This window comes from Gymnoscopelus microlampas (assembly GCF_963454915.1).
Source record: "Gymnoscopelus microlampas genome assembly, chromosome: 5".
NCBI classification, from domain to species: Eukaryota; Metazoa; Chordata; class Actinopteri; order Myctophiformes; family Myctophidae; genus Gymnoscopelus; species Gymnoscopelus microlampas.
In genome coordinates this window covers 36,602,087-36,654,586 of record NC_139942.1, presented here as the reverse complement: position 1 = coordinate 36,654,586, position 52,500 = coordinate 36,602,087, and the positions used below count along the sequence as shown (strand labels likewise).

The 52,500-nt window shown below is 40.9% G+C and overlaps 3 protein-coding genes across 4 annotated transcripts in view; 1 reads left to right on the top strand and 2 right to left on the bottom strand.

Annotated features, from left to right (window-relative positions):
* Positions 1-5,985, bottom strand: part of LOC311044794 (ADAMTS-like protein 2) — a 24,212-nt gene extending 18,227 nt beyond the window's left edge. The window contains exons 1-2 of the mRNA XM_084056600.1: positions 5,876-5,985; positions 883-966 (exon numbers count right to left, since the gene is read on the bottom strand). Coding sequence (XP_083912726.1) covers positions 883-966; positions 5,876-5,983 — 192 coding nt within the window. The 5' untranslated portion in view covers positions 5,984-5,985. The remainder of the gene's footprint in view (positions 1-882; positions 967-5,875) is intronic.
* A 5,293-nt stretch (positions 5,986-11,278) lies between these two features.
* rnf2 (ring finger protein 2) lies at positions 11,279-25,250 on the top strand. Of its 2 annotated transcripts, XM_084058263.1 has the most exons (11): positions 11,279-11,355; positions 15,158-15,252; positions 18,485-18,645; positions 19,136-19,218; positions 19,657-19,789; positions 20,441-20,543; positions 20,793-20,861; positions 20,978-21,118; positions 21,384-21,556; positions 23,173-23,362; positions 23,650-25,250. In XM_084058263.1, exons 2-11 carry the CDS (start codon positions 15,163-15,165, stop codon positions 23,749-23,751), a joined length of 1,245 nt encoding a protein of 414 aa, XP_083914389.1. In that variant the 5' UTR covers positions 11,279-11,355; positions 15,158-15,162; the 3' UTR covers positions 23,752-25,250. The 2 variants fall into 2 exon arrangements, with proteins under 2 accessions (XP_083914389.1, XP_083914390.1); XM_084058264.1 differs by lacking the exons at positions 20,793-20,861; positions 20,978-21,118.
* A 24,737-nt stretch (positions 25,251-49,987) lies between these two features.
* LOC311045589 (actin-related protein 2/3 complex subunit 5-like) overlaps positions 49,988-52,500 on the bottom strand; it is a 4,534-nt gene continuing 2,021 nt past the window's right edge. The window contains exon 4 of the mRNA XM_084057533.1: positions 49,988-52,442. Coding sequence (XP_083913659.1) covers positions 52,380-52,442 — 63 coding nt within the window. The 3' untranslated portion in view covers positions 49,988-52,379. The remainder of the gene's footprint in view (positions 52,443-52,500) is intronic.

Genomic DNA, 52,500 nt, shown 5'->3' with positions numbered 1-52,500 from the left:
ACGGGTAATTGTGAGTGAGTGAGTGAGTGAGTGAGTGAGTGAGTGAGTGAGTGAGAACTGTCCATCCTTTCGACTTGGTGTGTGTATCACAGAGGAACCCAGGGAGTGATGTGCCGAATGTCGGTTGGCCAGAAATGACTTGCAGCAATCGATCTCCATTCATGGAAGATTGATTGCGGTTGGCCAGAACTCGGCGGTTGCCAATTGTTGTGGAGTCTTTTATAACCAAGTAACGTTATGTTTATACTGTGCAGGATACTTATACTGTTTCAGTCTGAAAAAGGTGCCACAAAGGGAAAAAAGGCACGCACACCCTGTCCTGTTGGGCTGGGTGCTGGATCAATGATTCAACATGAAATCCGTACACCATAATGCTGCTCCCATCGTGCGTTTTTTCTTTATTGGTAACGCTTCGAGGCGGGAGGCTCTTCCTCAGACCTTGACTTACGTTACCAATAAAGAAAAAAAACACGACGGGAGCAGCATTCTAGTGTGCGGATGTTATCATATATTTTCATATTATTTTCAGTCTATCAACTTTGTAAGCATTATGTCGAGGTCTTCTTCTTTAGGGCACTCTTTATTAGGATTATGGGTATCTCAGTAGATTCTCCATGGCTGCCTGTACACAAAATGTAATACTGCTGTTACATTTCTAACTAATATTGTCCTATTTTAGTTTTTTTTTGTTGCTTATTTCTTCATTTGAGATTCTGTGTCTCAGGTGGAGGAGCCACCAACGAAGTGAATGACGTTACACAGCCATTGAACTACTTGACTCTGATTCTGATTCAGCACTGCAGAAAGTAATAGAATGTACCTTAAAGTAAATCCCTCTTGGGTGGTAGTCCTATAGTATGTTATTGTGTATGTGTGTGTTACCTGTGGTTGTCGGCCAGTCTGTCTTCCATGGCTATGTTTCTGAAGATGTATCTGGTGCACCTCCCCTCTCCCCTCACTGCTGTCCTGGCACACACACACACGCACACGCACACACACACACACACACACACACACACACACACACACACACACACACACACACACACACACACAGACACATGAATACACTCATGCATAGAAGAAACGTGACACGCTAGCACGCACGCACACACAGTCACACACACACATGCGCATAGCCGCACACAACTTTGGTTCTAACAGAAAACCGAAGCATGGATTTTAGATCAACTCAGAGGGGATAGAGAGAGATAGTGAAAGAATGACAGTGAGAGACTACGAGATAGCATGGGGGGGGGGAATTAAAACCAGAGCTGGCTGCAGAAGGACAGCAGCCAAGACTTAAACACAAGAGGGAAGGAGAGAAGAAAAAGAAAAGGAGAGAATGAGACAGAGAGAATAAGATCTACTATGTAGCTCAAAAGGAAGAACATGGAACAAACAGTGAAAGGATAGAGCTAGGCACTTTGGATTAAAGACTACGCTGAATTGACTGAATTTAGTTGGACGAGTGAGTAAAAGCAGTTTCACTGACTACTGTAACACCTGATCACCTGGCTGACTGACAGTTATTATGACAATGCCATATACTTGTCCTTGTAGCTTTTTAAGCCCTAAGGTCTCAGTTCTGAAAAGACAGCTGCTCCCAAAAACTATAGCGTTCAACTGGGAGCTTCCGTATATCAGAGAAGATTCATTATCTATAATCAGTCTATAGCCACATTTATTTCCCTAAATGTTTCACTGTCGTCTAAACTCTAATACGGCTTCATAATGTAAATAGTGCTAACAAGTATTGGATGTGTTAAAGTGTGCAAACATGGTGTTTGAAGTTGGATTTGGGTCAACTTGGCTCAGTGTGTAATACAACACACTTGTGCCAGGTGTTTTCAAATGCTCCAGCCTGACTACTGTCTAAGGTTCAAATCTTGAGCTGTATTTCCACTCCAAACAAAAGCCACAAAATAAAAATCAAGGGCACAAAAAACAGATCACTGGTGGCTACAGACACATAACATTCATGTTACGTATCTGGATAGAGCTACAATAAAGCATGGCATGTAAATCTCAGAAGGTGTTAATGCTGCAGCATTGACCTGGTATCCTCAGATGAACTATTCTGTTTTGAAAGGGAAAAACTACATATAACAAAGCCATTTTATTGCCAGACATCTAGCTACACAATGTAAATATTATGGATGAATTGACGTAAGCAGTAATCTCTATTTTGCAGAAGACAGAGCTATTTAATTTCAGCATGGACAGCAGAGTTGGATTTCAAAGCCAGATGTAAATGAAATTTGAATAACTGTCTTATCAGTAGTATACTTTCACATCACATAGGGTGAAATGTTTTGCTCTCGAGGACAGCTGGTTTGTCCTGCACAAAGCCAGAAAGAAATACCTGGGTTTGTCTTGTTTTTCTCAGCTTCTCTCTCAGCTTCTCTGCTCCAAACATGCTGAGTCTCAACTTGGTGATATTTATTTTACAATTCGCAATTTAGGCATTTAGCAGATGCTCTTAATCCAGGGCGATTTACAGTAAGCGTATATATATATATATATAATAGGGGGACTGTGCCCCCTATTATTATTATATATATATATCTTTATATGTACATTTTTTAACCCTTCTACCTAACACAGCCTATCCAAATAACACAGTGGAAAGAGACAGGAAACACGGAGAGAGTAGGGGAGTGATTTAGCAAATGGTCCAGCTGCTGGCAGGGAACTGAACCGGGGACTCGCTGTCAGGTATTAAAGCCCATGTGGTACGCACCCTAACCAGTAACCACTCAGCTGACAGGTTGCCCCTTGACCAACAACATTAGCTTCCTTTGTATCTATCTTCGCTTTTAAAACCAGATGTTACTGGACATTCAACATGTTCACAGACCCACATTAGATATACCAGTCCACTTATGAACAGTGAACAAAGGAAAGGCTGCTTTCATTTATTAAGCTCCACACAAATGGAACAAACTTCAGGACTCTCTGAAACTGGTTTGATTGGTCTCAATAGGTAAGACATTTAGGGTGCTTCTTGAGGACACACTACATAGTGACTGCACCTGTTTCATGTAAGCCTATACTTATTTGCATCTGTGATGTTGTAATGAGGTTCAAATGTTTGTTATTGTTTTTTATTATATGTATTGTGTTTTTATATGCTGTGATCAAGGCGTCCTTCAAAAAGAGAGCTTGCTCTCAATGGGCTTCCCTGAATAAATAAAGTGAAAAAGAAAGAAGACAGATATTCACATGGTAGCCATTTTGCTCTTACATCATAGGTGGGACATCCCCGATGAATGACATGACGTAAGAGCAAAATGGCCACCATGTGCATATGGTAATGCTGCAATAACACGTTTCAAGACCCTTTGTGGCACCATTGAAATCACGGTAATTATAGAAGGTTACAGTGCATTATGGGTAACGACTGGTTTGGAAGACTATACAGCCTTTGGAGGAAGAAAATCGAGGTGATGATGTGCAAACTATTTTTTTATTTTTTTAACTATGTATTTTATTCTGGAATGAATCAACTTATTCCACAATAATCATCTTCACAGCTGGTGAAGCTGGAATTGTTTAAGATTATTGCTATGGGCCTTTTCTATTTCCTTGGCAACTAGATGAGACAAAAAGGGGGCATTCCAATAACAATTTATGGCTAATTGTGGGAGCTGACAGAATGTAGATATTGAGCAGACTTTAAGTGCAATAAATCCTCCTACTTTTGTTTATAACAAGAATCTGGCACATTGGTGGTGTACTTAGTGTGTTATAAATCTGAGAGTAAATGTGCATATGCATGGTTTCATCTTTTTTCCGTACACAACTTTCTTTTCAGTGGTGAAGCTATGCCAAGTTTTACACAGGAGAGGAGACCCTAACACTGCCTTAAATGGGGTCTGCTGCCAACACATATTGTGCCTTTAACCCTCCATGCCTGAAGGTTTCAGTGGCCTTCTTGGAGTGGTAGGTGAGACAGTTATTTTACCAGTGTGTCAACTGGTCAGTCAGATAGCCTGCTAGCTGCATCACAGCTTCTCCAGTTGTTGATTTCCATTTGGACATTGTGCATGACTCAGGCACTTTAACAGCCAAAACGACGACAGCCAGTTGAATTATTTTTCATTACAGCAACGTTTTGAGGTAATAGAGTTGGGTAATAATGCCTCCAGCCAGGCTTGACAATAGTGATGAAGTCAGTAGTACACAATGGGGAAACAAACGGATCCAGGAAAAATTGGTCACCGCTGTTAGTAAATTGCCCATCTGTAGGGCCTACTACCTTCTCAAAATGTTGTGTATCATGGGACGGGACTATCACCATTGCTTACGCACGCAAAGCACGCGCACACACGCACAGGAAGGGAGGGAGGGAGGGAGGGAGGTGGGGAGAAGAGGGGGGCAGACAGACAGAGAGACCCCCACTGTGCTTTGATCTTGCGGCAGAGAGAAAAGGAGGACGACAGACAGGAGTGGAGGAGGTGAAGAGAGCATAAGAAAGTCAAAGTGTGGAAACTTTGTGTTGATAGGGTTGTGGTGCTGGAAACACTACACAGTCATAACAGTCAAAACACACTAACAACAATTCAAGACTCATTGCATCATAACACCACTCATACATTCAAAAACGAGAAAACTACCAGTGATGTAAAAAGTACTCTCATATTTTTTACTTAAGTAAAAGTACCAATACTGCAATGTAGAAATACTCTGTTGCAAGTAAAAGTGCGGAATTAAACAATTAATTGAGTAAAAGTACAAAAGTATTGGTATCAAAATGTACTTAAAGTATACCAAAGGTAGAAATACTCTATAGGCAGAATGTGTCGTTTCACAAATTTTAAAATGTATAAAATGTATACAAATGTTTTAAAATAGCAGATCTACAAGCTCACAATGCATCACATGGCGACGCATTGTGAGCTTATAGATCAGCTATTTTCAAATGGCCGAAATGTATATAGGGCTGTATAATGTATATATGTATTGTGTGTAGTTTTGTAATAATAATCAAAATCTACAAAGTTTTCAAACAATTGTAGTGTAGGCCTACGATATTTGCCTTTGAGGTGTAGTGGAGTAGAAGTAAAATTACAGAAAATTGGAAATACTCCAGTAAAGTAAAAAAGAAATCCTCAAAAGTGTACGTAAGTAGGCCTACAGTACTTGAGTAAATGTATTGAGTTACTTTACACCACTGAAAACTACACAACATGAACCGCATGACTTTGTAGTCCAATATGCAGCCATATGGGGCAAATGCTCAAGTTCAACAAGGTTGTCGGAGATGGAAAACCATTATCTTCCATTACTTTTCTCTCCTTTATATACGGTTAATGGCGAGGAAGATGGAATTGATATTTGTTTAACCACTTAAACCCCAGCATGATGCATCCCTATTGTGGCGAAAGCTTTCGCAGAAAATAGCAGATCGGCAAGCTTTACAGCCCCTGGAAGCTTGTCGATCGGCTATTTTCTGCAAAAGCTTTTCTCCACAATAACAGAAAACATACTAGCACAGAGCCCTGAGGGACTCCGCTCAACCATATGGGGTTTAAGTGGTTAAAGAGTCAAAGACCCCCGTCAGATCGCTCACCGTGAGGCTGCGACCCTAAAACCCCGAACAGAAAAACTGCAAACTGCAACAGATTATGTGTTGAGTTGAGCAAAACGTCATTCTGACTTAATTTACATATTGAAGTTAAAGATTGGAGCGAATTGAGCCCCGTGTCGGGTTGAAAACGACCGGTTTTTTTTTACCCACTCGACAGACATGTACGTCCATAACTTGTCAACTTTGAACAACTGAATGTAGATCAGTTCACGTTGTGTGAACGGATCTGCATTCAGTTGTTCAAAGTTGACATTCACGCTCCGTTGCTCAGTTCATATCTACCTTGGTGGCCTGGTGGTTGGTGGTTATTAGTCTGGTTACTGGAAGAATCAGAACCTGCAGGAGAAGCACGGAGCAGGACGGGAGAACTGACCGTCTGTGGCCGAACATGGTTCATTCAGGAGCCGACAACACCTCCCCTCTCCACTCCCTCCCAACCCCACTCCTCTGCTCTGCTCAACTTCTCCCTCCTCCCCCTCGCCCTCCTCACCCCCCCCATCCCCCTCCTCATCATCATCATCATCATCATCATCATCCTCCTCCTCCTCCTCTCAACTCCCCTCCTTGCTTTCGGCAGAGTTTAGATCCCATGGCCTGGAGGGACAGGTTGACTAGTTCTTTTTCTGGTAAATATAGGACATACTTTTGTTTTACTTTGTTATTGTATAACTATGATAACATACCTGTAAATAGGTAATATAATATATTACCTATTTACAGGTATGTTATCATGTGTTAATGTGGGGGGGGGGGGGGGGGGGTGAAAATCCCCCAAAAAGAAAACAAAGTTATTTTCCTTGTTTGTACTGTTTAAAAACGGCCGACTTGAGGACCATTTCTCTTTAGCCCCAGTCACATGTGTTGTTGTTGCTTCCAACAGAGGATGTGACACATTGACAACCCCTGACAACCAATCTAGCCAATCACCTTAACTCTATGCCTCGATCCCTTTGTGGTGGGACCACGCCCCTGGTGTCTCTCTCTCTCTCTCTCTCTCTCTCTCTCTCTCTCTCTCTCTCTCTCTCTCTCTCTCTCTCTCTCTCTCTCTCTCTCTCTCTCTCTCTCTCTCTCTCTCTCTTCTCCCTTCCCCCCCCTCTATTCTAATTGTCAAAGACATAATACATTTACATTAGCAAAGCAAGTGTGAAATAGCTAAATGTATTGACAAATAAAAACAGAGTTGTAAAATTGCAAACAAATGTAGGACAATAGGTCTTATAATTTTAAAATAAAAAAACGAATGTAAAGATCTGCTCTGTAATTTGTATGTACAGTTGGTCTACCAAGATCAGTACAGTGCAGATGATGCTGAAAACCAAGAGCACTCAACAAGCATGACTTAATACTATATAGCTTCTGCTTTCTTGCACATTCCCCATACCATACCTTAAATGGTTTGCCTGCTGTCTACCTGTGTAGGCCTACTTTTACGTATGTTTTATGTATGCATTATTACCTTATAATTGTCTTATTTGTATTTCTTAATTTTGCTCCATTACATCCAGTACAGTAGCCTATTAGTTTTTATTTCATCCAACCAGCAATTTGCTGCTTACCTGTATGAAATTGATTCATCTGGTCTTGATTATTTCCCTTTGTGTCCCTTCTCATAGTGTATGTAATTGAGAGTCAATTGGTTGTCATGATGGATTGATTACCAGTTGAAAAAGCTTTACCTGGTGTATAATAGCTGTGTAATTGTTTACAGTAAACTTCACAATAACGGTCACAAAGTAGGCTAATAATGATGCTTATTTAGCATTCTTATGCAATTATGAGAGTTACGTCACTGCTCTTTGATGTGTTTTTGTGTAATTCAGACATTAAGGCTAAAAGAATAACACAAAAATGTCCTGGGGACTTGTTTCCATTGTGGTCCTATGTATTCAATTCATAAGAAATTATGCTATGTTGGTATGTTACGTTTTTGTGAGGGGGGCTGTAAATACTGTATACCTTGTGATTCTACTGAGCTTTGTTTTGTATTGAATTATATGTATTGATTAATTGAGTATTGGACCACAATGGAAACAAGCCCCTGCATGGGGCTTTACGTGTCATCATTTTAGCATAACTTTTGACTGTACAACATATACTGTTAACAATCGAGTTGATAAAGTATTCAATCAATCAATCAAAATTATACCCGGACCCCCTTACATGTGTTCCCTTTTTATTTTTACTCAAAGTGGTGTCATGGAGTGCAACTTCAGTGACCACAATATCATTTTCTGCACTTGTAAAATTCATAAATCTGTAGTTAATTGTCACAACACAATCAGATACAGAACAATGAAACACTACTCTAGTGAAGCTCTAACAACAGCTCTGGAGAAAATGGACTGGTCCAATGTTATAAATAGTACATCAGCCGAGGAGGCCTGGTCTTGTTTTAAATCTGCATTTTTGTCTGTCAAAGGGTCAAAGCCCGTACTGAACCTCGGATGAATGGAGAAATCCACTACTCTGCTTACAGGAAAAAAATGTATGAGCAACTGCTTGAAAAGATTTTAAAAAACTACGTAATGTAGTAAACAACTTGAAAAAATGCCAAAAGGAATTTCTTAAAAGAGAAAATTGAGGAAAATGAAAACTCTAGAAGGCTCTAAAACAATTAATCTTCAACAACAAACTACAAACTAAAACTACAAACCTCAGCATTATTTCAAGTGGCTCGCTCATTACTGACAAACGGATTGTGGCAAACTGTTTTTTTACTACCATTGCCACTGCCATTGGCTCACTAACCACTCAGCTACGGCCGTGATGTCAATGGAACCACGTCCTCGTCCCTCCCATGTGAACTGTGGGATTCCCCAAGGAAGCATATTAGAGCCGTTACTGTTCCTTATACATTAACGACAGGAAAGCAGCTTGTAACTGCAATCTTTCTTGTTCGCTGACGACTCTTGGTCTCGGGCAAGGACAAAATGCAAGTTGAGGAAATCCTCAGTTCTGAACTCAGTAAAATCCGGTAACAAACTGTCATTACACCTTGGTAAAACAGAATCCATTATTTTTGGGTCCAAACATTCCCTTAGTAATGTTAATGCAAATGATTTCAAGGTCAGAGTTCACAATATAGTAATCTCAAGCAAATAAGAGGTTACCCATTTGGGCTGTATTCTTGACAACAAACTGACAGTTGAAAAGATTGCATCAAAATTGATCAAGAAAGTCAATCAAAGCACAGGATGTTGGGGCTAAATGTCTTCTTTTGTCAACAAAAGACTCTTGCTGCAGCCCTCATTCAATGCCACTTTGTTTGACTATGCTTGCACCTCTTGGTTCTCCAACATCTCAATGTCACTAAAAACTAAGCTTCAGACCACCAAAAACAAACTGATTCGACAACTTCTCTGCCTAAAGCCCATGGGTGTTCACTCTCCATTCCGACATCTCACCACTCCGACTAGTGGCTTCCGCGTGCGGTTAGGGTTAGGGTTAGGGTTAGGTATAGGGTTCGTCAACGTCGGAAAGGCGACATGTCGGAAAGGAGAAATGCACCCAAGCCCATGACCTACCTAATTCCAACACACTTTGGTAGTCTGGGATGGCACAGGGTTAAGCAATTAAAAATGTGATTGGTATATAAGATAGTCAAAGGGGCAGTGCCCTCAATACCATCATACATGACTAATTACTTCTCCAAAGTGAATGACACCTACAGCCACTGATGGAGTTATTTTGATTGATCATAATTTGTCTAGTGCCCTAAACCTGCTTTAAATGTCAAATTAATGTAATAGCTGTCATATTGGCCTAAATTCCATCATACTCTATTCTCCCTATGTTCTCCTGTCTCTGTCTATGCAAGGTCAAACTAGCTACAGGCGTTCTGTGGCTATCAGTTGTTTTAAGAACACTGTATCTCGGTGTTCTCCTCTGCGCTAACAATTCCTTCAGCGCCACTGAAGTCACCACTGACCAGTGACCGGTCAGACCCGAGGTCAACGTGTTATTCGAGACATATGGACGCTGTTTTTCCAAAGATAAACGGTCACACCATCATCATCATCTTCATCATCTACCATCCTCATCTGACGACGACGTAATCATCACTATCCACCAATGGCAGGACTACACCTCCGAAGGCTGGACGCTCGATGTATCTTCAATGATGTCATATGTTTATGTTACCGGACGCTGTTAAAGTCCAGGGCTTTCTCTGTTTAACGGGAGAGAGACGACGACCGATGATGCGTTAACACCTGCTGATACTGTAAACTTTCCATTACTCTCTCTGTCTGAATACAAGATATTCCCTACACCCAATGGCTGCCTGTGTTCTGAGTCTGGTTTTTCTTTGTCGCCTTTGATGAAAGTTACCGGTACTTATATACATACTTATGTGATGTTCTGCCATGCATGGGTATCTATATATATGGGTGATAAGGAAAAATAACAGCTCTATCAGCCACAATACCAGAGGGAGCGACAATGATCTGGGACATGAAAATTCTCATTCTACTACTCTGCCACCAAAATGTGTAATGCCCTGACACATTAAAAGATGGCAATCACTGGATTCTTTCAAAACTAGCCTGAAAAAACATCTATCAGGAGACCACAAAGGGAGGTAAGTGCAACTTCTCTTAGAAAGAAGGTATCATTCACTGCTGACATTTCCCCTTTTCTCCTTGGTACAGTGTTTTGTATTTGTTGATGACATGTATTATTGTGTTATTTCTTTATGCTATGTTGATGAATTATATGGGAGCGCAATGGAAACAAGTCCCCAATACTTTTTAACCTTTAATGTCTGACTGTACCTCGTGCTGTTTACATTTCTGACTAATAAGTTCAAGTTCATATTCAATAATACTTCAATAAGATGTTTGCTGTTTTTAACATGTATGTAAAGCACTTTGTAACTATGTTTGGAAAAGCTATACATATAGAATTCATTCATTGATTCATATCGGTTGTTATCTTTTGGTAAAAGTCAAATAAAACTTAAGAGAACAGAAGTATACTTAATGTTGTGTAATTTAGCACCTTTCATCCGTTCATGGTGTCACTGATGCTTGGGGTCATATGTCTATGTCGATCGCATATCTAGCCTTCCAAACACAAAAAAACAAAGATTAAATTAAAAACTTTGATGCCATCTAGTGGCAACATTGGTAACGGATTTCACTTAACTTTTATTGATCCCCAGGGGTAAATTCAGATGTCATAGCAGCAACAGCATAGTCGAGAACATAATAATAATAATTATAATAATAATAAAAAAAATAATAATAATGATAATAATAGTTAGATTTAGATTCTGACACTCGACATCTACACTGGGCCTCTGAATGAATGAGGTAAGATATATAGGCTACAGTCAATCAATAAATATGTATGAATGCAGTCTATCAACAGCGAATACATGAATGAATATATCACCAATGAGTATGAATATATGGGCTAGAGTACATTCTATCAACAGCGTGTATATTGAAAGTTTCAATTCACGCGCACGCACGCACGCACACACACCTCCTTTCCAAAAAATGCAAGAAAAAAGGAGGAAAGGCGTGTGTGTGTGTGTGTGTGTGTGTGTGTGTGTGTGTGTGTGTGTGTGTGTGTGTGCGTGCGTGCGTGCGTGCGTGTGTGTGCGTGTGTGTGTGCGTGCGTGCGGATTTTCAGTCTGGCACATTGCCTACAGTTCCCAGAGTGCATGGCGACAAGTAAATCCGCCATATTGCCTATGCCATAACGCGCACAGTGGCTACTAGCTCTAGCTGGATCTGCTCGTGTCCACAACAGAAAATGTAAGTGTTTAAACAAACATTATTCTCTAAATCACAACTAGACAGCGTAACCTGCATTAATTGACTGGATCATGGGACGATGATTGTTTATATATATTGATGTATTCGTGTCGAAAAGGAGGAAGCGTCATTTTGTGAAGCACAAAAGGGATTCGTGCGTCGCCTCTTTCTGTTGTTGTTTTTTTCTCTCTGTCACAGCGCCAATTACACTGCAGTTTATTGTTTATTGTTAGTATGTTATCCTTCAAACTGACATAAAACCACGAATTCGAGCCCCATAGTCGACATACTGTCTCTTTCTCTTGTATTTTTTTAAAACTAGAATGTGGCTCCTGTCGTTAGCATCACGAAGAGAGCAGCTAGCAGGGTTGCCAGGTTTTGCGAGAGCAACAAGCATCCAGGTCTATGAAAACAAGCCCAAAAGAAGCGAGCCCTTCGACCTTTAAACATTTAAACAAAACATAACTATTTGAAAATAGCCTATCTGCAAGCTCACAACGTAGATCTGTTATTTTCAACATCAACAACAACAAATCTTGAAATTTTGAAAAATGTGGAATATTATTTGAAACGTCTATGGGGGTCCCTGGCATCAAATATTTTCAGATGGGGCATGGGGGTCCGCAGACGAATACATAGTAATTTTGGGGTCCTTGACTTGAACATGTTTGAGAAACACTGGTTTTAACAACATAAGGAAACAAGCCCAAATAAGCAACTAACACTTAATAAACGAGCCCCAAAAACTAACCAATATTTACAAGCAACGTAACCGAAAAACAAGCCCACAAGTCGCGTATAATAAGCGGACATGGCAACACTAGTCTTTAGCATCACGAAGAGCAGCTAGCCTCTAAAGGCTAATTTACACTTCTTCGGACGACCGTATCGCTCGACAAAAACAACGTATTTTCAACATAAATGACGTATTTTTATTGTCAACTGATTAAGTGTTGACGATGCATTATTGCCAATCGATACGGTTGACTTGGCTAACTATACAAACTGAGCTTCAAATGAACTAGCCGACCTTCTACACACTACACAGTGTGTAGGCTATGGATGGGGGTTGGGATCTGTCTATTTACTGAAATGTGCCCAACAGCTGCCGAAGAAAAACATGTTTGCCTCACTTAACTCCTAAGTCCCATTGTTAATCAAACTACTCAGTTGCATGTATTATAGAGTAATAATACATATTCTATTCTGGAAACATCATTTATGTTGTTGATAAAGAAGGGGGGATGGTTGCAGTGCTAAGGATATTCCAGTTTTGGTTGGGAGGTGTGGCAACATGGGATAGGTGACATCTATCATTAATTTATTTAATAACCTAATGTAAAAGGTAGTTGGTGTCTGATTGATTGAATACTTTATTAACAGTTTGCAGCAAAAAAAAAAAAGCACAGCGTTCCATACAAAAGGATGCTAAAAGGATGCTAAAAGGATAACCCAAGAAAGCACTGTGGCTTGTTTCCATTGGGGTCCTGTGTATTCAATTCATCCACCAGCCCCATAGCGTTATAATCAATTATATCAATACTAAGTTCTTTTAAGAAGAAAAAAAAGAAAGAGGGGTTATATCCAGTATCCAGGTATTTATTTTTCACACAGAATTTTTCGGTAAATAAATAGTTACTGTATCGATTTTAAATCATTGAATCGAATTGTATCGTTGTAAATTAACCTGTCCTGTATCGTTCATGTATCGTATCGACTAAATCACTGAATCGAAACGTGTCGTTCTAAATTAACCTGTATCGTTCATGTATCGTATCGACAACCAAGTATCGTGATACGTATCGAATCGTTGTTAAAACGTATCGTTACACCCCTAGTTATAATGCTTTGTGAATGTGTCAGACGTCCAAACACAATGAGAATGTTGACTAGCCTTAGACACCAGGCCACATGTTTATTTGTAGGGTTTCCCATAGAAAAGCTGTCTATCCTTAAGGTAACTGCTTTTGAGGGACGAACAATGTGGCCGTGGGTCTGTTGGTGTAATTAATATTCCATCATTTTCAACTTGACAACATATGTTCTAGGCCTGCCTGGGAGCCAAATTAGCAGAGGTCTCTGTAATCCTCTGACAGAAACTCTAACATTAACAGACCAGGACAGCCAGAAATGTTGGTTATACATTTCTGTATATAAGCCCAAAACGACAACAAATTACAACGTTAATGTAGAATTGGTACAACAGGGATTGTAGATCCTTTTTGTTTTGTATGGCAAAATGGATGGATACATATGTCAGATGACTGACTCAACTTAAAACTAGGTATTCACAATATTAATGACAAATGTACTGAGCATACTAGTAGAGGAGGAAAAACAACTGTCACCTCCAATACAATCAGAGTTGTAGAGAGAGTCTGAGACACTTTAATATTTAGTCCCTATGTTGTATCGCCATTCTAACAAGATAATTACAACATTATATATCTTTTCCATATTGTAAAAATAAACCTTTATTTAACCATTAAAAATATTACTTTTACAAGAATGAACTGGCCAAGAAGCAGATAAGTGACACACATTCACAAAAAAAGATAGACATAAGAGGACATTACAATAAAGAGCACAGCCAATATGACAGACTGCCGATATTGTGCAGCCCTGTAACAAGTAAAACTCAATCTGAGTGCCAAAACAGGCTCTGGGGAAAAAAACGATCCGGATCCATTTTTCCCCCAATTTTGTCTCTGGTGAAGACTGGTTGCGGTTGAAACATGTTTGCGTAGCCATGTTTTTATTTATTATCGTCTACCTTTTCCCTCTTGTTATTCTTTCCTCTCTTAGATCCAGATCATATTTGGTCCATGAAGATCATATTTAGTCCTGACATTAAAATCACAATCCAGAGAGTCATGTGCCTGGTAGAAATGTGGCATTGACTGTTTACATATTATTTAGATAGATGCCAGCTTTGATGTCTTCTTGTTATCCTGGTTATTTAATAGCAAATAACTATTTTCTTAGTACTCTAATTTCTTGACTTCTTACCATGCCGATGGTTAAAGGTAAAAACACACTGCCACCGAATGACAAGTGTCAAGATAAATCCCCACACTGGTGGTGGTTGTGAGGCAAATTAATAACACGAAAACAATGCTCCCTGGTGTGTAAGGACCTTTAAACTTAAAGTTGTGATGATAATGCACTGCTGAAGAAAACGGCATTGTTTATTATCATCCTTGTGATCATACTTACAAGTGAAGATGGGTAAATATTAGATTATACTGAGACTTGAACAAATTTCAGATGTGCATCATTCTCTGTTGCTGAGTGAATATGTTCTTTCACATCACACTGATCATAGATTCACGCAAAAAAAAGATATTGGATGCAATTTGCATACCGTTTTACATATGTATTCCAAATAGTTGAAATCCTATATTAATCCCATACCTCCACACTTGTGAAAGGCAGAGAGATCACATAAAACCATATTTCTATTGCTATGAGAGTATGCAACTTCCATAACGAATGAAATAAGGTTGATTTGTCTTTCATTGTTAGTACTGTAGAGTGCAGTGTTCACAAGTTTTAATTAAAGGTTGCACAGGCAAAATGTATTCCACATTTGTGACCTTAATAGGTGTACTGCACTAAAGCCTTGCCAGAGGTCAGATCTCAAAGGAAGACAAGAAGCAACCATGTCATAGACTGCTCCAATTAGATTTCAATTTAAACCAATTGCTCATTTACAAGATTTGTTTTATTTCGTTTTTATCTGTCCTTCTGTTTTACATGTCTTTTGAGGATTTCTAAGTTGATGTGATTGTGTGTGTTTCAGTATTCATGATGACCCAGACTGTTCAGACCAATGGGGTCCAACCCCTGAGTAAGACCTGGGAACTGAGTCTCTACGAACTACAGAGAACTCCTCAGGTAACATTGTATCCCTATTCTGCCCTTTTCAGATACTGGCATCTACAATAACGATGAACCTAAAATACTCAAAATAACACCACGCACTGTTCTGTTGTTAAGCCTTGACGTTGCGCCCCATCAGAACAACTTCCGCGCCCAAATGTGTATTTTGCCAATATGCGCAGTGCTGTGTCCCTCGCTGTTTTAACAGATCTGAGACTGAAATAACGACTAAAGTGTCATTCTACCGCTTTCCTGGCAACGTTTAAGAGAAGAGGAATTCGTTAATTTATATATATATATATATATATATATATATATATATATATATATATATATATATATATATATATATATATATATATATATATATATATATATTACACACACACACACACACACACACACACACACACACACACACACACACACACACACACACAAAATAAATATTATAATAATAATTAAGTATGTATATAAATATATATATATACTCGCCTACTTTTCACTGTCTGTGATATTAGTATTAAGACCTTTTTTAACCCTCAATGGTTCATTTCTGAAAAAGGAGGTTATGGTAAAAAAGATTTATGGGTTCGGACATGTTTGCAGGCATGCAAAAGTGTCACTTTTCAGCTACAGTCACCTTTTCAGCTACAAAATCACACATTTATGAGTTATTAATTTCATCATGCGTCTCGCTAGCCAATCACAGTACGTCCTGCGAAGTGACGTGCTTACATTTTTTACATTATTATTAATTTCATCATGCGTCTCGCTAGCCAATCACAGCGCGTCTGCGAAGTTCGAAGTTAATTTCATCATGTGAGCGGTGAGATTTATGAGTTATTAATTTCATCATGCGTCTCGCTAGCCAATCACAGTATGTCCTGTGAAGTGACGTGCTTACATTTTTACTCTCCGCCAGGAGAGTATTGTTATCACTGCGTTTTCACTTTCTAAACATGACACACCGATTGGTCAAGCCTCACGTGACACGTGAAATACTGTGATCTGATTGGCTAGTGACGCCACCGGGCCTATATATACATGGCATCACTCTGACAGTGTCTCCGCCACTGTCAGAGTGAGGTAAGACGGGAACCATGAAATGGCTGCATGGCTGATACATAATTGGCAGATAGGACAGATAGGACATTTATATAGACAGGAGGGATATGACATAGGACACTTATACAGACAGGAGGGATAGGACACTCACACAGACAGAACGGAAGAGGACACTTACCCAGACAGGTTGGATAGGACACTTACATATACAAGAGGGATAGCGACCTATAAATACATGTGTCACTGTGATAAGCCAGATTCCAATACCGAAAATCCGGCCACTAGCTCACTCCCAGACCTTCGAACCGGAAGTAGTCAAGTATCGCGGTCCAATTGTTCCTATCTGCCAATTATGTATCAGCCATGCAGCCATTTCATGGTTCCCGTCTTACCTCACTCTTTCTAAACATGACACACCGATTGGTCAAGCCTCACGTGACACGTGAAATACTGTGATCTGATTGGCTAGTGACGCCACCGGGCCTATATATACATGGCATCACTCTGACAGTGTCTCCGACACTGTCAGAGTGAGGTAAGACGGGAACCATGAAATGGCTGCATGGCTGATACATAATTGGCAGATAGGACAGATAGGACATTTATATAGACAGGAGGGATATGACATAGGACACTTATACAGACAGGAGGGATAGGACACTCACACAGACAGAACGGAAGAGGACACTTACCCAGACAGGTTGGATAGGGCACTTACATATACAAGAGGGATAGCGACCTATAAATACATGTGTCACTGTGATAAGCCAGATTCCAATACCGAAAATCCGGCCACTAGCTCACTCCCAGACCTTCGAACCGGAAGTAGTCAAGTATCGCGGTCCAATTGTTCCTATCTGTCTTATTGGACAGATAGGACAGATAGGACACTTATATAGACAGGAGGGATATGACACTTACATAGACAGGACGGATAGGACAGGAGGGATAGGACACTTACACAGAATGAACGGAAGAGGACACTTACACAGACAGGATGGATAGGACACTTGCATATACAAGAGGGATAGCGACCTTCGCGACCTTCGAACCAACACAAGTCTTCTGGCGGAGAGTTGTGCTCCGAGGAGCACTTTTTCTAGTTTACATTATTATTAATTTCATCATGCGTCTCGCTAGCCAATCACAGCACGTCTGCGAAGTTTGAAGTTAATTTCATCATGTGCCAATCACAGCACGTCCTGCAAAGCTTAGCCTATGGGCTTGTTTTCCACAGCATGGCGTCACAGCGAAAGACAAATTTTCACGACGGAAAGAAAAACTTTCGCCACGGATGGGTCCTAAACCCTCTTATAGGAGCGGTTGCACCGCTCAAAAACAAATATTAATGAAGTCTACTCTGTGATGTACGTGACGGTTTTCCTGCAATGAAGTAAGTTGGAGAACTAGAAAAGTGTGCTTCTCGGAGTGCAGGTCTCCACCAGGCCGGTTGCAACCGCCCCTATATGTGAGGTTTGGACATCGACATTCCATTGCACCCCCAACCCTGCGCTGTGATTGGCCACCATTGTACCCCCCTAACCCTGCACCGTGATTGGCCACCATGACTCTATTCAGGACTGTGATTGGCTAGAAACACATGACACATGTGCATAGCCCTATAAATAGGACTATGCACTTTTATGTTTTTTTTTAAGTGAATCACTTCCATCACTGTGATGACCACTGTGACCACACCGCCCACTTCATACTGGGTGTGATTTTTTTAGCGGCGCTAGCCGCTCTATACCTTTAGGTATAGAGCGGATATTAGCCCTCTATACCTGGCTTTTGCGTCAACGTTCTGATTGGTCAGGCTCGCCAAGGTTCTGATTGGTCAGGTCCGTCAACGTTCTGATTGGTCAGGCTCGCCAAGGTTCTGATTGGTCAGGTCCGTCAACGTTCTGATTGGTCAGGCTCGCCAAGGTTCTGATTGGTCAGGTCCGTCAACGTTCTGATTGGTCAGGTCCGTCAACGTTCTGATTGGTCACTATTCATGACATCACTATGTTACTATTCATGACATCACTATGATGTCATGAATATAGAATTAGATGTCTATATATTTTGTCATAGAAACACATATCTATGACAAAATATATCAAAGGCGCCGCTACCTTCACACAGGTGTGATTTTTTTATATTTGTGTTGATATTCCTGTTTCCTCTGTGATTCCAGGAGGCCATAACAGATGGATTGGAGATAGCGGTATCACCCAGGTCTCTCCACAGTGAATTGATGTGTCCGATCTGCCTGGACATGCTGAAGAACACCATGACAACCAAAGAATGTCTACACCGCTTCTGCGCCGACTGCATCATCACTGCACTGAGATCTGGGTGAGTTTGGTCCCATAATGCAATCCAGTCTCGCTATAAAGATGTTTTTATTTAACAGGCCCTAATGCTTTTGTTGGCGGTGAAGAGATGGGAATGTTACCACAGAGGAAGAAGCATGTTATGTGACACCGGTATTTGTACGCTGGTCAGTGGATGAACTGTTTGAGCCACCAGGGCACCTTAACTAGCACTGTTTAGCTGTGCTGTGCAAAGCATTTTAACCCCTTTGTGTAAATCTGGGTAGCGCTGTTTGTCTTGGCTGCTGAATTAGGACAGGACCTGTTTAGCATTGGAGTTGAAAGCAGGCTAGCTCTGTTTTACATTTAATGATGGCCAGACTGCTAATGAAGTTAGCCAGTTGTTCCGAATGTAAATGAATATGCAGTTAACCTACTTAATTTTAAAAGACAAAAGACTCCTATCAGTAGAACTTTCTGTTCATTCCCCCTATCTGTCTATATCCCCCACTAATCTCTCTCTCTCCCTCCAGTAATAAGGAGTGTCCTACCTGTCGTAAGAAGCTGGTGTCCAAGAGGTCACTGCGTCCAGACCCAAACTTTGATGCTCTGATCAGTAAGTGTCTTAATGCTTCAAAGTGAAGTTTGATCTCAGTAATCATAGAGCATATCCTGAAGTTGCTGCAAAATGTAAAAAAAATGCTGACATTTAGACTGACATTTAGACTTCTAACCATGTCAAACTTAGTTTGTAACCTTATATATATTATATTGACAACATATTGAATATATATATATATATATATATATATATATGCAAGTTTTTTTTAGGTGGAAATTATTTTAATGGATCAGGTCACTAATGTTTCTAATCTGGTATACCTTAGTTTTCAGTAAATAACTAAAGATCCTATGTCAACTGGCCTTACATCGTACCATCACAGGACTGTGAATGATATTGTGAGGGGAGGGGGCAGCATGGCACAGTGCAACAATGCCAAACATTCATTATTATGCGTTGCTGGGTAACTGAGATTGTCTTGTGGTGTCTCAGGTAAGATCTACCCCAGTCGTGATGAGTACGAGGCTCACCAAGAGAGGGTGTTGGCTCGCATCAGCAAACACAACAACCAGCAAGCTCTGTCTCACAGCATAGAAGAGGGGCTGAAAATACAGGCTATGACCAGGTACACACACAAACACACGAAACGCAACAGTAATCAGATTTTTGTGACTTAAGTTAATTAAGGAGTGACTGAAGACATAGGCTATGATGAGATGAGCCATGCACATACACCCGTATCACATGGTACAGAACCAGAGCAAAGTTGCAAAATATGTTTATTAAATAAGAACGTTTGTTATGTCCTATTTCTGCACGGATTTGGAGTTTGCTCAAGTAGGTCTTAGAAGAAACATAGTAGCCCACCCACAATTAAAATCATCGAAAATGATACATCAATTGCCATATACTGTAGCTAGGAGAAGGCACAATGGAAGTGCTTATAATAGAAGCACACTGCACAGTGTTGCCTCATTCTGCAAACTTGAAAGCAATGAGGCAATGGGACATTCATAATCTGTCTGCTTCTTAAGCCAATGTCACACTTTACAAACAAGCTTTATAGACATGTGTTTGCTATTTACGCATGCAATACAAACAGTTGGAGCACTTGTGAAATCTATTCAGATTCCTATGAACAAACTGATATACTGATGAATCCCACATTGTATAAATGCATGTACAAGTGATATAGAATGAAATTTGTTCAGCTCAGATTTGATAAATGAGGTCCTGTGGGGGTGTGTAATTATTATTGCATGACTGTTTGTTACAGACTGCAACGTGGTAAGAAACACACAGTGGAGAACGGCGGCAGTGGAGCGGAGGACAATGGAGACTCCTCCCACTGTAGCAACGCGTCTGTTCATAGTAACCAGGTGGGTTTGTTTATCAATTAAACTGTACGAGAGGTTAGAGCTTTGTAATATCTCTTTAGAAACTAACATTATTTTATGCTGCATACATACGCTTCAGATCCAGATGAATTCACACAGCTGTGAGAAAAGCAGAGGCGAGGGCTCTGTCTAGTTAGCTGCTAGCTAGGATCCAGTGGATGTAAACGGACACCCAGTGGGTGATTCACACATGTACTAATAGCATGTCAAATCACATGTTTGAATTTTCAGATGAAAAGGTTAAAAGACTGGCTGAGCAAAAACATAAAGAGAAGTGGTGACCATGGTGGTGAGGAGGAGGTTAGTTGGGGGGTTTGAAAGGGGAGCAAATAGATACACATTTGTTTGGAAATGCCAAGCTTTTTAAATGCTTTGCCATGTTTCCAAATACAACTGTACTGACTATGTCCAACTAGACAGGACAGGCGGTGAGGCAGGGCAGCTCAGATATGAGTGGAGGCCAGAGCAGAGGAAGCAAAGGAGAAGCAGGACAGAAGCATAGAGGAGAGGAGCAAAATGCAGCTGCAGCTGCTATTGTTGTACCAGGAAGAGCAGAGGTAGGAGAACCAATAACAGCAAGACTGCTGCTGCTACATCACGCCCGAGTGTGTTGTGAGGCACCGGTTGTACAGATGTAGATAACACAAACCATGTCGATTAAAAGGCGTATCCACTTTAACCTGAGTATTTGTCTATCACCGTTAGACCGATCTCGCCCGCAAAGCCAGCTTATAGCACCAATGACAGCAGATAAAATAATTTGGCTACTATGTTGTTCATATGTCCATATATCTAACTCTGGGTTCCATCCTAATCCTCTAGGAGGCAGGCCCGAGCATCAAGCGCACCAAGACCAGTGATGACAGCGGTTTGGATATGGACAATGCAGCTGAGAACGGGGGTGGGGATTCTGTCATTGAAGGGGGTGCCAGCGAAATAGAACTGGTTTTTAGGCCGCATCCTACTTTGATGGAGAAGGACGACGCTCAAAACAGGTACACACACACTGCCACATCTTTCCTCTCTTACCTTTTACAGAAAATAAAGCATGCCAATTGTAAAGTCCTCAAAACAGTATTTCCATTAAAGTGTCTGAAAAGAGCTTGAATTGCCTGTGAACCGCGTATCTGTGGTACAGGGGTTGGCCTTAGTCTGTGTGTTACAAAGAATCAGTGCTTCATATTTAGGTTGATCTGAAGAACTGAGATTTAAGACGGCAAACATTGATGAAGGTGTAGTTTAATGACAAGATAATAACTTAATATCAGCAAGAGACTCCAGATCATATTTTCCAAGACATTTAATGAGTACCGTATCTTCCCATCTACCGTATCTTCTCTACATGATCCGATCTTTGTATGTTCCTACATAATACAGTTTCACAGTCACTGCCATTGTAAAGGAATGTTTAGTAGACACCTCTCGCATTGCAGGCTTTCATTTCCGATCACTAAGTCAACAATGTTATTTTAATTCTTGGTCAAAATACGCAGGTACAACATGCCAGCTGAAAACGCATATATAAAAAGAAAATAAATCATTTTATTACAGAAAACAGAAACAAATCAGTAGAAAACAATACCTTACATATATTTGCTATTTAAATGGCATTCTTCTTGTGCTTTTGTAACATCAGTTCTGGAGATGGGGCCATCTATGCCATATATGAGGCTTGAAATCCTGTCTAGGCTCAGAGTTGGCTAGACTAATCTGTGTCAGCGTTGTTACTGCCCAACACGTGCCGTGTCTGGTTACTATAGTAACGGAATGGGGCGTCAAGGACAGTGGTAGTGAGTGAGGAATAAGGGAAGCGCACTGTAGCTCGACCACTGTGGACCTTCATCAGACCTGATGTCTTGAGTGTGTGGACTTCCCTTCCTTTCCTCCAATGAGAGAGAGAGAGAGAGAGATGTTAACTGTTGGTGAATGAATGTAGTCAGTCAAATCAGTGGAGTGGCCGTGTGTGTCCCTTTGACTTTGTGGTGTCTAGTGTTTGTTTGATGTTCCAGTGTGAATGAGCAGGTGAGAAGTCTCGACTGTAGTCAGTGCTTCACTCTGTGGACTAATTTTATACTTGGGCAAAGGCAATAGTGATGCATCAGTATTACTAATGGAAAAATATAACATAAATATATTGTGATTGTAATGATATCAATCACAATATTTGATTTATGTTTAATAACTTGATATGGAGTCAGGAAATGACTGATCAAAGCGAAATTGATGTTGGTACTGACTCACACTTTCTTTTACCACGGTTGTAACTTGGCAGGTATGATAAATGTCTTTAAAAGTACATGCATGGTTTAATGTCTGATTAGATCCCATCCATATGAAGTGTCATGTGCCTCCACTCATATTGTTCACACATGATCTGTCATCAAGACAGCGTATCAAAACAGATGTCCAATTTACTTGGGGTCCCCCCCCCCCCCCCCCCCCCCCCCCCCCCAAGTAAATTGAAAATTCTAAATGAGCTAGAACAGTGGAAAGTTCTAATTTGATGTACATCCATAATATATACAGCCACCTCATATCTGCTCTGTGTCTTAAAAGATGTAACCTGTTCTCTGACAGCTGTCGATCCATTTCTTTCTCAAAATCTGTCTAGTGTGGAGTTTGTCCCTCGTTACATAAAGACATCAGGGAACGCTACAGTGGACCACCTGTCCAAGTATCTGGCTGTCCGGCTGGCGTTGGAAGAACTGAGAAGAAACGCAGAAGCCAGTCCTGTTAACGTAGAAGCTGCCTCAGAGAAACAGTACACCATCTACATACCTACCGCTGCAAACCAGTTTACTGTAAGTATAGACGAACACACACGTGCATACAATAAAACTCTAGTGTCTGGTTCCTAATCAACATGATTGTTAATATTGAATAAAAAAATAAAACCAACAACTATTCCCACAACGGTACTCATTGACTAGAAGTAAAAAAAAAAATACTGAGCTAAGAGTCCTCTTTATCCAAGTGAAAGACAAAAAAGACGAGACACAAGAAAACACACATATTTTGATGTTGATGACTGAGATAACAATTCATTGGCTTTTAACGCATTCCTTCTCAAACTGTGTTCCATTATTAGGTCCTCAATGGCTCGTTTTCTCTGGAGCTGGTCAGTGAGAAGTACTGGAAAGTTAACAAACCCATGGAGCTGTACTTTGCCCCCACTAAAGAACACAAGTAGACACACAAGCTCACACATCAACACTTATCACACACCACTCATGTAAAACACACACACACACACACACACACACACACACACACACACACACACACACACACACACACACACACACACACACGAGGAGGAAGTGAAAGTGGGACTGCTAAAAACGTGTCAGAAGGAGGAGAGGAGAGAGGGGCTTGCAGGCTCCTGAAATGGACTCATGTAAAAAGAACTCTCTTTTTTTGTTTTTTGTATTCTCTGTATCATTTTCTCTGTCTATGTAGTTGAAGGTAGCAGGTCAGTGAAGCAGCTGAAAGGCCAGAATTTGACATAGTCTCTCCAACCTTTGAGAAGCAGGCTCAATTCACTCATTACTTAAGCTTCATTCAGGTTATTAAAGTAGTTCAACAACACAAACGGTGTTAAGTTGTTGAGTACAGTGTCATCTACAGGGCCAAAGGTGTGGGCGAAGGGGCGAAGATTCTACCTGCGTTTAGTGAATGTAGCACCTGCATACAGCTCTACATACCTACAGGTCTACTAGGTCCTGTCAAAGTTTTATCTGGTCATAGAGGACAACCTCAGAATGCAGAACTCCCCCCACTGCACTCAGGGGTTCATTTCACTCAATGGTACATGCCAGCATCTGTTGTCTCAAGAAACCCATGATTGTAGGCAGGCACATAAGTAAAAACTGCCTCTCTGCCAGCAGAGTCCCCTGGAGAAATCCATGTAACGGCGATTCACAGACAATATACTGTAATACTAATAGATTTGTAGCGTACAAGCTGCTTTTCTGACCGGTTACCTGGTAGGAACAGAAACTGTCTTCTAAAATCTGTGCACAATAAAATCTGTAGTGTTCATTTAACTCTGAGTGTAAAAATAGAAGCAATTTGTACACGCATAGTTAAATTAATAATGAGGATTTTACTATGTAGCTACCCTCTATGGCTTTGCCCTTTTATAAATGTCTTTTTGTAATTGGGATGGGAAAAGGGGGTGGGATGGGTTTGGGGCTTCTTATGCAGAGCCTTAGATAGTTTGGATGTTGTAGTTAGATGTTATAATTTTCTCTGGACGCCATATTAATGTCTCAAACCTGTTCCATGGCTGTTGGTAAATAACCAGTGAAACAAACTCAAAATGACCTTACAATGTTGAGCACCTCACCATGATGATGTTATGGAGGAAATTGTTTCACGTTTACCACCAGCACTTCATTCTATGTTCAAGAAATGGGGGCGACCAAACTCTTTGTGGCTCTGGTATTTTGGACAGACAATACAGCAGCAAGTGTATGAAGTTTAAATTGTTTTTTTTGTTTTTGTTGTGTATCTGTATGTGAACAGACAAGACGGCATGGGTTTGGCAGAATGTGTGAATACAGCTTATTTCTTACTCCACCTAGCGCCTTTTACACCAAGTCTTTGTGTGTGATCTCAGTTTATACAGATCGGGGTCCACATGTCCCACAATAAAGGAAAGTGCTCCCTGCACTTGCTATTGTGTGACTGAAGTGTGTGTGAGTGTTGCGATGCCAGGTACATATAATAAATGTCAACTTAAATGTGGTTGGGCAGTATACCAGGAATTCTCAAACCTTTTTTTTTTTAACTATAATTTTTATCCCACGATTTTGTAACCCTTATTTTTTCACCCAGTGCCAATTGCCTATGTAATCCTGGGCGCTACTCTCCCTCTGCCAGCCTAGGGAGAGCCCAAGCTGAAGCTCATGCCTCGTTCAATGCATGAGGAGCAAGCAGGCCGCTTCTTATCACCCGACAGGGGGGAGGTTCCCTGGTTAGACGTAGCGCGTGGAAGGAACACGTTATTCCAACCAGTTCCTTTCCCCTCCATCAGGCGCCCTGGCTGACCAGGGGGAGGCAGTATAGTGACCAGGATTACTGCATGTTTTTGTGAGGGTATTAACTACCCTAGGAGACACGGGGAGAACATGCAAACTCCACTCAAACCTTTTTAACCAAATTTGATAAGTGCGGTTTCTTCCTAGTTGTACAATTAACATGATTGCGAACACTCACCAAAAACAGGTATTGCAACATCTAGTGCCTCCTAGCCTGGTTCCAGACGAATCTGCCTTTGCAAAATTGCATGCACTTTAGCCCTCGGCAGATTAGGTCTGGCCCCCCTCCATAGAGATTTCAATTCTCTCCCTCCGCAGTTGTGCGGAGCCAACCAGGGCCCAGTATCCAAATGTGGGCGGGCTTATCACCTTATTTGGAGCAATGACGTACAAGGAAGCACTGCTCTGATTGGTTCGTTCAAGGAAGCACTGCTCTGATTGGTTTAGGTCTAACCAATAGAGTCCGTTTGGATCTTTTTGTGACCGCCCCTTGGAAGAAAATCTACCGTTGATAGGGACCAGACTAATATCCACGCAGTGTGTCGTGTGATATTGTCTGGCTACGCGAGGCTAAGTGCCTCCCATATACTAGAAGACTTTGAAAATACTTAAAGACTAAAGACCCACTCATGTCTGCCATACACTAAAAATACTTTGAAAAGACTTAAAGTCTGACAACCTCCCACATCTAAAGAAAATGTCAGTTTATGAAAGATTTTGCATAGAGAATATGTAAAATAGCAAATAATGCAGTCGTGTCTGGCATTGGCCCTATGAGAAGCGTTTCTCAGTATAAAGCCTAGTCATAAGTAAAACTTATATTTGCCAAATAAACTACATGGATGTACCAAGGGGCAAGCATCTGTAAATTGAGGCTATAATAGAAAGACCCGCCCTCGCTGCGGTTTCAGCCAATAGCATTAATTTCCTTTCACATTTTGGACCGTATATCAACCGGATATAGAAGGATGCTGCATTTGTAATCGCTGCAAAATAGGCTTCATTTACGGTCAGTAGAAACCAATGGCGTGACTGTGCATATTGTTTTACAGCCTATGGCATGGACACAATAAATTACTGCTCAGGGTTTGTTTTGGGCCCACTTGGATGTCCAGCATAGCCAAGAGAAGAATGAGAAATGTCTATTAAATGGGGTTGGTACACAAGATAATGCTTCTAGTACACAACTATGAAAGGCAAAAGTCTGCTGTCTCCAGTACATGCAAAAAGGATTTTCTGGAAGCCTTCTAAGGCTACACTTCAGCTGTGTTTCCACTGGAGTACCAGTACATTGCTGGGTAAAACATAAAGATAAATTGCTGGCATAGTGAAAAAACAGCTTCACACATATCTCAAATATTTTCCTGTCTAACTGCATCATTTTTGTTAGACAATAAACCTCATTCTATGTGTTCAACATTGAATTATTAATTGCCTACATTTGAGAAGTAGTTCAAGTGCTAATTGATACCCACTTGAAATACTGAGGTTGTGTTGCTACCTACTTAAATCCATTTGAGGTGCTGACTGAGATGTTACAGTTAGCATTTCAGGCTATTCTGTAGTGAAAAGTACTCTCAAGTTAAAGCTATCGAAGCCCATTTCCACCACTGAATTTAAAAAAGGCATGACTTTTCCCTGGAATTTTGCCTTTCATATGGAAGCCTAGAAAAACTTCTCACCCTAGCCGTTAACCATTTGTGAGAGAAAAAAGGATTCTGAGATATACAATTTGAATTGTGAGACGATAACTCGGTATGCTTCTTGCCACAAGCATATTAAGGAAATGTGATTTTATGAGGGATTCTTCAGTTGAACCTTTTTTGGGGAACCAAACTGTTTGTGGCCTAATAACATAGGACATAGAACAATGTAAAAAAACATCACTATCATACCAGTGAAAACACTACAAAAGAAACCCTTTAGCATTTGTTGTCCATCTATTCTACTAGCTGTTTTACTGCAGAAGAGAGGGGGTTGTACAGACACAGTCGGCAATAAAAACTGATGACCCCTCAGGCGCAATTCATCGTCATCACTGACGGATGCCTATGATGATTTCAACAAATGTATGGTTTTCCTGAAAACATGATAAGGATTGGATGACGGGAACTGTGACACATGTGAGTGACCTACACATTACAATTCCTTGTTTTAATGTTTTAATTCCTTGTTCTTTGTTTGCTCAAGGTGGAAATCCAGAACTTTTGCAAGTATTTCCAAAGGATATGAAACTGTACACTGAATGGAGCAGATACACTTTTTAACCTGTCCACTCTTAATCTGTCCAGCACAAAATTAATCAGTACATCAGGTGGCCAGTCTTATCATTTCATAGATAGAAAGTCTATGAAATAATGGAATCTTATCTGCATGTTTTATTGCTGAGCTCTCAATTGCCAGTAATCTCACGACACTTCTCCCTGTTAGTTTCATTTACTGTCAATGAGGGTTATGCAACAGGCCATGAAGCATTATATATTCTCTACACCTCAGTCGCTCAGTTAGTTCAGACTTACTGTAAACAGGCAAACAGAAGACTTGGCTGACTGGAAGACTACTTTCTACCAGGAGTTCAGAAATGGGACCAGTGAAAACCTTCAGGGTGACAACCTATAACCGCAACAATGACAGTAACACGTATACCAGAGGTGATGTTGTCTCAGGGAAACTCACGCTGGAACTCATTGAAGACCTTAAAATTGTTTCCTTGACTGTGAAGTTGAAGGGTCAGACCAAGGTGTCCTGGGTGGAATATCGTTGGTCTAGCATCTATGGTTTGTCTAGCAAATTGTACAGCGCCAGGGAACTCCACTGCCATCTGCAGCAAGACATCCTTCCAGAGGGGAAAGGTGGGTGATGGGGCGTCATTTGGGGTCCCAGGGGAGGACTATTGCCACCCCCTAGTGTTCGCATTTAACCTCAAATTCAGTTATTTTCTGTGTGTGTGTGTGTGTGTGTGTGTGTGTGTGTGTGTGTGTGTGTGTGTGTGTGTGTGTGTGTGTGTGTGTGTGTGTGTGTGTGTGTGTGTGTGTGTGTGTGTGTGTATGTATGTATGTATGTATGTATGTATGTATGTATGTATGTATGTATATATATATTGCTACGTGTCATTACAGAGACTCATGTCCTCACGGCTGGCTCCCATGTCTTCCCATTCAACATCCCCATCCCTGACAAGTATGATTTTTTTTGTGTTTTGTGTTATTATTTGCTATCATTCCTCTTTCAAGCTTTTCTTTTTTTTCTTTTTCTTTTTTTTACCGAATAAGTACAACATAACCTGTAGAAAAAGCTTTCTCTGTCTCTCTTGGTCCTTCTGTCTAGAGACATGCCACAATCCTTTGTAGGAGATCTTGGATTTGTTTCTTACAACGTGAGAGCAACGATTAAGCAAACTACCACGAAGAGGGATATAAAAACTAGGGGTTATCTAAGATTTCTCTCCAGTGAGGACATGAGCACCATCGTGCCTGAGCTGATGGTAAGGTTTGATGGTAATTGTTTGTAGAGTTTTAGTTACTTTTTACCACTATGTATTTTATCACAAAGATGCCCACTGCAAACTGCAGGTATTGATTCCTTTACTCTGTCTCCTTCCCAAGAGTCCAAAGCGCCACACCAAGACGAAAAAGAAAATGTGGTTTAACCCTGGCACTGTGGCTGTGGAGATGTATTTACCAAAAATGGGCTATCACCAAGGTAAAATATTTGTACTGGTTGTGAAGCCCAATGGTTCTCAAACTTGTCAAGGACCCCCAAATTAATTTGTAATTGGCCTCGGACCCCCTTCAGAAAATATTTTGTGCCAGGGATTCCCCATACAATATTTTAAAAGTATTCCATGTTTTTTCAAATTTCTTCAGGATTGTGTTTGAAAATAGCAGATTTACAAGCTCAAAAAGATTTTTATACATTTGAGAACTTGAAATGGGACATTCTGCATAATGAGTACTTTTACTTTTGGTACTTTTAAGTACATTTTGATGCCAATACTTTTGTACCTTTACTCAAGTACATGTTGAATTCCAGACTTTTACTATATTGCAGTATTGATACTTTTACTTAAGTAAAACATTTGAGTACTTTTTCCACCACTGTACATGACATGTTGCATGTCACAAATTGTAGTCCATGTAAAAAGGAGAAATGCTATGTTAAAGAACGGGACTTTGCAGAATGTTATATAAGATAGAATGTATGATGTATTTTAATGTAAACATTGTGTTCTCCCTGCAGCAGAGGGGATTTCCGTTACAGCATCAGTAGAGAACAAGTCATCCATTCCTATAGATATACAATGCACCCTCTACGAGAAGGTCAGTAGAATATCTTTAACCAGGGGCAAAAGGACTTACCATGGATACTCCACATACAGAGTGTGCACATGCATGGTTATTGTAAAACACAAAGCCAATTTAACCATTGAAGTATTTTTTATCAGGGGCTTCTCAGATTCATATTTGCTCCATCTCTTTGACCCCCCCTCCCTCCCCCCAAACAAAGTTCCTTCATACAAGTTATGTCATTTTCAATTAGTATGCGAGTGTTTGTTCATATTCACTCACTCCTTACTAGTAGAATGATATCATTGAACACACTAATGGCATATTAGCCTACTGTAACTCTTACAGAGCAACAACTCAGTAGTAACTAAGTCATAATTCAATCAAGACAAAGTAGAATAAATAACATTCTTTCCGTACATGCATATTTTTTTCAACTACGACCCAATGTTTATACTCTTTGTTCAGGCCAAAGTTGGTTCTATTGATTAATGATTAATGATGACTAATGATTAATGATTAATCATTGCACGTAGCGGCATTAGCAGTGATTGGACACATCGTTCCTATCTGCTTGTTGTGTTTTGCCATCAGGTCACTGGGGTGACCAAAAAGAGGAAGGTCAAGACCAGAGACCTGGCAACAGAGAATATGGACACTGTTCCCCCCAACACCAATCAGACACTCAGCACGGTCATCAACTTCCCTTCAAACTGCAGTCCCTCTCTCCTCAACAGTGACATCCTCAAAGTGGAGTACCGCCTGCAGGTGTGTGTGTGTGTGTGTGTGTGTGTGTGTGTGTGTGTGTGTGTGTGTGTGTGTGTGTGTGTGTGTGTGTGTGTGTGTGTGTGTGTGTGTGTGTGTGTGTGTGTGTGTGTGTGTGTGTGTGTGTGTGTGTGTGTGTGTGTGTGTGTGTGTGTGTGTGTGTGTGTGTGTGTGTGTGTGTGTGTGTGTGCGCGCGCGCGCGTGTGTGTGTGTGCGTGGTGGAGACTGACACACGAATAGTTCAGGTTTCAGTAGTAGCACTTCAACAGCGCTATGCTTTCAGTTCGGAAGAACAAGTTCAAAATGTATCTATGTATATTTAATGGCTTTCTCTCTCTCTCTCTCCTTTTGTCAACTTCAACATGTCTCTGCACAGGTCATTGTGGACATAAAAAACGCATGGAACTTGCTGTTCAAATTTCCTATTGTGGTACTGTCTGACTCACTGGCTCCCTCTATGGAACTTCCACCACTGGCAAAATGCCTACCTCTTACCTCCAGACTGGGGAGAGATGCTCTGCTACCATCTTCCAATTATGGACCGCTGTCTGTTTTCCCTGGTGCAAACCAGCATGGACTGGCATCCCAATATCCACAGGACCACGGAATCACATCTGCTTACCCTGGACAAGACAAATTTGTTAATGGTAACTTGAAATACAAGCCAACATCTCCCTCTGATGGTCCACAGAGAAATGGATTTTATGCTGGAGCAAAGCAGCCTGAGCTGACTTCTCCTTACACAGATAGGAATCGACCGCCATTTCTATACTCTAGACAAGAGACCCCCAGAGTCTATTCTGGGACTGCTCCGTATGCAGGCAGATATGAAGCCTACTCGCCCTCCCCTGCTCTAAAGGTAAATTGAATGGAAGAGTTGGACTTCCACTTGTCCTAAATACACAATCCACCCGTTCACATATTGAACCGGCCCACTCATTGGGTGATAAGTTTGACTGCTTACAACAGTACTATCTCTTCCACTCTCGACCCATAACCCAGCTATCCTGTGGTTGCAAAACAACCCAGGATGCTTCTTCTTAGCCCCCACACCAAACCCCCTGGGTTCTCACTGACATTCCTCATTTTACCCTCACAGAAAATAAATAAATAAGTTCCTAATCCTTAGACCATTTCTTCCTTTATTTTTTCCAAGCTTGGCTCCTACTCCTGCTCTGTTCCAGAGACTTCTGAGCACCTTCAGCCAAGTTGGAGCGGACGCCAGCAGAACCTTGCCACCTCACTGTTCACACTCCCTCAGCCTGACTATGACACAGCCACAGAACAGGTATTCCTTATCAAATCAACATTATTTGTTGTTGTGTTTGCTCTGGTAATCCTCAGAGGGCTGCCACGAAGTGTTCCTGGAAATATGCCATCGGAGAACAAGGTTTATATGGCTTCATCTGAAGTTGTGGTGGTGTTGAACATACCGGTTTAAAACAAGGTCTTTCAGTGTATCAAAGTGTATCAAAAGAGATCCTTGAAAATGCAAACTATATAATTCAGTACAGATGACGTGTGAAGGCATGGAAAGAATTACAGGCTGTAAAATTTAGTAAACAGTCCATAACGTCATTAATTTATAGAGCTACAAGCAGAATGATTATGAAAGTCCCTTAAAGTAAATATTGCCACATTGAGTTAAGTAATAGTCTCAGTGGAGTTTAAGTACAGTTTTTCTGAAGCAATGTGTTATCATATTTAACCTTCCCAGTTCTGTTCCCAGCAGCAGTCTCAAGACTACAGCAGACCCTTAGGGGGCTCTCAGCAGGGACTCAGTCAGTCTGATAGAGGCTCAGGGAAAAACCAGAGAACCCCCAAGCACAGTACTCCACACTACCCGGCCTTTACCAGTATGTATACATATCATTTTTTGACTGCAATGTCTTTTTTTTGGGCGGCGCAACCGCCCCTATATGTGAGGTTTGGACATCGACATTCGCTGCACTGTGATTGGCCACCATTGTACCCCCCCCCCCCCCATTGTACACCTACACTAACCCCTACACATTCAATGCAAATCTATACTATCCACCATTGTACCCCCCTAACCCTGCACCGTGATTGGCCACCGTTGTACACCCATAACCCCTACACATTCAATGTCTATACTTTTCTTTAAGTGAGCTTCCATCACTGTGATGACCATTAGCTGTAATATGATTGGCTGACTTTATTGGCTGACTCTATTCAGGACTGTGATTGGCTAGTGAAACACATGACACATGTGCATAGACCCCTTAACAGACGACGTCATACTGGCTGCGTGCAGCCAGTATGCGCGCAACGAAACCCATTATATCAGGTCTCGTTAGGACGCGTCTCACTAGCCAACACACACAAGAGGGGGTTGGGGTGTGCTGAAACCAGTGCACCCCGAAACAGGTTGGGAATTGATTGCGTGAAACAATCACCTGTGCGTCCAGGCTCAATGTTAGTAAACAAATAATTGGTCTATAAATTTCTCTTTTGGGCCTTGAGTCCCAAGACTCAAGGCCCAAAAGAGAAATTTGATGTCTCCGCAGGAGTAATTGGTTCGACTCAAGACTCTTTTGGGTCTTGAGTCTTGGGACTCAATACTCAAATCCTGGAAATCAAATCCTGGAAATGGCAAATCAGCATGTGTGGGATTTGAAGGTACAAGAGTCAGGTAAAAGTTGGAAAAAATTTGAAGTCGGATTTGAACTGGGATCCTTCCGGTTGTAAGCCCTGTATCTTAACCACTACACCACAGTGGTTCTTACTCAATCTGTTCACTTGCGTGGTCTTCAATGAAAGATTAGATAATGGTAAAAGCCAAAGTTTGTACTTTTCCACCTTTAAATGTCCATTGCCATTGACAATGCATTGGGCGCTTAAAGTTAAATATTTCCAAAACTACAAATAATTTCAAAGTAAAACATCTCAAGGATGCATGCCCACAGTAAGGTGGATTTTTTGAACTGTGAATGGAGTTTCTAGGTGAAAGTATTTTTTTGAGGTCCCAAAATCTTCCATCGACCTCCATTATAAATCTCTGAACTTTTAAAGGAGTACAATTTTAAAACTATTAAACATTTCAAAGATTCCTTTTCAGGCAAACATGTCCACAGTAAGATGAACATTTTAAAGTTTGAATGGGGGTTCTAGGTGTAAGTAAAATACAAAAAAGCAAGTCAAAAGCACAAAAGTCACAGAGGCACGCAAGCCTCCACGCCACGACGGGCAGAGTCCATGTGGAGGGATGGTTTTTATTTAAATATTTTTCACACAGTTCACACTAGATATAATTTATCTTTATAACAAGTATTTATGTGTCCCCTGGACTTTTCAGGGCAAATAGATGGCCAGATAATTCAGATGTTCAGGAGGCGGCGAAACACAACTTACTCCGCCCACTCACCAATCTACCTGGCGCTATTTATACCCTATCAGAACTACCCAGAAGCCCCTTATTCGCTTTCGTACATCCGTACTCAAGCTCATAACGTTTTCAGCATCCCTCCACCACCCCTTTTCACCTCCACAGGTTGTGCTTCCACCACTCCCTTTTCTCCTTCTATGTCCCTCCCGTCTCTCTCCCTCCTTCTCTCTCTCTCCCACTTCTCAGGTTCCTGCTGGGGATATCGGTCCATGAGTGCCGTGCTGACTACGCCATCGGCCGTCCGTGTGTACTGTGCTGACTACGCTAACGATCTCCTCCCCAAAGACTCCAGGTTCGGCGACCCTCCCCGGAACCCTCTTCCCCTCCCTCCATTACATTCTATTCATTCAATAAAACTTTTAAACTTTCCATAAAGGTGTGTTTCTTCGCCTAGTGAATAATTCAAATTTGATCCCACAGGGCAAATTCAGTTTTACCCAGCTACAAATTCAGTTGCTACACACAGAGGAGCAGCTAGGAGCTCAGTGTCTTTCTCATGGACACAATCACATTGCCTAGCTCAGGATTTGAACCCAGGACTTTCTGTTTCGTAGGCAGGGTCTCTACCCATTTAGCTATGCCTACTCCTTTGACCAACACAGTGGTTTACAAACTCATTCATATCAAGGACCCCAAAATTTGATATGTATTTTGCAGAACCCTCATCTGAACAGATTTTATGCCAGGGGGCCCCAAATTCAAATCTTCCTGCTCCTTTACTCTGAAGCATGTTTTGAAGACTAACATCCAGGAACTACACTTAAAAACACTAAAACAAACATATGTGTAAATGTGTAGAGGTGCTGTAGGACAGCGGATAGTCGGTAGACGCCGCTGTGGTCTCTTTTAACAGGGCCACAGGTTCAAGTCCAGCCTAGGCACTGAAGTCAATACTCATCGATGTACTGTTAATAGTACAGTTAGGTCGGATAGTTCACCCCCAAAATGATTTTTTCCTATTAATTACCCACCCCATGGAGACTTGAATTCATGGAGATTTTTTTGTTTTGTCACGTTCCTAAACCAATAATTTGAAGACTGACGGCAGCTCCGGTAGGAGACACAAAGAGTCTCCTTTGAGTCTCCTACCAGAGACATTAGCATATTTCCGCTGGTCATCAAATTATTGGCTTAAGAATGCGACAAAACGTGTGTGTTTCTGGGGTGCCGCTGTCTGCTGCCCACTGTTCTTCTCTAACTAAGCTTGACACACACACACACACACACACACACACACACACACACACACACACACACACACACACACACACACACACACACACACACACACACACACACACACACACACGAACACACACACACACACACACCATCATCATCAGATCTTCAATCAACAATTAGTGTTGATTGAAATCAAACTGGGATCCATTCACTCCAGACTGGATGTGAGCAGTGCTTATTAGATATAAATAGAAGGCAGGTGAGAGATGCCAGGGTGGATCACTTCAGAATGGAACCTGTCCCCTCTGCTGCAGGTAAATACAAACTGTTTGAATGATATGACAATTTTTGCCTGAATATTTAACATTATTGTTTAAGAATTGCATTTGTAGCCTAAACTAAACCAAAGCCTACAACTAAACTACAACTACTAAAACCAACCCAATCAGTTCTTTTCAAAACGTTTCCATATCAAGGACTCTCATCTGACAGGGAACCCATAAGCATAAGGCTACAAGATATGTGTTGTATTCTAAACAATTCCAGAAGAGAGAGAGTGTGTGTGTGTGTGTGTGTGTGTGTGTGTGTGTGTGTGTGTGTGTGTGTGTGTGTGTGTGTGTGTGTGTGTGTGTGTGTGTGTGTGTGTGTGTGTGTGTGTGTGTGTGTGTGTGTGTGTGTGTGTGTGTGTGTGTGTGTGTGTGTGTGTGTGTGTGTGTGTGTGTGTGTGTGTGTGTGTGTGTGTGTGTGTGTGTGTGTGTGTGTGTGTGTGTGTGTGTGTGTGTGTGTGTGTGTGTGTGTGTGTGTGTGTGTGCGCGCACATGTTTTCAGATGGGGTCTGTGGCCAAATATAATTGAATTTGTGGGTCCTTGACATGTAAATGTTTGAGAACCACTAGCTGTCTTTAGTTGTGAATTTCTGATGTCTGAAAGACCATAAGCATGGTAGGCTTCCAAAATGTGACCCTGTAGCCCTACACCTGTGGTTCTCAAACTTTAGGCCTACACCTGTGGTTCTCAAACATTTTCATCTGAAGGACTCCCAAAATGATATGTATTTGGCCCCCTCTCATATATTTGGTTCCAGGGACCCCCAGAAGCAAAGCTTTGAGTTAAGCTATGAGCTTGTAGATCTGCTATTTTTGAATAGCCAAAGGTTAAAGTGGTTAAAATGATTGTGATGCTGTATTAAGCCATTTTGCTGGGGACCCCCTGGAACCCCTTGGGGGTCCCCGGACCCTACTTTGAGAAACAATGGCCTACACAACTGAACTGTTTTGTCTTTCTTTCCAGAATCCGAAGTTGACCAGAAGAAGACATCTTGAGGACATGCAGGTGTCTGGAGTGACCGAGGAAGATGCAGATGGAAACGGATGATCCGCTGTGATTATCTAGGTTTCTATATCTATGGCTGTTGCTGCAGCGTGTGCAGTGAAGATGGCAGAAAGGTAGGAACTATGATGCTGTTGCTGCAGCGTGTGCAGTGAAGATGGCAGAAAGGTAGGAACTATGACGCTGTTGCTACAGCGTGTGCAGTGAAGATGGCAGAAAGGTAGGAACTATGACGCTGTTGCTGCAGCGTGTGCAGTGAAGATGGCAGAAAGGTAGGAACTATTATGCTGCTGTTGCTGCAGCGTGTGCAGTGAAGATGGCTGGAAGGTAGGAACTTTTTTGAATTCTTTACTGCTGCTGGTTAGGGTTAGGGAGGTCACTTGTGTTGCGCCATTCGCGTCATGAAATGCACCAACGCAAAAAACAAAAGGAAAACAATGGCCTACACAACTGAACTGTTTTTTCTTTCTTTCCAGAATCCGAAGTTGACCAGAAGAAGACATCTTGAGGACATGCAGGTGTCTGGAGTGACCGAGGAAGATGCAGATGGAAACGGATGATCCGCTGTGATTATCTAGGTTTCTATATCTATGGCTGTTGCTGCAGCGTGTGCAGTGAAGATGGCAGAAAGGTAGGAACTATGATGCTGTTGCTGCAGCGTGTGCAGTGAAGATGGCTGGAAGGTAGGAACTTTTTTTTAATTCTTTGTTGCTGCTGGTTAGGGTTAGGGAGGTCACTTGCGGTGCGCCATTCGCGTCATAAAATGCGCCGTTCGCGTAAAAAAACAAACGCAAAAAAACCAAAAAATGGCGCTGGTCTGGTTCTCCTGGTTTTACTAGGACAGGGTTCGATTCCCTGTGGCGCCCTGCTCATGGTTTGCGTTGCATTTACATTTCCCTAGTTTATTAGCACTTGATTGGTTACATTGTTATGGGGGGGGGGGGGGGGGGCAGTGTTAAAATGTCATAGGAGGGGGGGAGGTACAGGTTAAAATTAATACATTACTGCATGCATTTCAATTTTTTCTAATATTCAGTTCACCAATCCTCTCATCACCTGCAATAAATGCACTGCACCTTCCATCACCATGTCCTGAGACACTTGTTCAGACATAAAGTCTATTCTGTGTTCAGAATGTTCAGTTCTTTTACATGATATGATGGGGTCCTTTCCACGTGCAGTAATTTTATGTTAAGTACACTAGGTTAGAGGGGACTGCCACCCCCTGTACTTTTGTCCCTGTTGGCTTTTGTGACTCGGGACGCATTCATGTTATGAATGAAACTCTGAATTCACCAGTGGTGTAAAATAACTAGGTAAATGTGAGGTACTTCCAATTGTCTATACTTTTACTTGTACTCTACTACATCTCAGAGGCAAACTACAATTATTTGAAAACTTTAGTTACTTTGCAGGTATAAAGTATTTATTACTTTATAAAACATAAATTAACCACTTTAGCCCTATTTTATACCTAGTTTTGAAAATAGCAGATCTACAAGCTCACAGACCCGCGACGTGTTGTGATCTTGTAGATCTGCTATTTTCAAACATTTTAGTACTTTTACTTTTGGTACTTTAAGCACATTTTCATACCAATACTTTTGCACTTTTACTCAAGTAAACTTCTAAATTGCAGTATTGATACTTTTACTTAAGTAAAACATTTGAGTACTTTTTCCACCACTGGAATTCACTTTATTTAAATGGATTTATGCCTGATTCAAACTTACTTTATACAGAATAGATTTTAAGATTTTATTGCTAACTTTTAAAGCTCTTAATGGCCTGGCACCACAATATTTAACTGACCTGCTACAACCCCATGTGCCTGTCCGCCGCCTAAGGTCCTCCGATGCAGCCCTACTAGATCTTCCCATGTCTAGGTTGGTGACTAAGGGTGATCGGGCCTTTGCCGTCAGGGCCCCTACACTCTGGGACAGCCTCCCATTGGACCTCAGGGTTGCTAGTTCCATCACCATTTTTAAATCGAAATTAAAGACTCATTTTTATAGAAAGGCTTTCTTAACCTCCTAAACAGTAGCAATTTGGTGCATCTATACTCACTGACACTGTTATGTGTTATTTTTTATTGTTGTAATTATCTATGATCTTCGATGCACTGTTTGATTTTATGTTGTTAAGCACTTTGTAACATTGTTTAAAAAGGTGCTATATAAATAAAGTTTATCATTATTATTTATACATAGTAACTAAGTTAACTAAGGCAGGAACTTGGGACTTGAACCTGTGACTTTCTGCTTACCAGGTAGCCACTCTACCCATTCAGCTATGGCTATCTCTTTAGTCACAGGTTCAAGTCTTCATCACAACATGGCAAACAAGCGCTGGTAGTCGGTACGCCTGGTTTCTACTGGGAACAGGGTTCGATTCCTTGCAGCGCTGTGCTTACTGTTTCACCTTTGTCCTGTTGTGTATGTTTACATTAAATGTTAGCACTCAATTAATTGATTAATAATACCTGAATGCACTTTTTATGCAAAGCTGTTCATGTGAAAGATGGTTGCATACTGAGCAACACCAGAATATTCACCACATGCTGACTGCATGTTTTAATTTCATTGTGGTTCAAGCATAGGCATAGGATGTTGCTGTGCATTTGATCACTTGGATGGGTGTGCATGCTTTCTTTATTGTATATTTTTATTTATTTATAATGTACAATTATTTCGTTTCATTTAGACCTATTTGTGTTTGCTATTAGCCTACATATAGTATGTGTGCAGTGTGCTTTTTGCAAACTAAAAAATTAAATGATGAGAAATGTGCATCAACAGAAAAGCCAAAGGCTTGTTTCAATTGAAGTAGCTATTGCATGCAATACTCCCCCTTCTTAGAAACGTTCTAAAACATTTTGTTGTCAAGGACCCCCCGAATTGACTTGTATTTGGCAGTGGACCTCAATGTGAAAAGATGTAGTGTCAGGGCCCCCCATGAAAAAGATTTATATTTAAAACTTAAAAAGAATATATATATTTATTCCAAATGTCTTTATTTTCACACAATGTCAGGGTTAAGAATCAAACTCACAACCTTCTGTTTCTCAGGCAGGCTCTTAATCCAGTGGGCCACTGTGCCATGCCTAAATTTGAAGGCCAAATAAATAATGACAGAAAAGCCAAAGGCATGCTTCCATTGGGGTTCATTAACATTGAAACATCTAGACAGGTAACAGCACAGCAAACCATAGACAAAGTAATATGCTGTAAAGTTCTTTTTTCTTTTCTTTTTTTTAAAGTACTGTTGCGTGTTATTCCACAAAGAGGAATGAAGACCTTTCATAGCAAGGCAGCTGGTAGCACAGTGGGTAAAGTCTAAAGGTTGGACTCTCAGCACAGAGGTTCCATGTTCAAATCCCAGTCGTCACATGCTTCAGTGCTATTGTACTTTGAAATTTTCAAGGCCAAAATACAAAAGAACAAGTCAAATCCACAAAGAGACCTGTTTGGCATGGCAGAGAGATGGAGTAGGGGTCTAAAGGTTGGACTCTCAGCACAGAGGTTCCATGTTCAAATCCCAGTCGTCACATACTTCAGTGTTGTTGTACTTTGAAATTTTCAAGGCCAAAATAGAAAAAAGAAAGTCAAAACCACAAAGAGACCTGTTCAGTATGGCGGAGAGATGGAGTAGTGGTCTAAAGGTTGGACTCTCGGCACAGAGGTTCCATGTTCAAATCCCAGTCGTCACATACTTCAGTGTTGTTGTACTTTGAAATTTTCAAGGCCAAAATAGGAAAAAGCAAGTCAAAACCACGAAGAGACCTGTTTGGTATGGCGGAGAGATGGAGTAGTGGTCTAAAGGTTAGACTCTCAGCATAGATGTTCCATGTTCAAATCCCAGTTGTCACATACTTCAGTGTTGTTGAAATTGAAATTTTCAAGGCCAAAATGCAAAAAAAAAAAGTCAAAACCACAAAGAGAAACCTGCTGAGGGCCCAAAGGTGCGTTGGCGCAGTGGTCTAGGTGCTTGATCGGTTGCTTCTGCTAAAGACAGTTCGCAGGTTCAAGTCCCATGCCATCAATGTAGTGGGGGACTGTGTCCCTCCCCTGTTTCCCGATAGTTAAAGGTTGGGGGGTTATGTCTGACCCTTGACTCGAGTGGGCATCGAACCCACTCAAGCCAAGTCATGTTATTGGACAGACGCTCTACCAGTTGAGCTATGCTGTTGGCTGAGAGTTACAGGTTTCCTGGTGGTTGTAACTTGTTTTTCTAGAAGTTAGTCTGCAAAGGGAAGCATCACTAAGGATATCAGTCAATTTATCCGTTGCCCCAAGTTACCGGGGACACTTGACTCGAGTGGGAATCGAACCCACTCAAGTCAAGCCAAGTCATGTTATTGGACAGACGCTCTACCAGTTGAGCTATGCTGTTGGCTGAGAGTTACAGGTTTCCTGGTGGTTTTAACTTGTTTTTCTAGAAGTTAGTCTGCAAAGGGAAGCATCACTAAGGATATCAGTCAATTTATCCATCACTAAGGATATCAGTCAATTTATCCGTTGCCCCAAGTTACCGGGGACACTTGACTCGAGTGGGAATCGAACCCACTCAAGTCAAGCCAAGTCATGTTATTGGACAGACGCTCTACCAGTTGAGCTATGCTGTTGGCTGAGAGTTACAGGTTTCCTGGTGGTTTTAACTTGTTTTTCTAGAAGTTAGTCTGCAAAGGGAAGCATCACTAAGGATATCAGTCAATTTATCCATCACTAAGGATATCAGTCAATTTATCCGTTGCCCCAAGTTACCGGGGACACTTGAATCGAGTGGGAATCGAACCCACTCAAGTCAAGTCAAGTCATGTCATTGGACAGACGCTCTACCAGTTGAGCTATGCTGTTGGCTGAGAGTTACAGGTTTCCTGGTGGTTTTAACTTGTTTTTCTAGAAGTTAGTCTGCAAAGGGAAGCATCACTAAGGATATCAGTCAATTTATCCGTTGCCCCAAGTTACCGGGGACACTTGACTCGAGTGGGAATCGAACCCACTCAAGTCAAGTCAAGTCATGTTATTGGACAGACGCTCTACCAGTTGAGCTATGCTGTTTTCTGAGAGTTACAGGTTTCCTGGTGGTTTTAACTTGTTTTTCTAGAAGTTAGTCTGCAAAGGGAAGCATCACTAAGGATATCAGTCAATTTATCCGTTGCCCCAAGTTACCGGGGATGAACTGGACACCATATTCTCAGTAGCCTACTGTACACTATTTAATGGGAAACTGCAACTCAGTAACTGTTGTTTACACACAAACATTGACTGTATTGACCTCAGAGATGACTTCTGTGTACTTATACTGTATATTATTCAACTCATCATGAGCAGAGCTTTCATTAGAGCCTAATAAGAAGGCTCTGTGACGATTTTGAAAGAAAAACCTTTTGGAGCTCATAATTGGCAGCCATCTTGCATTTGAAGGTCAACAATAGGTCAAATCATTATATAAACACCAAATATGTATTCCTTGACCAAAATAAGCTCTGAAACCATGTATTGTGCATCTTTGTAGGTCAAACCATTAAAAAGTTCATTTTCACGGTCGCCATTTTGGATTTTGGTCTCTCAAAAAATGTCCCCGCCCCTTTTAAAAATACACCCCGGCTAAATTTGTTTAATAACCCTCCTAGATGACAAATCCATTGAGAAACGGACCTTCGCTCTCCACGGTCACGGAAGTGCCACAGATGACCCAACTATTAGTCATTTTTTTTTTCTTTCGGTAGTGTCACTACCGAAACGGAAAAAAAATTACTAAGTCCAGAGCTCGATGAATGTTAGGGACCAAAAAAAGTGTCACTACAAAGTACTACCAATCAACTCTAAATTGCCTGAAACGTACTCCTAACAGGTTTTCGGGGGAACAATTTTTTTTTCGTTTCGGTAGTGACACAATGGTGAAAAAATACATTTACTAAGTCCAGAGCTCGATTAATGTTAGGGACCAAAAAAAGTGTCACTACAAAGTACTACCAATCAACTCTAAATTGCCTGAAACGTACTCCTAACAGGTTTTCGGGGGACGATTTTGGCCTCCACACTTAGTGATTTTTTCGGATTTAACTTTCGTTTCGTTTCGTTTCGGTAGTGACCCAATGGGGAAAAAATAAATTTACTAAGTCCAGAGCTCGATGAATGTTAGGGACCAAAAAAAGTGTCACTACAAAGTACTACCAATCAACTCTAAATTGCCTGAAACGTACTCCTAACAGGTTTTCGGGGGGACGATTTTGGCCTCCACACTTAGTGATTTTTTCGGATTTAACTTTCGTTTCGGTAGTGACAAACTTTCGTTTCGGTAGTGACACAATGGTGAAAAAATAAATGTACTAAGTCCAGAGCTCGATGAATGTTAGGGACCAAAAAAAGTCACTACAAAGTACTACCAATCAACTCTAAATTGCCTGAAACGTACTCCTAACAGGTTTTTGGGGGGACGATTTTGGCCTCCACACTTGGTGATTTTTTCGGATTTAACTTTCGTTTTGGTAGTGACACACTTTCGATCAACTAGTGACAAACTTTCGAGCTCTGGACTTAGTAAATTTATTTTTTCACGAAGAACCTTGGCCTTGAGTCTTGGGACTCAAGGCCCAAAAGAGAAATTTGATGTCTCCTCGGGAGTAATTGGTTCGACTCAAGACTCTTTTGGGTCTTGAGTCTTGGGGGGGAAAAAAAAGTGCACTAGTTATATTTGAACCGGGAACCTCCTGGTTGCAAGTCCTGTATCTAAAGCACTGCACCACAGAGGTCCTTACCTATTCTGTTGACATGCGTGTAATTTTCTCAAAGATTATATAAAGGTAAAAGCCCCAGGTAAAAGTTAGAAAGATGTCCTTGCGGGATTTGAACTCATGACCTTCAGTATGCAAGGCCCGAATCTTAACCACTGCTCCACCATGGTATATACTTTCTATGGTCTCTTGCACGGTCTTCACTGAAAGATCAGATAAAGGTGCAGGAGTCGGGTATTGGTTGGAAACCTGTCCTGGTTGGATTTGAACCGGTAACCTTCTGGTTGCAAGTCCTGTATCTAAACCACTGCACCACAGAGGTTCTGACTTGTTCTGTTAACTTAGCCTTGAAAAGTTTGTACCCTTTTCCCTTTAAATATCCATTGCCATTGACAATGTATTGGGCGCTTAAAGTTAAATATTTCAAAAACTACAAATCATTTCAAAGTAAAACATCTCAAGGATGCATGTCCACAGTAAGGGGGAATTGTTGTACTGTGAATGGAGTTTCTAGGTGAAAGTGTTTTTTTGAGGTCCCAAAACCTTCCATCCGCCTCCATTATAAATCTCTGAACTTTTAAAGGAGTACAATTCTAAAACTATGCAACATTTCAAAGATTCCTTTTCAGGCAAACATGTCCACAGTAAGATGAACATTTTAAAGTATGAATGAGGTTACTAGGCGTAAGTAGGTAGTTGTAAGCCTGCCTTTAAATGTCCATTGCCGTATCGACAATACATGGGGCGCTTAAAGTTAAATATCTCCATAACTACAAATGATTTTTAAAAAAAGTTTCTCAAGCATGCATGTCCACAGTAAGGTGGAATTTTGAACGTTGAATGGAGTTTCTAGGTGAAAGTGTTTTTTAAGGTCCCAAAACCTTCCATCCGCCTCCATTCTAAATCTCTGAACTTTTAAAAGAGTACAATTCTAAAACTATGCAACATTTCAAAGATTCCTTTTCAGGCAAACATGTCCACAGTAAGATGAACATTTTAAAGTATGAATGAGGTTACTAGGCGTAAGTATGTAGTTGTAAGCCTGCCTTTAAATGTCCATTGCCGCATCGACAATACATGGGGCGCTTAAAGTTAAATATCTCCATAACTACAAATGATTTAAAAAAAAAAGTTTCTCAAGCATGCATGTCCACAGTAAGGTGGAATTTTTGAACTGTGAATGGAGTTTCTAGGTGAAAGTGTTTGTTTGAGGTCCCAAATTCTTCCATTGACCTCCATTATAAATCTCTGAACTTTTAAAGGAGTACAATTCTAAAACTATTAAACATTTCAAAGATTCCTTTTCAGGCAAACATGTCCACGGTAAGATGAACATTTTAAAGTATGAATGGGGTTACTAGCAGTAAGTATGTAGGATTAGTAGCCTGTACTCGTTTCCCTTTGCCGCATCCACAATGCATGGGACGCTTAAAGTTAAATATCTCCCAAACTACAAATGATTTCAAAGAAAAAATCTCAAGCATGCATGTCCACAGTAAGGTGGAATTTTTGAACTGTGAATGGAGTTTCTAGGTGAAAGTGTTTTTTTTTAGGTCCCAAATTATTCCATCGACCTCCATTATAAATCTCTGAACTTTTAAAGGAGTATATTTCTAAAACTATTAAACATTTCAAAGATTCCTTTTCAGGCAAACATGTCCACAGTAAGATGAACATTTTAAAGTATCAATGAGGTTACTAGGCGTAAGTATGTAGTTTTAAGCCTGCCTTTAAATGTCCATTGCCGCATTGACAATGCATTGGGCGCTTAAAGTTAAATATCTCCAAAACTACAAATGATTTAAAAAAAAAAAATCTCAAGCATGCATGTCCACACTAAGGTGAAATTTTTGAACTGTGAATGGAGTTTCTAGGTGAAAGTGTTTTTTTGAGGTCCCAAAATCGTCCATCGACCTCCATTCTAAATCTCTGAACTTTTAAAGGAGTACAATTCTAAAACTATTAAACATTTCAAAGATTCCTTTTCAGGCAAACATGTCCACAGTAAGATGAACATTTTAAAGTATGAATGAGGTTGCTAGGCGTAAGTATGTAGTTGTAAGCCTGCTTTTAAATGTCCATTGCCGCATTGACAAAGCATTGGGCACTTAAAGTTAAATATTTCCAAAACTCCAAATGATTTCAAAGAAAAAATATCAAGCGTGCATGTCCACAGTAAGGTGGAATTTTGAAATTGTGAATGGAGTCCTCCATCGACTTCCATTATACATTTCTGAACTTTTAAAGGAGTATATTTCTAAAACTATGAAACATTTCAAAGTTTCATTTTCAGGCAAACATGTCCACAGTAAGATGAACATTTTAAAGTTTATATGGGGTTTCTAGGTGTAAGGGTACGGTCACAACAAAGTTTAATTCTACATATATGGGCAGATTCTGCCAATGCTTTTCAATGGGAATGGTCCATTCTCCGCTGCGTTGAATAAATGCACGCAGTTTTGCCTTCCTGGATGATTATTCATGTAGTAGAGCATATCAACACAGTGAGTTGCGGTGTTCACTGTTTCATCACAGGTTGCTTTAGTGTCAGTCAGTCTTTGAAGGATTGGATTTCAATTTGTTAAATATGCTTCTGGAGGGGGAACGCTCTTAGCTGGATTACCCATGACCTCTGGCTCACAGAGACAGCATCTTAAAGGAGACATCCGCTCATTTTAAGTGTTATGTTTGATGTGCGTCAAATCACTTACCGACGTAGAAATGAAAATCGCGTGACTCCACAAATCCCCCTATCGACCCCCACCGTTGTCATGATAGTAGGATGCTGGATAGCCCAAATTCGCCTATTTTAACAAATGCAAAGTCTGTTTTTTTGCTTCTAGTACTCATTGTTGAGTCCCATGATAATGTAACAGGCGCTAAAACTCCGAGAAGCTAACGGCTAATAACAGAACGAGCTAATGCTGGTTGCCTGTTTCTCTCCCGACCTGGCAACCTGGGGCTGCCATGCAGAGAGATAAGCAGCCCCAGCATTAGCTCGTTCTGTTATTAGCCGTTAGCTTCTCGGAGTTTTAGCGCCTGTTACATTATCATGGGACTCAACAATGAGTACTAGAAGCAAAAAAACAGACTTTGCATTTGTTAAAATAGGCGAATTTGGGCTATCCAGCATCCTACTATCATGACAACGGTGGGGGTCGATAGGGGGATTTGTGGAGTCACGCGATTTTCATTTCTACGTCGGTAAGTGATTTGACGCACATCAAACATAACACTTAAAATGACCGGATGTCTCCTTTAACACAGGGAGCCACCATGCTCTCTGTAATTTACCACGGTTTTCCATTAGATTCAAGTGTTCCTCTGAATGTTACTCTTTAAAACACGTGTTGGAGTGAAAAGCTGAGTCAGTTAGTCTTTGAAGGATTGGATTTAAACCTGCTAAATATGCTTCTGGGGGAATCCTTATAGCTGGATTTGAACCCCGACCTCAGGCTCACACGGACAGTGTTATAATTCAGGGAGCCACCGAGCACATTGAGTTTCAAGACAGTGTTCAATTGGCTGGCTTTGAAACCATGACCTCTGGCTCTCATTGACAGTATGGAGGTCCACGGCCAAATACATTAATTTGGGGGTCCTTTGAGAACCACTGTAGCCTACTACACTACACCATATCACAAAAAATACAGAACACTATTATTATTATTTTTTAAATCACTAATTGAGCAAACGTCACATTATACTACATCAATAAAAATATGCCATGAATAATTTTGTTGTCAGTGCCAAAGCCCTGCATTGACTTTTTTCAGCCAGCAGGTGTCATGGTAACAACATGAGACCAAAACGCTTGATAGTCACATGACTTTTGCCTTTTGTAATCAAATGTATTTACATCAACGTGTTTATGTAATTACATGTAATTCCAATCTGGTTTCAGAACAAACCACTCCACTGACACATGCCTTCTCTATTTGAACGACTCTATCAAACAAGATGTCGACAAGGGCAAATATTGCGGCATGGTCATGCTGGACCTCCAGAAGGCTTTTGACACCGTTAATCACCCAATTATGATCAATAAGCTCAAAGCAATAGGCTTTGATGACACGTCGGTGAACTGGATGAGATCCTACCTGGAGGGGAGGGAGCAAGTGGTGGAAGTAAACGGCACCCAGTCCCCTCCTCTCCCAGTGACTTGTGGTGTTCCTCAAGGAAGCATACTAGGACCACTACTGTTCCTGATATATGTGAATGATATGTCCTCAGCTTGCGACTGCAAACTGTTCCTGTTCGCAGATGACTCGGCTCTGCTGGTCTCGGACAGGGACAGGCTGCAGGTTGAGAAAACTCTCAGCACTGAACTCAACAAGATCTGCATCTGGCTCTCCGACAACAAACTCTCATTACACCTGGGTAAAACTGAATCCATCCTCTTTGGGTCCAACCCTAACCTTAGAAAGGCTGAGAGTTTCACGATCAAAGTGGGTGAAAATGTTATCACAAGAAAGGAGGAAATTACCTACCTGGGTTCCATCTTGGAGGCAAACCTCTCAGGTGACAAAAACGCTGAAAAGACGATCAAAAAGGTCCACAAAATAACACGGAGGATGTGGAGGCTTGTTCGTAAAGTCAGTAAGAATACTCTGAAGATTCTTATAGGGGCCCTCATACAAGGTCATTATGATTATGCATGCACTTCATGGTATCACAACACCTCCAAGGCCCTAAAAACAAGGCTCCAAACATCCCAAAACAAACTTGTAAGGCTACTTCTTGGCCTCAATTACAAAACCCATCTAACCCCTGATCATTTTGCTAGGCTTGGATGGCTTAGGGTTGAGGACAGAGTACAGCAACTTGCTATGGGCCTGGTCTTCAAGATACACCACAACATTGGGATCCCCCTGTATTTGTCAAAATACTTCCAAAATGTTAATCAAGTCCATGATCATAACACCAGAGGCAGCTCCACAAACCATGTTCAACCCAGATTTGGCACAACAAAGGGAATGAACTCTTTCTCATGCTATTCATCTAAAATGTGGAATGCCCTACCAAAAGGAGTAAAGGAGTGCAAAACCCTACTCACTTTCAAAAATGCCCTAAAGATACACCTTCAGGAGGCTGCAATTCAAAAATGGCCCCTGTCCAAGTCCTAACCTACCCCATGTCCTAACCTAACCCCCCCCCCCCCTCTCTTTCTTTTTTGTACATATTTTTCACCCTTCATACCAGTAACCTGTAAACTGATTGTATGACATTCTGTATAGTAGTGTGTATATCTGTCTGTCTCTTATATGTCAACATGATTTGTGTGCATGGGGATCTCATCTTAAACAAGCTACGTGCTTAACTGAGCTATCCAGTTTAGTAGACCTTGTATTGCGAATTTGTACTTCCATGTACTGTTATGTACTGTCATGTACTGTTCTCATGTCTTACTAAATAAAGTACATCAATCAATCAATCAATCAATATTTAATAATAGTGATAATAATACCAGCTAATGTACCTGCCTTGTTGACATAATTATTTTAGCCTGCTTTACATTATGTTCATTATGGTAGTTAATAGCAATCATATCCTTTGCTTTATTGATTTAAATGTTGAAATTATTAATATTATGGTTGAATTTAATGATTGAAATGCCAACATTGAATCAATATTGGCGGGGAGACATCAAATTTCTCATTTGGGTTTTGAGTCAAGAAACTGGCTCCCGGGGAGACATCAAATTTCTCTTTTGGGTCTTGAAGACCCAAAAGAGAAATTTGATGTCTCCCCGGGAGCCTGGGTCTTGACTCAAGACTCTTTTGGGTCTTGAGTCTTGGAACTCAAGACCCAAAAAGAGAAATTTGATGTCTCCTCGGGAGCCGGGAGCCAAGCCTCAAGACTCTTGAGCTAAAACGTTTGTGAACCACTATTTAGAACAGTGGTTTTCAACCTTTTTCGTGCCAAGGACCCCTAAATTGATATACATTTGGCCGCGGACCCCCATCTGAAAATGTATTGTGCCAGTGACACCCAGAAGCAAAGATTTGAGTTATATATATATATTTCAAAGATATGCACACATTTTCAAGATTTTTCAAAAATAGCAGATCTACAAGCTCCTTGTCTTCATGGGGTACCAGGAGTGCCAGGGGTGGGGGTCTGGGCCATCACCTGTACTCGCCTGGCATAAAAGGGGCTCTGAGAGCAGCTTGAGCCATTCATTACTAAACTACAACATGAAGAGACAACCGCTGAAGAATTGATTGATTGATTATACTTGCATATTGTTTTTATTAACGTTTTTCAGTTTTGTAGCTACTAGTCAGTGTAGTGTTGCTGTTAACTTGTTTCCCCCGAGATTTTTCCCTGAGTGCCTTAAATGTAATTCCTGGGAACGCCACTGCCCTCCACCACACAGTATGTGATGCAAATATGCCATGTATCTCCCAAACCTCTTCAGACTACCTCATCTCCTAAAGTAGCACTTCTCATTCATTGCGTCACTTCTTGTTCCATATTACCTGACCATTTACATGGTCACTCATTTGTTGACTTGTGTTTAGGTCACTTTCTCCGATCTTCACTTTTTAAATCGCTCTGGAGTGTAAATGCTTGTAAATGCTTAAATTGTAATCATATTTGTAATCTAGTGTCCTGTGGATAAAACCTAATGTTTTTAACATACTTGGTTTATGTGTAAATAAAAGAAGCAAAAATAATTGTATGCTTTTTATTTCACCCACATGTACAGCATAAAAAATTAGGACATTTCTATTTAAGGCAATATTTCCTCCCATGAACTTTTGCACACATTTCCAAACTTCCCACTCACACTCATCAATGCTTACTTTCCAAGAGCCTAGAGGCCTCATTTGTACAAAACCAATCCCAAATTCAACGCTTATACTGAATACACATAGGAAACAGTGTATGATAATCACAGATTTCTAAACCATGTGAATGAAGTAAATTCAATTAAAGTAATTCTGAAAGACTCCTCAAATGTATACCCAACATTCCACAATTTTCGCAGATTGATGTAGTAAGAGAAATTTTGCATAAATTATATTTTCCAGATAAACACGAAAACATGAAGAGATTCCACAGGTGGCTTGAGTCTCACCATCATTAAAAATCTGTAAGAACATTTACCCTTGAGAACTCTATATTTATTATCCATGTCTCATGCCAATTTCTAGTTGTGCCCACACAATACTTAATATTTGGCGTGGATATGGGACCAAACACATTTAAGTTTTATCTCACCTTTCTCTTGCGAAAAGTAGCAAATTGTAGGGTGTGTTTTTGGTGTTCACAAGTTTTATAAATGAGGCTGTGAGTCTCCAGCAACCACTCTCACCGAAACACACACACTCGAGTTATACATAAGTGATTCTCTACATCCTATTGTATGGTGTATCTTACAGTGAGCTCTTATGTACAGTTCCAGGTAGATAACGTTTTTGGATCTATCCAGACTCAGAGCCATCCAGTAGATATTGGTAAACCCTGTTGCTGCCAGGATGTTGCTTTAGTAAACTGCCGACTGAATGCCTGCTGATGTTAAGAATGTTGGGTGTTTCACCATATTGATAATATCATGTGCGACTTTGTTACATATTTTCAGCCAACGTTTAGTTCCAACAAGAGTTCAGCAACATGTCCATTGCCCAAACTGGACAAACAGGTGATCCACATAATTACCAATTTAATACCAATGTTATAGCTGAAGTTACGATGAACATGTTAAAGAGGGTATGTTTCAATCACTTTATAAATTTGAGCTCCACTAAGAAGACGGGGCAATGCAGTAAATTATGGCAACTATTGCAAGAAAGAACTGGGAGTATGAGAAATATTTTTCCCTCTGCAGACATTAGTTTAATGTGAGGGCTACAGTATCAGTCAAAACAGAACCAGCTGTGACAAATATTAGTTTGCTTGTGTTTGCTTAGTCTATGAAGCCTAACCAGTAAACTGGTTTCAACACCATAAGCTTTCATCGTCTGCCGTTAATGCCACTGATGACAAAGGCAGACAAGGTTCAAGCTACTGTATATTTTGTATCAGAGTTGAAAGCCATTTTAGTTGCATATTCATTTATTACTTTAGGCCTGTTTAGTTTCCATTGCAGGTTGTAGTTAGCCTGATTATCAGACTGAAGCTGCGTGGAGCTTCAGTCTGACATTGGCTCCAGTGTAGGCGATTACAAGGGGGATGGGATTAGAATTTCCCTAAACCAATCACAAGGGATCCCCACCCCCACCTCCGACTCTCATTGGACGGTACTTTTTGTACCGGATAAATCCTAGGTTCACATTACAACACCAGACCAAGAGGGGCAGTCCACTCAGAGAGTGGGCGGGGTCTATGGTCTGGAACCAGGCTAGGTTGTAGTAGGAATGGAGTTATGCACATTTATTATATTATGGTAAATCTTCTAATAGGCTGCTATTTGTGCATGTGCGCGTGCGTGTGTGTGCTGGTGAAAGGTAAATCATAATCTGCAGTTTCTCGGTTGGTTCTCGTTTTCTCATGACTTTCTTTGAAAGAAAGAAAACAATAATAACCGTATATGAGAGGTTGATTCTATGAACAACCTCTCAGTCCCACAAACCCAGGAATCAGTGACTTTATGTGACTAATAGAGGGCAAGGAGAGAAAAGGAAATAACTTGTTTCCAATGAGTTGTGTGTCGTCAGTCTGCCGTCTGCTGGCTCAGAGCTGAGCGTGAAGCATGTCAGATGGCTGGATGAAGACAACGAAGATCTGAGCGAAGCACAACAATGTACCATTTGCACTGCCGGCCGTGTCACCCACGGTGTGGGGGGGTTTGGTGCCAGCACCTCCCCATTTGGTCTCAATCAGACCCTCTGATAGAGGTAGGCCTCCATCCAAAGGATTTGATTGCCACAGTGAGCACATAAACAATGAAGTAAAAAATAACTGGTGTTCCAGAAGAAAAGATAATTGGAGTCACCCACATGTACGTAAATGATAAAAAGAAAATGCTTGAGAACAAGAAAAAAAAGTCACATTCCTGTATTGAGAGGATAAAACTGGGTAGTTTCAGGTAGGTCCAGTAAGTGAGGGGTTGTTCTCTAGCGGTCAGACGGTCTTCCTGGCGGTCAGAACTCTGACGATAGAGCCCAGTCCTCCCACAGCCAGAGCCTGTATAAACACACACACACACACACACACACACACACACGCACACACACACACACAC

What these genes read in the sequence shown, in the direction of transcription:
- rnf2 (XM_084058263.1), top strand. Translation starts at nt 15,163, where the DNA reads ATGATGACCCAGACTGTTCAGACCAATGGGGTCCAACCCCTGAGTAAG. An exon ending in AAAATACAGGCTATGACCAG is followed by an intron (nt 19,790 to 20,440) that starts GTACACACACAA and finishes TGTTTGTTACAG; the next exon opens with ACTGCAACGTGGTAAGAAAC. An exon ending in TTGTACCAGGAAGAGCAGAG is followed by an intron (nt 21,119 to 21,383) that starts GTAGGAGAACCA and finishes CTAATCCTCTAG; the next exon opens with GAGGCAGGCCCGAGCATCAA.